The sequence below is a fragment of the Prionailurus bengalensis genome, chromosome A1 (genome assembly GCF_016509475.1).
Source record: "Prionailurus bengalensis isolate Pbe53 chromosome A1, Fcat_Pben_1.1_paternal_pri, whole genome shotgun sequence".
Taxonomy (NCBI): Eukaryota; Metazoa; Chordata; class Mammalia; order Carnivora; family Felidae; genus Prionailurus; species Prionailurus bengalensis.
Genome location: NC_057343.1, coordinates 232,943,840 through 233,015,928, shown reverse-complemented (window position 1 = coordinate 233,015,928; position 72,089 = coordinate 232,943,840). Strand labels below are relative to the sequence as shown.

Genomic DNA, 72,089 nt, shown 5'->3' with positions numbered 1-72,089 from the left:
GTTCTCTGTGGGATACTTTGGGTTTGCATCACCAATTAACACAAGTTCCCAGTGACGGGGTGTGTGTGCGTGTGTGTGTGTGTGTGTGTGTGTGTGTGTGTGTGTGTGTGAAGTGTCTACAATGGCAAAGGCCCACACCAAAATACACAACGTCCAGAAACTTCATTTCTCTGAAAACGAATCCCATTAAGTTTTTTCCTAAATTTTTTTATTACGTGTCTTTATTTTTGAGAGGCAGAGAGACAGAGAGAGAGAGAGAGAGAGAGAGTGGGGGGGGGGGGGGCACAGAGAGAGAGAGGGCAACACAGCAGCCAAAGCAGGCTCCAGGCTCTGAGCTGTCAGGACTGAGCCCGACGCGGCTCGAACTCACGAACTGTGAGATCGTGACCTGAGCCGAAGTCGGACGCTTAACTGACTGTGCCACCCAGGCGCCCCTCCATTAAGTTTTTTTAAATGTAATTTATTGTCAAATTGGCTAACATACAGTGCGTAAAGTGTGCTCTTGGCTTTTGGGGTAGATTCCCGCGGTTCATCACTTTCATACAATGCCCAGTGCTCATCCCAACGAGTGCCCCCCTCGATGCCCATCACCCACGTACCCCTCTCCCCCACCCCCACCATCCGCCCTCAGTTTGTTCTCTGTGTTTAAGAGTCTCTTATGATTTGCCTCCCTCCCTTTCTGTTTGTAACTATTTTTTCCCCTTCCCTTCCCCCATGATCTTCTGTTAAGTTTCTCAAGTTCCACACATGAGTGAAAACATATGGTATCTGCCTTTCTCTGACTAACTTATTTCACTTAGCACAATACCCTCCAGTTCCATCCACGTTGCTCCAAATGGCACGATTTCATTCTTTCTCATTGCCAAGTGGTATTCCATTGTATATATAAACCGCGTCTTCTTTATCCATTCCTCAGTTGACGGACACTTAGGCTTTCAACAACAGCCAGATTATGGAATCCCATTAAGTTTTAACCTCCAGCATGTAAGATTTGGAGGTGAGCACCAGAATTAAGAGGCTGCTTGAGGAACCAGGACGGCCATGATTCTAGTGATGTCTTTCTTTCAATCACTGCCAGCCTCGGCATGCAAAGTTATCTAATGGGGAGTCCACAGAGAATAATCCAGAAGCTAAAAGACTACAGGGACCCTCATCACACAAGCATGAAGACATAAAAACAAACTTGGCAAATGCAAAAAGAGAAATGAAATGACCTTTAAAAGGGTTATGGAGCCAGCTAGGAATACCAAAGGATATTCACACAAGCCTCTTGCTCACGGAATGTGAATTCCGAACTGCACTTTCTCCAGATCCTTTAAGACACACAGGTTCCTGACATGCAAGCATGAGGGTTGAATGAAAAATCACTATACGGTTCTCATGTGAGGTGGGAAAAAAACTTCAGGGCGTAAAACAGTTAACAAACAAAGAGAAATGACAGCTTAAATTTGAATTTGGAGAGCACCTTGCAAATTGTTTGCACAGACGTGACATTATTTACATGATAATTTCATGCTTCTCAGCACACAGAGGAAAATAAAACTTGTTAGATGACATAATGGGACCATTAATTCTATTAATGGATCAAGGGTTGTTTCTAGAACCTTCCCATTGCTTCATCATCTTGATATAATTGGCAATATTGTTACATCTGCATTTCAACACCTACTGCAAAAGGCAAGTCAGAAAGAAAATAAGTTTGCTACCTTGCCTAGAAAAATAATGTTTCCTAGTGTCAAAAATAGTCGAGGCACTACAGATGACTCTTAAACGATATGGGTTTGAACTGCCCAGATCCACTTGTAAGTGGATTTTTTCCAATAGCTACAGAACAGGACTCTAAATGTATTTTTTCTTCCTTCTGATTTGCTTCATAACATTTTCTTTTCTCCAGCTGACTCAGTCTATAATACAGAAAGCATACAAAACATGTGTTCATCGACTATTAATGTTATCGGTGAAGCTTCCGGTCAACAGTAGGCTATTAGCAGTTAAGTTTGGGGGCGGGGGGTCAAAAGTTACGTGGGGATTTTCAACTGCAGCGGGTGGGGGAGTGTTTTTGGCACTCCTGACCCCCACATCGTTCAAGGTCAGCTGTATCTGGAATGACCTCTCGCCAAAGCATTAAGAACCGTTTTAGGGCTGAATAGTTTTCCAGCCATTGAAAGAACAGAATAAAGAGCTTTGTCTACAATACTTATTTCAGAAAGCCTCAAAGAAATAAGCATAGATCAGCCACAAAACCACGAAGCTTCTTCAACGTGATGTTGCTACTGTTTCCTCCAACGGCGCTGAATCAGCTCCATTTCAGTGGCAACGCTCTGGAAGCAAGAAATGATAGATTACAGTTGCGGTGAGCTTCACTCTGAAAGCACAGGAGGAATTCTCTTCCGTCGGCACTCACATTTCATCACTTACTTGCAATTGCTGTAGAGTACTCTCCAAACTGGGAAAGATGAGGAGGCCACGGGATAGATTCAGATTCAAGAGATTCGAGACTCACCCTTCACCCTGAAAAACATTCCACGCTGTCCCTCTGTAAATGGAATTATGGCCCCGGCAACACACGCCGGGGCGCAAAGTGCCCGGGTGAACCGAAATTAAATGCTCATGAAAAAGGGCTCCCTGCACATCAGCGTCCGTCTGATCTGGCCCCTTTGCCTCCGCCATCTGTCTTGATTTTCATTTAGAGCCACGCCTTTCGCTCCGGGCACACTCCCTCACAGTCGCGGGTGGGTGTTATGTGTCCTTGCCACCCATGGAGCGACACGGGGGAAAGAAATTACTTACTGATTGTCCTTTCTGTGGAATGGTGTCTTTGGAATGGCTTCTTGAACCAGGCCAGCAACGCGTGCGGCTCCAGCGGTGGGACCTGAGACAGGATGCTGTGCTGGGACCGTCCTGCTCAGCCCTCAGCCCTTCTCCGCAACTGTTCCTCCTGAGACCGCCAGCTCCCAGCCTCGTTGAGAAGACAAAGTTTGCCCTTAGACGTCGTAAGGATGAACAAAAAAGGGCGTCTTCCCATCTGAGCAGCTGAAACAGCACGACGAGAGCTTTGTTCTACTTCTCTATTCTGATGGAGGTTTGGGATGACTCGTCCGGAAAGGGGGCTGCCGCTTGGACATGCAGGGAGGGCAGAGACGGACAAAGGGGTACGGAAGGATCTGGAGCAGGAGCACGGAGAGGGCGGGACCTGCGTGCCACAGCGGGATACAGAACCGGGTAGGCGGTGGAGCCAACAGACGAAGAGTCCTTCACAGCAGGGACCATGTGACCCAGGCAGGGGCCCAGGTAAACATGACCACCTGCTGTTGTAAACAAGCTCTTATCGGATTGCAGGATCTCACCTGAGACCAACGTGACCCAGGCAGGGGCCCAGGTAAACGTGTGTCTGTAGGGGAAACTGAGCCACACGGGAGCTCATACCCAACCGGCCCCACGGGCGCCCTCTGTCTTTGCTGCCCTCGGCCCAAGTGATCCCACTGGTGCTGGCAACCCAGCCTCAACCTTCTCATTGTTCTGACAAACCCTCTTCTCGCTGCCAAGACTCTCCTTGAACCCCAGCTTCCTGCCATCAGCTCAAAACACACTGGAGGTTCAGGAGAGTCAGTTGGTGATACTGACTCTTTGAAAGGACTGTAGTAAAATCCAGTTTTTTTTGTTTGTTTGTTTGTTTGTTTTTTTTAATTTTTTTTTTCAACGTTTTTTATTTTTTTATTTTTGGGACAGAGAGAGACAGAGCATGAACGGGGGAGGGCCAGAGAGAGAGGGAGACACAGAATCGGAAACAGGCTCCAGGCTCTGAGCCATCAGCCCAGAGCCTGACGCGGGACTCGAACTCACGGACCGCGAGATCGTGACCTGGCTGAAGTCGGACGCTTAACCGACTGCGCCACCCAGGCGCCCCTAAAATCCAGTTTTAACCTCTTTCTCAAGACTTTAATTTTGTTGAAATGGTCTGCTCTACATAAGAGATCTAGTAATCTCTGAACAAAATGGTTATTTTTTAAATTTATTTTTTAAAATATGAAATTTATTATCGAGTTGGTTTCCATACAACACCCAGCGCTCATCCCAACAGGTGCCCTCCTCAATGCCCATCGCCCACTTTCCCCTCCCTCCCACCCCCATCAACCCTCAGTTTGTTCTCAGTTTTTAAGAGTCTCTTATGGTTTGCCTCCCTCCCTAACTTTTTTTTCCCCTTCCCCTCCCCCATGGTCTTCTGTTAAGTTTCTCAGGTAGCACCACTAGGAATTTACCCAAGGAATAAAGGAGTGCTGAAGCATAGGAGCACTTGTATCCCAATGTTTATAGCAGCACTTTCAACAGTAGCCAAATTATGGAAAGAGCCGAAATGTCCATCAACTGATGAATGGTAAAGAAATTGTGGTTGATCTACACAACGGAATACTACTTGGCAATGAGAAAGAATGAAATCTGGCCTTTTGTAGCAACGTGGATGGAACTGGAGAGGGTTATGCTAAGTGAACTAAGTCATCCAGAGAAGGACAGATACCATATGTTTTCACTCTTACGTGGATCCTGAGAAACTTAACAAAACAGTTTTTAAAAGTAATCTGACTATCCTATGTTTCTATATTAAGCTCTTGTTGCAGCTTATTGGAAAAGTAAACGAGCATCAATGCAGATCAGGTTATGCTCGGGTGTAGTTAAAGAAGAGAAATAACCAAGGGGATACCAGAAGGTGACAATGAGCCATGAGCTGTTGTAAAAACATAACAAAATAAACAGGTAAATTCAGAAAACTTGTAATTGGGAAATTTCTAAGGACTTCACATTTGTCAGGAAAGGTGTACTACAGATTTATTTTTCCTTCTGGGTTTTGCTACTTGAAAAACCCAAACTTGATGCAGATAAGCAGATGTGTCCCAAGCATCCATGTCAACACCGGCCTTGGCCAGCCTGAGGCCACCGGCAATTTGAAATGCAGGTCTGCTATGAGCACTCGTTGGGCTTTCACTGTGCAATATTCATGGTGAATTACAAAAGGCATTTTAATCACAATCTCTATAAAGCACATGGATAATAAGAAAAATAGCCACCAAATTGCAGCTTAGACTTCTATTTATTTTACAAAGACACTCTAGAGTAATTACACATTTGGCAGGTTAATGCTAAATTCAAATTTAAAAAGTAAGATTAGCTTTTATAATACAATGAACGGCCAATTTCTTATATCCTGCCCTTGGGTGCATCCCAATACTGCCTCCTGGTGGTACTGCAGCTTAATTGCAGGAACGGGTTTTTGAAAAACAGTTGTTTGAAAGATGAAACCTCAGGTGATTACAAACACCATGACATTAAGCAATGTAGCCCTGAGGTCTGTGGTGGGAGAGCTGTGACCAAACATCCATCTGTATCCTTTGAGAGAGACTACTGTGACCTCTGTTGTTCTAAGAAATAAGCTAAGAAATGAACTAAGAAATAAAATCACCACCTAGAAAATTTGGCTTTATTTTTTTTAATGTTTATTTATTTTGAGAGACAGAGACAGTGTGAGAGGGCTAGGGACAGAGGGGGGAACAGAGGATCCGAGGAGGGCTCTGGGATGACAGCTGAGAACCCGATGCAGGGCTCGACCTCATAAACCATGATAGCATGACGTGAGCTGAAGTTGGACGCTTAACTGACTGAACCACTCAGGCGCCCTGAAAATTTGGCTTTATTAATATCCAAATTCAGAGCAGTCAAACCAAGTTATTAAGTGGCATTGGAAAAAGAAAGACGTGGTACACTCAGGTTCTGTTACTTCAACAGACGGCTTGGCATTCGGTGTGAACTGGAAAAAAACACCCACCTGAGTCCTCCAAACTTGGTTTAAGAAACTGATTGGCCAATTTCCCTCCAGTGGCTCCTGGGTTGTGACAATTTGGGTCATGCAAAACCTCCATAACGCTTCATACCAAACGTCCGACCCATTTCCATCTTGTGTACTTCAAGATCCGGTGCAAACCCCACCTTCATAGTATCCTCCTTTCTGCCTCAAGACTGAAGTGAATTCTCCTTCTATCTTTTAGATAGCCCTGTCTACAGCAGTCCCCTCTACCACTCTATGCTTATATAATGTTACACCATTTACTTCCTTCACTCGCCTATCACGTGCTGTGGTCACCTTACCAGGCTATGTTTTTGTTTGTTTCCTGTGGGTCTCTCCCCGTAGAATGGATGCCTCCTGAGGGCAGGGACCTAGCCTGTTCTGCTCACTACTGCATACCTCGCCCCTTGCACAGTGTTTAGCACGTGGTAGATGCTGAATATGTATTTGCCGAAAGAATACACATTTAGTGTTGCTGAAGGTGTTACAGTCAGTCCTATGCTTGCTGCCGAGAGTGTACAAATTATTTAGCAGACAATTTAGCGATACAAATCAAACCTCGTTACGTGAATATAGTAGTGAAGTGTAAAAAATAATCCAAGCGTTTGTCAAGAAAATGGAAATAAGTGATGTACATCAAATAGTAATATGCTATGCAGCCATCAGAGATGATCAGGGGCACTCGCACAAGGGCCATCCTTATGGGCACCTGGGTGGCTCGGTCAGTTAAGCATCCGATTTTGGCTCAGGTCATGATCTCACAGTTCATCGGTTCAGGCCCCATGTCAGGCTCTGCGCTGACAGTGAAGAGCCTGCTTGAGATTCTCTCTCTCTCTCTCTCTCTCTCTCTCTCTCTCTCTCTTTCTCTCTGCCCCTCCCCCACTTGTTCTCTCTCTCTCTCTCTCTCTCTCTCAAAAATAAGTAAACTTAAAAAAGAAGATGATCATTATCTCTATTTACTGACATGAAAAAATGTCCATGACATATATTTAAACTCAAACAGAGACAAAAACAAAAACATGTGTAATGGTTAATTTTACGTGTCAACTTAAGTGGGCCATGGAGTGCCCAAATATTTGGTCAAACCTTATTTTGCATGTTTCTGAGTCTGTGAAAGTGGGTTTTGTTTTGTGTTATTTCAGATGAGAAAAACATTTAAATCAAGAGATCCAGGAAAGCTGATTGCCATCCTTAATGTGGGTGGGCCCTATTTAATCAGTTGAAGACCTAAATAGCACAAAAAAGCTGAACGTCCTCTGGTAAGAGGAAATTCTTCCCACCCACCTGCCTTCAGACTGAGACGCTGATGTTTTTCTTGCCTTCAGACTCAAACTGAAACATGAGCTCTTCCTGCTTTTTAGCCTGCCAGCCTTCAGCCTAGAGCTATATCAGCGGCCGTGATGATTCTCAGGTCTTCAGACTCACTCCGGAACTAAACCGTCAGCTCTCCGGGGTCTCCAGCTTGTCGACTCATCCTGCAGGTCTCGAGACTTGCCAAACTCCATAGCTGCACGAGACAATCCCTTATAATAGATCTGTATCTGTGTATCTATCTATATTGATGTATCTGTAGCTATCTCTCCATACGTAGACAGAGATATAGACACAGCCTATTGGTTAGAGAACCCTGACCAACATAGCACGTATAACAGAATCTCATTTTGTTAAAATATCACAAGGTAGGTTTAGTTGTGGTGGCTTGATCGCAGTATGTCTGATCTGCTCAGGCCTCCCTGTATCCGTTGCTCTTCCACGGTCCCTTTCACAGTGACACTAGGTACCCATTTAACTTGGTTTTGACCAGTGCGACAGCAGTAAATGTGACGTAAGCAAGGACCTGGAAAGTGTTCGCATGCAGTCTGCCTTTCCGCAGCTCTTGAAACCTGAGGATGCCGTGTGAGCCAGCCCAGGCTAGGCTGCCGGAGTAAGAAGAAGTCACTGCAAAAAGGCCCCAGATGTCCTCCCTGTGCTGGTCAAGGCCAGTCCATCAGTTGACTGTGAGGTCACGTGAGACCTGACTGCCAGAACTGCCCGGCTGAACTCAGTACAAATTGCCGACCTGAAGAATCATGAGCTAAAGAAATGGTTGGTATTTCAAGCTACTAAGTTTGGGGATGGTTTCTTATAAAGCAAACAATAACTAATAAACTATAATAGAAGAAAAAACCCAGAGGTCTGTATTCTAAATTGTCAGTAGCTGTAATTTCTGTGTATATCTTTACATTCTGTTTATGAGAATATATTATGTCTGTGAGCATTAAAAAAAAACCCACATTTTCATTTTGAAAAATTAATTTTTAAAAAAATTGTTTTAATGATTTATTTTTATTTTTGAGAGACAGAAAGAGAGACAGAGTGTGAGTGGGGGAGGGAAAGAGAGCAGGGGAGACACAGAATCCGAAGCAGGCTCCAGGCTCTGAGCTGTCAGCACAGAGCCGGATGTGGGGCTTGAACTCATGAACCATGAGATCATGACCTGAGCTGAAGTCAGACTGACTGAGCCACCCAGGCTCCCCCCAAAATTAATTCTCTAAAAGTGACCTCGGGGCACCTGGGTGGCTCAGTCAGTTGAGCGTCCAACTTCGGCTCAGGTCATGATCTCCCAGTTCGTGGGTTCAAGTCCCACATCAGGCTCTGTGCTGACAGCTCGGAGCCTGGAGCTGCTTCGGATTCTGTGTCTCCCTCTCTCGCTGCTCCTCCCCTGCTCACACTCTCTCTCTCTCTCTCAAAAATAAATAAACATTAAAAAAAATATTTTTAAGTGACCTCTCTCTTCTCAGATTTCTTGTGGTACTTACTGTTTGCACAACCAATACTCCAATTAATAATAAAGCGTTTTGGGGTGCCTGGGTGGCACAGTCGGTTAAGCGTCCGACTTCAGCCAGGTCACGATCTCGCGGTCCGTGAGTTCGAACCCCGCGTCAGGCTCTGGGCTGAGGGCTCAGAGCCTGGAGCCTGTTTCCGATTCTGTGTCTCCCTCTCTCTCTGCCCCTCCCCCGTTCATGCTCTGTCTCTCTCTGTCCCAAAAATAAATAAACGTTGAAAAAAAAAAATAAAGTGTTTTGATACCTTTAACTGATCTTTAAGGTTTTCACTGTTATTTGACTATGGGACTAGAACATGCAGTCGTATGTATTTGTGTGTGTGTGTGTGTGTGTGCGTGTGTGTGTGTATGTATCTTCCACAGGTATTAAACCTCTAACTGCCATATAGCACGGGTCATAAACGATTGGCTTTACTTTGATTTCAAATCAAAATTTTATATTAAGAAGTAAAGCAGAGTGAGAAACGGAATAGCTGCAGGATAGAGAGAGTCCCTGGCAACATCAATGTGTGAAATTAGTGGCTGCCGGAAAAGCCAATACCAATGTACTTGGTGCCATTTGCACCTGCACATGCCCTGTGCTAAGAGCGGGGGGTTCCCTTGGTTACACCATGATTCCAGGCTTCAACTTCCAATGTCGAGATTAACTCAATTGATTTAAACCATATACATATATATATATATATGTATGTATATACATACAAACCAGTAAATTAAACAAATCATGGAAATTTAGAACACAAATTTCAAGTTCTGTTAGAGAGGTAATCTGCAAAGAGAGTCATTTTTAAAGACGGTACAATAAATAACATGGAAAAAAACTGGGCAAACCAAAAGAAAACCAAGAGTGTAAACGTAAAACAGATCATCCTCAACTAACTTTCTAGAATTTAGTTTTTAGACAGTATGGCCAAGAGGCCAAAAATTATCCACCTACAACCAAGTTAATAAAGAAAAATAGGGGCGCCTGGGTGGCTCAGTCGGTTAAGCGGCCGACTTCGGCTCGGGTCATGATCTCGCGGTCCGTGAGTTTGAGCCCCGCGTCGGGCTCTGTGCTGACAGCTCAGAGCCTGGAGCCTGTTTCGGATTCTGTGTCTCCCTCTCTCTCTGCCCCTCCCCTGTTCATGCTCTGTGTCTATCTCAAAAATAAATAAACGTTAAAAAAAATTAAAAAAGAAAGAAAGAAAGAAAGAAAGAAAGAAAGAAAGAAAGAAAGATAGAAGGCAGGCATCATTCCACTTTCTTTGATTTTCCAAAAAGACTCCATGCACGCTTTGAAGAAGAAGGGGATACAGAAAAAAAAAAAAAAAAAAAAACCCAGTACGTTAAAAACAAGGCAAGTGGTAGATTGGACGCTGAAGCAAGATGGCCACCGCCTTCAGCTGCCAGGGGGTCACCGGCCTACCTTGAGGACCGCCATTACTCACCGTAAAGCTAAGTGGCTCTGACGAGGACACCGGGGCTCTAAAATCTGCTGGCAGCACTCAAATGGGAGTTGGGAAGAACGAGGAGCTGTGTGACCAGGTTTCAAAGAATTTGAATCATTTAGGTAATTGGGCCAGCAGATGGCTAATGCGGTTCATTTTGCGAGACTGAAATGATTAGTCTGGGAGAGAGAAGCTAATCGAGTAATAATGATCTTCCATTTATGTGGTATTATTTGTTACAAAGCACCTTTCACCACGAGGTTCCCACAAGGCCTCTGTGAAGGCTGTGCGCGGTTGGCTAAGACGGTACAGGTGGAGGGAGAAGCATAGAAGGAGAAGTGTAATCCGCACAACGGGGGCCCAGACGGGCGGAGGGGGCCCTCACAAGAGAAGCAGGGGAGCCCCAAGGTGGTGCACCAAATAGAGATATCTTTTGGGCACTCAGCTGGGAGAACTCAACCGGCAGAATATTTGCACGATTCTGAATGGTGACCCATGAGAGATTAGGGCGTTATTTCCTGGGGGTAAGATCTCAATTCTGCATATACCCGATTTCAAGGCTTTTCTCTAAATAAGGGTTTAAAGAGATTAGCTTTATCTTGCTAAAATGATGAAAACATACACACACCAAAAAACCCTCAATTGGTCAAATGAAACTTTTCAGTTTTGCGAAAAATTCCCAAGACTGAACAGGTGATTTCGGCGAGAAGTCGTCCCAGGGGGAACAGAGAGAACGTTGTTCTATAAATCCCTCCTTCAGAAGAAAACTTCTCTCCTTTCTTTCCCACCCTCTCGCGCGCCAGCCCCCTCCCTTCCTGCTCCCATCCTCCTAGCTCTCAGTCAACAGAGGGCGTTGGATGCAACTGGGGGGCAGCGCGGCTGGACTTTCGTGCATTCAGAGCCAGTTCTCCAGTCCTGCTCACCGCCCCTTCACCAGCCACCTCGAATAAGCAAACAGGAGCCTCTGGGACATTTTGAGAGCCTGGATTTTCTATCCGCCTGAAACACATCGATATCACCTACTACAGATCAAGTATGGCTTAGGGTGAGTCGGGAGCAATCAGTCAGCTTACATGGGATGTCAAGCAATCAGAAGCCCAGAGAACAGGGACACTGGAACTTGCCTTGTGTGGCTTCAGAGGCACCTGAGTTCCAAATTCCAAAAGCTCAGCGGTTAAAAACGCAGCGTCTCTTGTTTACATAACCAGGGCAAGTATTTACACTAATCGTCTCTCCCGGGGGTAGATGGGAGAGCATCCAACGGCGTCTCCAAGTCAGACTGCTGTTAGAAGGCGGGATTCTGCGGATCTCCAGGAGCACGGGGCAGGGAGGGATGAGTACCTGGCCTGGAGGGCTGTGATTCTTGCTCCCATCCACCTGGGCGCCGTCCCATTGCTAGAGGGTCAGATCCGAGTCGGACCTCAGCCCACCTCACAGGGAAGTCACCCTGAAAAGACTGCGAACTGTTAGCATTAGGCTACGAGCAATCTTGGACCGTGTCACGCAGATTCCAGGCCCTCATACTCTACTTCTGCGCCCTTTCTAAACCATGGTCAGCCATTATTACATGCAATTGCAGACAGCGTTTTTTTTCTTTTTTAACATTTATTTATTTTTGAGAGACAGAGAGAGAGGCAGAGCGTGAGCAGGGGAGGGGCAGAGAGAGAGGGAGACACAGAATCCGAAGCAGGCTCCAGGCTCTGAGCGGTCGGCACAGAGCCCGAGGCGGGGCTCGAACCCACGGACCACAAGATCACGACCTGAGCCGAAGTCGGACGCTTAACCCCCTGAGCCACCCAGGCGCCCCATAGACAGCATATTTTTAAGGGGGACATTGACAAATGGGGGTTTGATCAATGGGGTGACATGCTTGGTGAGCCCTCTGGAACTAGGTTGCATAAAGAGGAAATTCACAAAATTAGGGATACTTGTTTTTTAAATTGGGGAACTTCAAATGTCTTAAAGAAAGCATAATCATGTATATGAGAGATTCAACCTAATCTGTTTCTATAACCCGGAGCAGTGCTGTCCAGCAAATTATAATGTAAACACAGGTAAAAATGTTAAGTTTTCTAGTACCCACACGTTTCAATTTTTATTAATGTTTTTATTTACTTTTGAGAGAGAGAGAGAGTGATAGAGAGTGAGCAGGAGAGAGACAGAGGGAGAGAGGGAGACACAGAATCCGAAGCAGGCTCTAGGCTCTGAGCTGTCGGCACAGAACCCAACAGGGGGCTCAGACTCATGAATCTCGAGATCATGACCTGAGCTGAAGTCAGACGCTCAACTGACTGAGCCACCCAGGCGCCCCAACCCCACACATTTTAAAGTGAAAAAAAAATGGTGAAATTAATTTTCTTACTGAGAATGTTATGTGAGTTTCAGGTCAACAATATAATGATTTGGTATTCGTATATACTGTGACAGTGATCACCAGTGTAAATGTAGTTAACATCACTCACCATGCAGGGTTACAGCTCTTTTCTTTATGATGAGGGCTCTTGAGATCTACTCTCTTTGCAACTTCCAAACATGCAACACGGTGTCATTAAGTAGTCACCATGCTGCACATTCCATTCCATGATTTACTTCATCTTATAACCAGAAGGTTGCTATTGAAATTAATTTTAATAATTGTATAAAAACTTTATTAACCCAATATATTCAAAATATCATTACAACATGTAATCAATATTTTTCTAAATGTTTATTTAGTTATTTCGAGAGACAGGAGAGAATGTGAGCAGGGGAGGGACAGAGAAAGAGGGAGAGAGAGAATCCCAAGCAGGCTCTGTGCTGTCAGTGCAGAGCCGGATGCGGGGCTCAGACTCATGACCGTGAATCATGACCTGAGCCAAAATCAAGAGTCGACGCATAACCGACGGAGCCCCCCGGGTGCCCCTATAGTCAATATTTTTAAGAATTGCTGAGAAGTGTAGTACTTTTTTCTGATTACATCTTTGAAATCCAACGTGTATTTGACACAATTTACACTAGCCACAAGCGGCCAGTGGCTGCCATATTGATCAGAGCAGCTCTAGAGCTTAAATTGGGCCATCGTGTGCTAGACAAAACATCAGAAGGTCTGTCTTCAAAGTCCCGTGTGACCTGAGGCTCTTCCCTTCTTAAATCATTACGAGTCATAAACGTTTGTGGCTGAGGGTGATTTCTCAACTGGAAAAACATTTCGTCACAGCTCTCGTCTCTTTTCAACTAATGCTAACAAAGAGCCACCTGCTCTCAGAGCCCTCTCTCCCTGCCATAAGCCACACTCTCTCTCCTCCTTGTGGCCAAAGGCCTACATCTCCTCCTCTGCTCCATCTTCCATGTCCCTCTCACATTCTGAATAGCCACACCACCTCCAGGCACATCTCACATCTAGTTCTCACCCCTGAACGCCTGTAAACTGAATTGTGATAGCACATTGCTGCAAACCTCCGGCAGCTTTATAACACCACTCAGTAGCTGCAAGCAAAGCAGTCCAGGCAGGGAAGTCCTCTTAGCCACAGTGCTTCAGTAACACATCCGTGCCCTTTGGCTTTCTCACCTGTCTTGCAGTTTTTGTTGTCGTTGTTGTTTTCACAAACACAGCTACAAAAACTATTGTGAAATGTATACCCTCCTATCCCGCCTATCCTTCTTTAATTACAGGGCCCTAAAAAGTTTCCTGGGCATAACTTTTATTCAAGAAAAACCTCAGAGGATGTTATCCAAGGGATACTCCACCAGAAGAAATCCAAATCTGGCATACATTAGCATCCATGCTGTTCCAGGTTATTTTGGAGTATCTTGGGAATTGCAGACATTTAGCCTAAAGGTCCTCCGTAGGTCCTTTTACAGATGGCAGTTTTATGATGCTTTATGCTATAACAAGAAGCTAATAAATGGGGGTACTTACCCCTTCCCCTCTCATGTGACACCAGAAGAAAGTAGCCACTGGGTCTCTCAGAGCATCCTCACTGTTCTTGGCACGAGATGATGCCAGCAAGTGAAAGTTGCTAAGTGCTGGCTTTTAGAAAGAAAATGAGACGCATGTGTTAGGTCTCAGCGTGACTTAAGGAAAGTGCCAAGTTCAGTATTTTTTAAATATTCTCACCATAGGGACAGGAGGGGTAAAAAAGGTGTCAGAATAATCTATATCCAAAGGCTTTTTAATTGTGACTTGACTGTAGTTTTCATCTGCCGGTTTTATTAAACTCCTGCACACTAGGAAAGAATACACACGTTAGCAGGTATGACCCCTACTGGCAGTCTCTACGGGCATTGGGATCGAGGACTGCAGAGTGCAGACCTTTTAAGGCATTATTTAAGGTTCTCCTCAACTGTCCACACCGCACATTGATTTTCTGTCACAGCTCTATGTCTGGAGGGCTGGTACTCGCCATTGATCCACAGAGAGCATTTTTAGTGCATCAAAGAGGTACGGAAGGTGAGACTCCAAGGGAAAGACAAGAACCATGCTTTTAGGGAGGGACACGGCTCAGCAGTGTAAAAGTCACATCAAATATTAAGCTGAACTTGAGATTTTTTTTTTAATGTTCTGAAATCTGTTGACATATGAGACTCAATGGGACACAGAAAAGGAAGGGATTATTAGCTCTTCTAATGGAAAAACTCCCCCTAACGGAATGGAGCAAGCTGCAGGAACTGATAAATTGAATTCTGCATTTATCTATTTGTGGAGGACTTGAGTGTTGTAAATCACAAGTGTCCAGGCTATGAAGTTCAATCAGTCAAGATGCTATGTTAAGAAGTCAAGGTCAATCCAAGGACAAGCTGGTCAGCTTTGCCCCACTGTCAAGGGTTGTCCCGTGAACTTTAAGATGGATCCGTGCTGTTCTCAGGAACAGGAAGTAGCTGACTTCATGGGATTTACTACAGTAAAGGGCAAAACTTCTCTGGAGAAAAGAGCTGCCCACCTCCCAGGCCAGAACACCAAAGCCCATGGAAATTCTATGCATCCAAAGGGTTAGATGCAGGCTCGCTATATTAGTCAGATCAGGCCACCATAACACAATGCCACAGACTGGGTGGCTGAACAGCAGAAATCTGTCACCATTTCAGAGGCCACAAGTCCAAGATCAGAGTGCCAGCATGGTAGGGTTTTGGTAAGATATCTATTCCTGGCAAAGAGGTATTTGTTTACCATATGTTCACCTGGCCTTTCCTTGGTGGGTGTGTTTGTGGGGAAAGAGAGATGGCTGATGGCTCTTCCACTTCTTATAACACCACCAATCCTCTCAGCATAAGACCCCACATTTCAGCTCATTTCATTTTAATTACCTCCTAACTGATGCGTGTGCTGTCTCCAAATGCAGTCACATTGGGGGTTGGGGCTTCAGGATATGAATTGGTGGGTGGGGGCAGGGAAACACAATTCCGTCCAGAGATCTTCCCTTCCTTATACAGCCTTCTCTCACCTCCCTAAACGGACCAGACTTCACTTAAAAAAAAAAAGAAAGAAAGAAAGAAAGAAAGAAAGAGAAAGGAAAGGAAAGGAAAGGAAAGGAAAGGAAAGGAAAGGAAAAAGGAAGAGGATATCTTTTCTTCTTTGAGTGAGATGTTTAGACACATTTTACCCAAACGTTTTTCTGGATACTAATAGAGTTACATGTGTACGTGAGCAATGAAAAGATAATCCACTTATACCTAAGCGGATAACTAACTCAACTCATGAAGGCTGTGAAGACGAAAAGCAAGGCCAAAGGAAGACCATTATGAATCTAAAACGTGAGTTTTTCCAATATCATGACTTACATAGTTCCTGGTACTAAACAGACCCTCACTGTTGAATGAATGAATGAGTATTTTCTAATAACGGAAGGAGACTAATATGAATTGAAATCAAAGCCAGAAATGGCCTCATTCATCAATGCTTATTCAAGACTAAAGTTGACCTAAAATGAGTTTTCTTTTAAAATCGGGATTTCAGAATATAAAACTGTAGCATTTCAAATACGGATAATTACATTTCTTATCAAATGCACTGGTTCTTGTAAAATAATTCAGTTTAATATATATCCAGCTTAATTAAAATTTATAAGTGGTTGTGGACCAAACCAAGTGTATCTTAATTAAATCTGAACATGGCTCACAGATGTTAAGGTTGACCCCAATTTTAATAGAGGAGAAGGAAATACAATCATTAGGGACTTGGCTGAGTAATTTTGGTCAGGTGGAAAGCAAGATGAATGGGAGGCCAAGACAGTCTCTTCTTTTTTTTTTTTAAGTATATTTATTTCTTTGAAAGAGAGAGCACATGAGCAAAAGCAGGGGAGGGGCAGAAAGAGACTGAGAGAGAGGGAGAATCCCAAGCAGGCTCTGCACTGTCAGTGTAGAGCCCAATGCAGGGCTCGAACTCTGAACCACGAGATCACGACCTGACCTGAAATGAAGAGTCGGACGCTTAACCAACTAAGCCACCCCGGTGCCTCGACAGTCCCTTCTACTTAAGGCTGGAAAGTAAATGACCCACTAGCTAGAACATACAGAAAGATGGCATGACCTGCCCAGCCAGCCACTGAAATGGAAGTAGGCAGCTATAGGGTGAACACTGAAGTCAATCATTAAGTAACCAACCCACATGTGATAAGGGAGGAGGGGGACTTGCTCTGGAAACTCACACATCCTAGAATTTTCCAGTCAGTTCTGCCACTGTTCAAATGAATCAGGAATGGAGACAGAGAAGGAGACAGAGCCAGGCCAACGTTGAAGACTGAGGGTCCACACCAATAAGATTACCAGATAAAATAGAGAGTGCCCAGTTTGCTTAGAATTTCAGATGAACAATGAATAATTCTTTGCATACTTATGGTACGTCCCATGCAATAGACAGCCTGTATTTTTTTTTTTCCGCTGAATTGGGCAACCCTGTCTGCACGAACCATCTCAGAGCTGTAACAAAAAGCTTGTCAAGGACTTTCCTGTAATTCCAATATAAACCACAATATTGGTTGACCAGCCATCTGAAATGGTAACCGCACACCTGAATCACGCTGTTGCCAGCCTTTGGAGGGGGTGGGGAGAGACAGCCTGCGTTTTAACATTCTTGTCTTTCCAATCTGCCTGGTCCTGGTCGGGAGTCCTTCTTTTTAATGTATCTCCCTGAGAGCAGACCGGACCCGGAGGAACATGACAGTCAGAGGGAACTACGCTGGTCAGAAAATCAATCTAGAAGCATTTATTTCAGGTCTCTTTTGTAAACAAGGCTATGCTGGTGATCACATCTGAAACAAAAAGAGACAGCACTTCACCGCTCCAGGAAAGACCCTGGGCAGGTAGAGAAACTAAGGCCCTACACGGAGAAGGAGGTGGTCTTCCCAAGGTTTAGGTGGCTCTTAACTGGCAAAGCTAAGAGTGTTAAACTACTCAATTATCCTTCCACAAGCTTTTCAGCACGTAATAAAGTTTATAAATGTTACAGCCCCTCTGAAAAAAAATTAATCCTTTCCAATGTGGATGCTCAGGAAAGATTGACATGGGTTAAAACATATTCACTTATTCACTGATTTCATTCACCAATATTTTTTGTTATGAGTTCTGTGCCCAGCACCGTTGTAGATGCGGAGCCCACGGATGCAATGCCTGCCTGTAAACAGACTGACCCGACGCTCCCCGCACTCTTTCCTGTCTCTGCTGGGCACAGCCAGACTACGTTTCCCAGCCTGCCTTGCAGCTCTGCGGCCATGTGACTTGAGCAGTAGCCAGTGGAATGGGGGCAGGAAGTGACGACGGGTGTTCCCAGCCCAGGTCCATTGAAAATCTTCCGCGTGAAATCCTCCATCTGTCTCCCTCCCCTGTCTGCCAGATGGAGGCAGAGGATCCCACAGCGAGCCCCAGCAAGGGAAGGAGGAGACCCCAAATGGGCACCTGGAAGGCTTGTACCCCAAAGAGTCACATGGAACAGACATTTGGAAAAAGTGAATAATCTTCCACTGTGCGAAATCACAGAGGTGTAGAAGTTACTTGTTACAACAGTGAACTACCCTGATGCACTGCCTTGGTAGGATTTACAAGGGAAGTCAGGTAATAGACCAATACACAAATGAAAACAGATATGATTACAAATTAATTACGACCTGTGAGTGTTCTTCAGGAACAACCAGAGTGCAGCAATGAAGCATAACAGATGAGCAAGGAGGCTGCTTTGGACACGGCTAGTAATGAGCCAATTATAATAAGGATGGCAAGAGGAACATTGGGTGCTTATGGAGCATTCCCTCCACGGCAGGCCTTGGGATAAGCACTTTATCCACTTAAACTCATCTGCTCTCATGACAAGCCTACAAGGTGGGGATTATCAGTATCTTCATTTTACAGACAAAAATAAGGATGCTTGGGGCCAGCATATATTCTGATTGGTTGAAGTCTATGCTATAGCAGTTATTAAGTCATTTTAATGCTGGCCCTAGGTTATGGGATGATGGGTGGGTGTAATTTTGGGTAGAGCAGGGGCTGATTTTGCCAACTAAGGGGAGATTTCGCCAACTAAGAGACCTTTGACAACGTCTGGAGCCATTTTTAGTTGTCAAACTTGGCATGGGGGGATGCTACTGACGTCTACTTGGAAGAAGCCAGGAACACTACTAAACACTCTATAATACATATGTCAGACCCCCACAACAAAGAATTATGCAGTCCCAAGTGTCAGCAGGGCCAAGGTTGAGAAGTCCTGAGAGACGGAGAAGAGTGTGTGCAATGCTCCTAGGGCAGGAGAGTCCCAGCACAGCCAGTGGTAAGTGTACATGAGACAGAGGAGAACAAGTTAGCAAGCTGGGCAGAGGGGAACAAGAGTACCCTGTAAGTGATGGCGGGAGCTGGGATTTTACCTTAGAGAAGATAGAACAGAAAAGGGGTCAGAGTCATAACGCTGCTATGGTGGCCCAGGTGAGATGTCAAGAAAGTTGGAATAGGGGTGCCTGGGTGGCTCAGTCGGTTGAGTGACCGACTTGGGCTCAGGTCATGATCTCACGGTTTGTGAGTTCGAGCCTGGCGTCGGGCTCTGTGCTGACAGCTCAGAGCCTGGAGCCTGCTTCGGATTCTGTGTCTCCCTCTCTCTCTGCCCCTCCCCAACTCATTCTCATTCTCATTCTCATTCTCATTCTCTCTCTCTCTCTCTCTCTCAAAAATAAATAAACATTAAAAAAAAAAAAAGAAGTTTGGAACAAAGAGAAGTGGAGAGGTGGAGAAGAGCAAATGCACCCTGGTGGGGGATATGGGATACGGCAAGATATGTGGATGGTTTGCACAGGGAGGGGGAGGGGGAAGCAGCCTCGGTGGGCAGCTGGCTGGTGGGGGTGTCATTTACTGATTATGGAACGGAAGGACGACACGACAACTCTGAGACCAGACTGTGAGCCAACACACCAGATGTATCAGATGCAGGGCTCTCAGGTTCACATCACACGTTTGGGCTAGAGATTGATGTGTGGAGGTCAGCAGAACAAATCTGACCTCTCAAGGGCAGAGAGAGTAGGGAGATGAAAAGTAAGCCGTAGGGCCCTCGAACGTTTGCAGTTGGGGAGAATCAGAGGAACAAGAGATGGGAAAAAGAAAGATGCCAGATCAGAAGAAATCCTGAAGTGTGAGAGGGGGTCTTCCAGAAAAAGAGTCCTCCTCTGTTCCAATTCGAGTGAGAAACAGAATGAAACGGAATGTGGAGACCACTGGTGAACTTGAAGAGAGCCAGTCAAAACAGAAGTGGGTGAAAAACCAGATGAGAAGGTTGTGTCATCATAAACAAACGGAGACAGCGTGCGTGTACAATTCTTACGAGATTGCGGACGTCTGCTGTGAACCGGGGCAGAATGATGGGGCGCTAACTGAAGCAGGAGAGGGTCAGAGAAGACTTAAGTGGATCCGAAAAAACCACAGCCTGTTTGTGTGCTGTGAAAAATATGCTGGCGGAGAGAAACTGAAGTCGCAGGAAGGAAGGAAGGAAAGGAACACGAAGTGGGTTAAATCCTTGAGAAAACAGCAGGAATGGTGGCCTCTGGACAACAGAGGCCTAGGGACGGAGAAAGGACAAGGACTCCCAGGGCTGGTAGGCCTCTAGATTCGATGGTGCTAAATTAAGATGCTTCCACCTAGGGGCGTCTGGGTGGCTCAGTCGGTTGAGCGTCCGACTTCAGCTCAGGTCATGATCTCGTGGTTTGTGAGTTCGAGCCCTGCGTCAGGCTCTGGGCTGACAGCTCAGAGCCTGGAGCTTGCTTCGGATTCTGTGTCTCCCTCTCTCTCTGCCCCTCCCCTGCTCATGCTCTGTCTCTCTCTGTCTCAAAAATAAATAGAAACATTACAAAACAAAATAAAATTAAATTAAAAAAAGATGCTTCCATCTAATTCCTTCTATTTCCATCTAGTTAGCTGATGACCTGGCCGTGGAAGGGATGGGAAGGAAGAGAGGCTTGGAGATTTAAGGAGAAAAATTGAGGCATGAAATAGTTATCCCAGAGAATGGAGAGCAGACATTCCATGGCGGGAAAAAAAAAGGGAAAGATTTGGTGGGCAGTCTTGGGAAGTCACTGGAAGTTTGAAACCATGATTGTGAAGTGAATTGCATCAGCTGAGTTGTCCGAAATTCTACAGCATCACCTGACAGGTCAGATGCAGACGTAGCCAGAGAAAACGCTGTGTGTTTCCGAGATTGGAGCGTGATCAATATGTGGACTCCCCAGTGCACCCCCAAGCCTTTGGACCCAGTCCCTTGCTATCTGGACCACAGACCTCGCTTTCTGCTCCCGTCCTCTCCAGTCCCCCCGGTTGCAACTGCACCAAGCACTGAATCTTTATCCAGCAGGGTGACAGCATAGTCTGGCTCTTTCTCCATTTCCCCCAGCTCCATTTTTTTTTTTTTTTTTTTTGGTATAAACTTTATAAATCTATACACGGGGACTCACTTAGCTTTTGATAGGCAAAGACAAGTCATTGACTTTCAAACACCTCTTTCTCTTTCAAAAGGCCCAATTCTTGCAAATCAATAGCCTTAAATCACAAGACTATTGTCTCTTCATAAATTCTAAAAGCCGTCTAAGACACTCAAGCAGTAAGACAGGCACAGTGTTCACTGCCCTTGGCTTTCATGACAAAAGAATGAGGAAGTCCCCACCCCGTGGAAACCTGAGAGCAAGCAGAAGTAGGTGTGAAAAGCACCAAAACGTGTGTGTCTGGAGGCATACTACACTGGTGAATAAATCAAAACTGCTATTTTCCCATAACAGTAGTTGAATAGTTTGTGCACAAATATGTTTATTATATGCTGGGGCGCCTGCAGGGCTCACCTGGTTAAGTGTCCGACTTCGGCTCAAGTCATGGTCTCACGGTTCATGGGTTTGAGCCCCACATTGGGCTCTGCGCTGAAGCCTGCTTCAGATTCTGTGTCTCCTTTCTCTCTCTCTGCCCCTCCCCTGCTCGCTGTTTCTGTCTCTGTCTCTCTCTCTCTCTCAAAAATAAACATTTATTTTTTTTCAACGTTTTATTTATTTTTTGGGGGACAGAGAGAGACAGAGCATGAGCGGGGGAGGGGCAGAGAGAGAGGGAGACACAGAACCGGAAACAGGCTCCAGGCTCTGAGCCATCAGCCCAGAGCCCGACGCGGGGCTCGAACTCACGGACCGCGAGATCGTGACCTGGCTGAAGTCGGACGCTTAACCGACTGCGCCACCCAGGTGCCCCAAAAATAAATAAACATTTAAAAAAACATACGTTATGTGCTTATACAATGGTTGGTCCCAGTTGTGAATGTGTGTGCTGTGTGTGTTTGCTTAGAAACGAAGGCAGGGCTGCCTCTGGAGTGCAGATGAGCGGGCGGTAGGATCCTGAGTAACACATGGATTTCTGAACTCTTCAAACATTCTGCCCTTGACATGTATTGTAGTTACCGTTAGAAAGAAATCGTAGATATACTTTTTGAAAAGAATGATCAAAGTAAAATAAAATTATTGACACGGGGCTTTTGCGTGTGTTGGCATTCTGAATCACACTTCTGTCACAGCGGAGAAAACCGACGCCAAGGGAGCTGCCAGCAAGTGTAGAGGGTCAGGGACAAACCCGGTCTGCACCCTCCTTCGTGTTGTCTCCAGGGCTCAGGGCACATGGCAGAAAGCACCTAGCGAATCTCTAGGTCGCTGTGACGCTTTCCAGTCCAAGCGTGGATTCCCGAGGATATCGCCAGCCCGGGGCTTCCACACCTTCTTCTCCAGGCTCCAGTTCCAGAGGAGGTGAGTTTCCAAAAGGAAGACACTTTGAAAATCCTATCGTGCCATCAGAGGCCCTGGTCAAGTCTCAGAGCTGGATTCATTCTGAACCACCCCCCAAGTCTGAGAACTGCCTGGTGTGGTAGCTGAATAATGACCCCCAAGATGTCCACGTACCAGTCCCCAGACCGTGTGAATACATTGCCTTCTATGTCAAAAGAACCCTGCAGACGTGTCTGCAGATCTTGAGACGGAGGGACGATCCTGGGTTACCCAGGTGGGCCCAGGCTTGTAAACAGATCGGATGTAGCCAAGGAACGAATGGCCTTAGAAGCTGGAAGCACCAAGGACAGGTTATCCCCTGGAGCCTCGAGCAGGAACCAGCCCTGTCGACATCTTGATTTTAGCCAGCTGAGACGCCTTTCAGATTTCTGTAATCCCTGGAACTGTAACAGGATAAATATGTGCTGTTTTGAACCACTAAGTTTGTGGCAATTTGCTATAGCAGCCAAAGGGGGGGAAAAGACACCTGACACAAAGCCAGAGAGAGGCCCCACCCCTCCATGCCCCCTGTCCCGATGGGATAATGGCTAGAGTCTTCAGCAAGCTCTTGCCTGTTACGGCGCTGCAGGGCTGCTCGGGGTTCATGGCCATTCACACACGTGCCCGCAGGGTCTGGATCAACAGAGGGCACTGAGCAAGGAGTACAGAACCTGTCTTCCTTTGGATTGTACTCACTTCTGGAGCAGGAAGTGCTGAAAGCCTATCCTCGTTATCAAGAGGTCAAGCCTAAGTTCTGTTGGTGACAAGAATTGGCAATTTGTGGCTCCTATCTTCTCAATCAGGGGCAGCCACTGAAATTCAAAAGGCAGTTGCACAAAAGGCATCACGGGAGCCCGGTCACTCCGGGCTTGGGTCTTACAGGCTGCCATCCCACCCTGGCCTCCTTCCTAATGACCCATCCTGGTGTCGTGTAGGGCGTCCTTTAAATAGCTTGCATTTCCAGCTTTTCATCTGTAAGATCGGGATTAATTGTGCCTTCTCTCCAGGGATGCTATAAAACCTTAAATAAAGTCTGTGCTAATTTTCACACCATGATCAGCCAATGATGTGAGCACAACCTGACCGACGAGGGCTCCCAACACCTCTGAATCAGGTGAGAGAGTGGTACGTTGTCACCTAATTCCTGACACCTCGCCAGGGGTGGAGCAGAGGATGGGAAAGCTGGACTGTTCTGGGCAAGAGAGAACCTACAGTCGCTGGCTGGCTGCCTCCCCTCCCCACCATACTCAGCTGCGATGTCTTCACGTTTAGCTAAAAGAATATTTCTTAAAGTGAAATGCAGGTAGCAGCCCAACACCCAACAAGTAAAAGCCATGAATGTGGGGTTATTTGGGTTGGCGTGAGACACAGATCTCAGCGCCTGGCTGGTCCCCTCTGGCTGCCCCAGACTCTCAGAAAAAACCTTCATAAGGCTCAGGGGAGCTGATCGACAAAAGCCCTGTCCCGGTCTGTTCACAGGGAGGTGAGAGCCAGGGGTCCCACCGGCTCCGGAATGTTTTTAATGACAACAGAGACCTTTCATGTGAAAAAACAGAGCCTTAGAATTATTGTCTCGTTGGGCAAATGTCAGACTAGTACCGGAGCGTGAATTATGGAGCAAAGGGAGCCACAAGCATCCGATAAATTGACGCCTTGTTTCACGTCACCCCCGTCACCTGACTTGCCAGCCCTGCGCTCTCTGCATTAAACCACGTGGCCCCTCACGCCTTCTCACACTACAGCATGTTTTCTCCTCTCTGCATCCCTGATTTGCCACTTCTAGAGCTTAACCCCTCTGGCTTTCCTTCCGCTCTTCTCACACCCAGCTTTCGTGCAGTCCTGTGCACCTTAGAGACCCGTCTTTCCCCTGTGTGCCTTCCAGTCGGCTTCCCCATAAATACAGGGTAGTAGGAAATAAATGATGGTATATCCCAAGCACAGCGCCATGTGTTAACTGAGGAAAGGTCAGAGGAAAAGACATCTGAAAACTAACACGACTTACAAAATGCATGGGTTGCATACACAAATAGTTTTAACAAGCGCAGATCTTGAGTGGGGTCCTGAATGGTTTCTGGGGGTGCGTCCTGGCACCTTGTCATAGCTCTTATTGTTCTCCGTCTGCTCCCGGGTGGTGCCGCTACCACTCGGCCCTTGGCTCACGACACCTCCCCCTTGGGTCCTCCACCGCCACCCTGTTTTACCAGCACGACATGGCTCTTTCCCAGCGGCAGGTAGACGTTAAGGTGCGGAAGGAGACGTGAAAGGCAGAACGACACCCAGCGGGGAATGTCTGCCTGGTACGGTCAGAAGAATAGCAAACGCATGTGGAAATAGATGAAAACCAGTCAAATGGGAAAAGCGAAGCCTGTTTATCCTGAACTTGCTAGAGCAAGGGAGGCGGCCGCCGTCACTCGAGCTTTGGCAGAGACACAAAAGTTAGGGAAGGTGCCAGTAATTAATCGAGTCCTGGCCATTTGGGGCAGACTATGATGGGATTATTGCTTGGCTTCCTGGATTACTACTAGAGATAGTGGTCTGACTTACAGCAGGCTGGCTTCCTGGGCTGGTATGGGGATACTGGGTTGGTTTCCTGGGCAGGTTGCTACAGGTTGTGGGTCAGAGTTCTATTTATACATATATACGGTCTGGCCAGCGTCCACGGTGTGTTCAGTCCCCCAGGCAAGCAAAACAAGCAGCCATATATACGCTATCCACATCCGCCTCCAGGGGACAGGAGAGTGCAACAGGCTGACTGATGGCCCCTCCAGAAGTATGTCCGTATTCTAATCCCCAGTATCCATTTGGAAAAGAAGATCTTTACAGGTGTGATTAAGTTAAGGGTCTGGAGAGGAGATCATCCTAGATTACCGAGGTGGGCTCTTCATTCAATGACAGTGTCCCTAAAGGAGACAGATGAGGAGAAGACCAAGAGACGAGGAACAGACCATGTGAAGACGGAGGCAGGGACTGGAGGGACACAGCCACAAGCCAAGGAACTTCTGGAGCCACCAAAACCTGAAAGAGGTGAGGAGAGATCCTTTCCTAAAGCGATCAGGGGGCGTGGCCCTACTGACACATTGATTTTGTACTTTTGGCCTCCAGCACTGGGAGAGAATAAATTTATGCTGTTTTCAGGGACAGAATTCATGGTGGGTTATTACAGCAGAGGGGTTCCAGGATGCACGGGCATCATAACCCCCTTCCTCCAGGTCTGCTTCGCCTAAGGAGGAGACACAAGAAAAACAGATGTTCCCCATATCAAATACCCAAAATATGCAAAAGAAAACTGAAACATTCAAAATTTGGGTATTCCAAAATAACTTTACATTTCACACAAAGATAAATATCCAGATTTTTATTTCTTTGGCTTTTTATAAATATAGGCTCTCTTTGCTATATGGTCAACAGTCCCTCGAGGGTGTATCTGTGGCTATTTACTTAAAAATGCACAGCAGCTAATACCGTTTATACGTAGGTGATTAATAATAAACTTCCTGAAAGAGCTTATTCACAACACCAGGGTAATATGCATGACAGGGACATTCATAACAGGGCATAACGGGCCAGAACATGTTACCTGAGAAACTAACTCATATTAGCATATTTAAGACTGGGCAAATTACCATCTTTGTATGTTCTCCCACCCCCTGGAGTTTCTCTCTCCCCTCTTCCTCGTCTTGCATCCTGGTCACTTCTGAGTTAGCCTTGGTATTTTAGAAGCAAAAAAAAAACGTGTCTATGTTGCATTTATTTCCAAGTTAAAACCCCCAACTCTTCAAATTCTGGATTGATCGCCACTTTTCCCAATGCAACACCCTTGTCATATTAATCCTTTGTCCCTGATTAACTCTAGTAGCGTCTTTATTTTCAAGCAATAGTGTCTAGAGATGTGATTAGCATGTGTAACAAATGCTCTTGGGAATTCACAGCAAGCCCCTCTCCACTCAGCATTCAGTTGCCATCACCTTGTGCCCACGGAGGATTGTACACTGTCCCTGAACATAGCCCCAGGAGCCGGTGGGCAAATTCATATCCACACAGAGGCAAACATTTTAGAGAATCCATTGGTATATTCAAGTGTGGGTGACTCATGGATTCAACTCTTGCAAGATGTTGGCCTCTGCTGCCTACACGGTATTCCTGCATAGGACCCTGCGCACTGGCTGTCGGGAAATCAGGCCCCTTCTGGCACTATTTTAGCATCTTCCTTTTCTCCTCTTTGCAGATGGAAGAAGAAAGGATTGGTTCAAACATAAAGGGACACTCCATTTCAGCAGACCTACTTTCATAAATGAAAGCGAAGGACCCAGTCATCAACAAACGGACTTGGAAAGTCTCCAGCCCCCCAAATCAAATGTCAGATGTGTGTCACAAACCTTTAAAATGTGCATTTCCTAGAACTGCACTTCTAGAGATCGATCCTAAGGAAATACCAGAGAAGAGCAGAAGGACATATGTCAAGGATATTAATTGCATTGGTGTTTAGCAAAAAGAAAAAAGAAATCTGAAAGCAACCTAAATGTCCAGCCATAGATGATCAGTAAATACATTATGATACGGCTTTTTAATGGAAAACCATGGGAGTCATTAAAATGAGGCTAAAGGAATACATCCACGGACATGGAAAATGTTTATCGCATATTTTAAGTGAAAGATTGCTTTAATGTCCTCTTCCTGCTGTAACAAATGACTGCAACCTTCATGATTTAAAACAACAAGGACAAATGTATTATCTTGCGGTTCTGGAGGTTGGACACCACCTGTATTCCTTGGCTCGTGGTCCCTCCCTCCAGCTTCGAAACCAGGCATGTAGCATCTTCAAATCTCTCTCTTTGACCTCTGCTTCTGTCATCACACATCTTCTGACTCTGACCTTCCTGCCTCCCTCTTATAAGGACCCCTGTGATTACACTGGACCCACCCGGATAATCTAGGATAACCTTCCATCACAAAATCCTTAACTAAATCACATCTAGAAAGTTCCTTTTGTCGGATAGGATAACATTCACAAATTCCTGGGATTAGACATGGACCTCTTTGGGGGACCGATATTCTTCCTGCCCCAAAAGATCAAACTGCAAAATAATAATATACGTAGGTAAATGTGATTCCAGTTCTGCTTTTGACATAAATTATATAAGCATTAGGCACTGAGAGATTTTAACAAGAGAATGAGAGGGGACGTAGGGTTTACATGTGCACGCACAAACTCATGCACACACATGGTTAAAATGTGCATTCCCTAGAGCCCGCCCACACCCTCAATTCCCCAAAGCCCCTTGTGATCTGACTTTCCACCTCGTGAGCACACTGGCTCTTTCCTGCTCCTTCCATGTCCTTCCAGCAGCCCCAGGTTCAGGCGGCTCCCACCGCCTAGAGTAAAACCTGAGAAATTTCCTCAGGTCTTCATGGGACAGGTAGCCCCTTCCTGGGACCTTCTACCTGGAGACACAGGCTGCTCTGCTCTCGTGTCCTACAAAACCACCTGAGGGGTCTGACTCTGATGGCACTTACCTTAGGAAGGCAGGGCACCGGGGCTCCCTTTTCAGGGGTCCGCCAACATCTGTGCCCCACTGCTTCCCCACAACAGTGGTCCTGGCCCTAAAGGAAGGGAAATCTTCTGGGATCGCTGCCCTAAATCTTCTCTCTTACTGTCCGACACCAATTCTCCGACACCAGCCAGATCTCTTGCCATTCAGCTCAACTCCCAGAGCCGGGGCAGACTCCGTGGGTTAAGGGCAAAGATTTGCATAAGACCACCTCCACTTCAGATGGCAAGTGTATGTTTCAGGGCTGCCCACGCTGACTGGCTACAAATTCGGAGGACCCCGTGACCCCCTCAGGTTCAAGAACTTGCAAAAACAAGTCAAGGAGCTCATGGAGAGCACTGCACTTACTATGAAGGTTCTACTAAAGGACATAACTCAGAAACACCCAGATGTCAGGGATGCAGGGGACAATAACTGGCCGGGGGCGGGTCACAGATGTAAAGTTCCCATGACCTCTCCCCAGGGAGTCAGGACACGCCATCACCACAGGTGGGGTGTCCAGAGTCTTCCTGGGATCTTATTACAACTCTGGCCATGTGCAGAGCTATGTCTAGCCCCTCTCCTCTCCCAGACCCCAGGTCTTTCGGGCGTGGGCCAGCCTAATCTTATATCAAGGGCCCACCCACCTTGAGTCACCTCATTAGCATAAACTCAAGTGTGGTTGGAAAGGGCTCGTGGCCAATAACAAAAGCCACTCTCATCATGCAGGAAATTCCAAAGGTTTTGAACTCTTATACTAAGAACTGGCCATAAAGACCAGATATATTCTTTACTGTGCCAAACTCAGTTTTCACAACTCACAAGCCAGAAAGGGACCCTGCCTGCTTTTCTCTACTCTCTGCTCGTTAACACCCATTTCCTCAGGGAGCGATTGCAGCGTGGCAGAGATGTACCAAAAAGACCATGGATAACTGAAGAGTAGAAATGCACTGGGCTAACATTCACTCACATGGCACTGCCACGCAAGCTGTATGTATATATTCCTCGTTCCTGAGCTTTCTAGCTCGTAGGACAGCTCCCCCTGCCACAGTAACCACACATCTCAAATGTTCATTTATTTCTCTATTCAAAGGGAATCAAGGTAGTGAGTCCAAGCAGAGCTCTGGTGTAGAGGAAACATAGCAGCAGACACAGTACCTGCCCCCGGGGAGCTTACAGTTTAGCGGGTGAGAGAGACACCAAACAACTAGTTAAACAATGATTTGATCGCAATGATGCACAAAGGAAAAGTACTGGGTGCTATGTGGGCAGACGGCCAGGAGATGCAGCTCAGACTGCTGCACCGGGAAAGGCTAGTTTGGGCAGGTGCCGTCACCTTGGGAGCTGACACATGAGTAGATGTCAGCATGGAAAAAGTCTGGAAGGTAGAAACAGGAGGAGCACGATCCACGCAGAGGAAATGTGCATGCAAGCTCTGAGTTGGAAGGCCTCAGTTCAAGAAACTGAAGCAAGGGTAGCATGGAGCGCAGAGAATGAGAAGCATGGAGCACAGAGAGAGAAGAAGCCACAGGAGCAAACGGGCAAGTAATGGAGGCCCCATGGGTCATAGTGAGGATGGGGTTAGATCTTCACAGCAATGGGGAGCCATTGAGTGGTTTACACAGGGGGTCAACATGGTCAAATGTGGTTTTATTTATTTATTTATTTTTAATTTTTTTTTTCAACGTTTATTTATTTTTGGGACAGAGAGAGACAGAGCATGAACGGGGGAGGGGCAGAGAGAGAGGGAGACACAGAATCGGAAACAGGCTCCAGGCTCTGAGCCATCAGCCCAGAGCCCGACGCGGGGCTCGAACTCACGGACCGCGAAATCGTGACCTGGCTGAAGTCGGACGCTTAACCGACTGCGCCACCCAGGCGCCCCTCAAATGTGGTTTTAAAAACCCATCTCTGCTGCAGGGTCAAGAAGAAGTTGAAGGGAGAGAAAGGGAGCTTGTGGAGGCAAAGAGGCAAATTTGACTGCTGCTTCTAAAACCCACAGAAGATATGATTGTGGCTTCACCCAAAATGGTGGCGAGAGTAGAGACAAGTGGATGGTTCTGGGAGGAAACACTTTTCTTCTGGCTGGTCTATGAATTACGTCGACATGAGACAGATCAACGGGGGAAAAAAATCAACTTTAATTATGCACTCCACATAAAGATGAGAGAGTCCGAAGACAGGCAAAATGAGGTATATGTGTCATCCTGAACTAAGGAGAAGGGGGCGGGGGGGCAGGGGTCCGGAACTTCAAAGGGAAGGAAGACAATTCACAGGAAAATGAAAAAGCGTGAATGTTTGGTAAGCAAACATTTGCTAGGCCATACAGAGCAATGGGACATAGACTTTGATCAAACAGGCCTCTGCTAAATTCCTCCTTGTCTACCGCCCCGGTTCACATTATAATGTAATTATCTATGTGGTAGCTCTCTTCCTGGAGCAGGTCCACTATTTAAATTCTTTTAGGCAGTCAGGGGGAAGGTCAAAGCTTCTTTGGGCCTTGATTGTTTCAGATCAAAATAATCTGCGTGCCAACATGGCACATATTGGGGCAGTTCTCATTCTGAACCCCTAGGATGGTTATTAGGAAATATAATCAATAGGACTTTGCAACTGATTGGATACAAAAATTCTGCAAGAAGAAGGTATAAAGGATGATGCCTGATGTTCTGGCTTGAGCTACCTGGTGGTGTTCTCACTTAGTAAACAATGGTGAAGGATCCAATTAGGGAACGAGTAGGGAGAATGGAGGATCAGGACAGAGCAAGAGTTTATCTTCACCAACACAGTCCTGATTTCAAATATTCGGTTCTCTTGTCTTCATAAACTCTCAACATCTCTCAGGAAAATCTGCTATTTTGCTAATGAAGCCACATTTCCAGATTTCCTTTGGTACAAAAGTATCCTCAAATTTTCTTTTATCAGACTAAAAAGCCTTTGGGACCACCAATTTGGTTACCAAATCCGTGAGATATCCCTTTTGTTTGAGAAGTCATGTTCATTAACCACTCTCCTAAAACTTGTAACCATTGTGAATTTTAGCACACTGATGATAAGAAACTCAAGTAAGCTGCTTTCTTTTAGGCAAAAAACAAAAACCATTTGGAAACCTCAACCTGGACACTTAATTCTATCCTGGCAAAGACCAGATCCCTCTGAGATGATTATTATCACCACAACCCTACTCCATTTTCTGTATTCGACCTTGATTAAATAATGGGAAACATTTGGCTATAATGAGTCACCCGCCATTGTCAACAGCCAAAGAACTTTACCCCTAGGTCCCTTCAGCAACATGGCAACTTGCCCCACTAAACAGTGATTAATTCAGGAATATAGAGCTGATCTATAACCAGGTTCCAAGAGAAACATTTTAGTACTGTTTGTCATAAGCAGGAAAGGGTGAGCATACTGAGATGGTTACTAACCAATTTTCATAATCAAAAAGCATTGTACTCTATTGGCCAAAACATTAGTCATGGGATTAGAATCCATCTGCCCTTGAATAGTCTAATCCTCTTAAAAATAGCCCAGAGTAATCAGGTTAGCTTCACTGTAAATTTTAGTAAACCCATCACTCTTGTAAGAGTTTCAGAAAAAGAAAGATCAAACACTTTCTAAAATCCTTGATGCTGGTGAAACACTGGGCAAAATAAATGTTCTTACGAAGCACTTATATAATTGATTTAAGCTAAAATCTACTAATAGAGATACATTTGCCATAACAAATGGGTTTATACTATAAAGACTTCCACTGTGGAAGCAAATTCTGAGTGCTGGTTTTCTAAATAACATGACAGTAACAAGAAAGGTCATGGGGAAATATCTCACCAAGCACTCTACTTTCTAGCAATTTTTAAATGGAAGCCCCTTTTAGCAATGACAGTTAAGGATGTTATGAGTAAATGAAGTAGCCAATTGTTCTGTGACTTTCTGGTGAGCGCAGTGCCCTCTCCCCAGCAGGCAATGCAGACTTGACGAGCAAACTCAGCTCAGGTCTTCAATGCATCCACTTTGCTCTGGCCAATTCACCAAATCCACTGTCACCTCAAGTCTCCTAAGTCTTTTCTACACGTCCCACATTACCAAGCCACAACCCCACCTTCCTACAGTTTGCAGAAGTGCTTCTGAAGCCAAGAATAGGATCACTAATGTGCTCTTGTAAGTTTCCACTTAGATTCAGTTCTACATTTGAACCTCTCCACATTATCCTGGATGCTCACTTATGGTCTTATTTACCCACTGTCCAGTCCAGATTCAGCATATCAAAAAAATTATAAGGCACACCTGCCTATCTTCATTCAAATTACTGATACAAATGTTGAAGCTTACAGATTCTAGAACAATGTCATTTTTTTCAAGTTCAAATTGACATAAGATGGCATCATCACCCAAATGGTTATTCTTCCCAATAAGTGCCCTTGAATCCAAACCAAAGTTTTCTAAAGGCTTAGGTGAAGCTGAGCACACACACAGACACAGCCATGCATGCTTTGTGGACGTACACTGAATGCATGCATTCAGAAGAGCTCTAAATGTTTATTTATCTTTGAGAGAGAGAGTGAGCAGGTAGGGGCAGAGGGAGAGAGGGAGACAGAGGATCTGAAACAGGCTTTGCATTGACAGAACTGACAGCACAGAGCCCGACGCGGGGCTCGAACTCATGAACCGTGAGATAGTGACCTGAGCTGAAGTTGGACTCTTAACTGACTGAGCCAAGCAGGTGCCCCAAAAGGGTTCTAAAATTCAAACTTCACTGAAAAACTAGAAAGGAGTCATTCTGCCTGATTCTACTCCACCTGACCATGGACTGTCCCTTCTTTGCTATTTATATAGAAGTCAACCAGCCTGTCAAAAATAAAAAAGGCTACTATCTATATAATTGCAATAAAAATGCTTTAATACTTTCAGAGAATATTCCTGTGATGGTTAATTTTAGGTGTCAACTTGGCTGGAACATGGTGCCCAGATATGTGATCAAATATTATTCTAGATGTTTCTGTAGGGTTTTTTGGGGTTTTTTTGATGACATTTACGTTTAAATTGATGGACTTTAACTAAAGCAGGTTTCTCTCCATAATGTAGGTGGGCCTTATCCAACCAAATGAAGTCCTTACCAGAGCAAAAGACTGACCCCCTTGGAATAAGAAAGGATTCTTCCAGCAGACAACCTTCAGACTTGAGTTATGACATCATCCGCTCTTCCCCTAATAGCATGACAGTCTTCAGGTTCATGACCTAACTCAGTCTTTCCTGGGTTTCCAGCCTGATGGCCTTCAGACTTGAATTACAAATTTTGAACTTGGCAGTATACACACACTCACACAAACACACACACACACACACACACACACACACACACGCACACATACTGGAGAACCCTGACTGATAGAATCAAAAGGTATTTTAATATTGAAAGTACAAAAATTTACTAATACAATACACAGAAACAATCTTATACCTTTAGTTCTTCAAAGGAATCATTAATGACATCCTATTAGCTTCTTTATTCTCTTTAAGTAGCTCATATCCATTGCCCTTTAGACTTTTTTTCAGGATGTATCCACCTTCTTATTCGTCCTTGAAATCTTGGGTAAAGGAAAGTATATAAATATTTCACCTCTGCAATTCCAGTTTTCTACTATTCAGAAGATATCTACTGAATCATAGGTCAAAGATACAGCCACTGTCTGTGCAGAAGTCATAAGAACATTAATAACTCCTGGTAGATTTATGGGTCAGGCTTATTGAACAAAAAAATTACTTTCAGGGCACAAGACCCCCTTAAGGTAAATGAGAAAGGGAAGCATGAGAGAGAGAGAGAGAGAGAGACTGCACTCACTCAGGGCAAGAGAATCCTACGCTCAACACCTGTGGGGGAGGGGAAGAAAGGCCATCTTGAATGTAGGCATTTCCAACAACAGCCACTCTACACACACACACACACAGTAGCTATAACAATGATTTTTTTTTTTTAACAAGCGATTTCTTGGGAGAGGTCTTGGTCTGATGAGATGCCACCATAAAGTAACAAAACCACAAAAGACCATGGAAATACACAATGATGGATAACACTGTGTAACACTGCCAAGTTACCTTCGCATTTCCATTACTTGTGGCAACAGGAGACAGACAGCATATGGGTAATAAAAAGCCATCAGTAATCCAAAAATCTAATTTTAGCAAATGGTTCAAAGTCCTCCCACAAGATCCTTTATGAAAAGGATTCATAAGTGTTGCGTCTGCAGTGAAGAGAGCCACAGAAGCTGTCTGAGAAGACCAGGCAGAGCCCAGATTTCTGGGAGAAGAGCACTGGGGAAGGTGACTTGGTCCCCAGCTCTGCCAGGCACCAGACGTCTCCCAGGGACTGGCTCCAGCTGTCCTCAAGAGGCTGATCCATACATGAGAACAATGGTTTCTTAATTCACCTCAAAAAAACTATACTGAGGCACCTGGCTGGCTCAGTCGGTAGGGTGATCTCGGGGTTGTGGGTTTGAGCCCCACGTTGGATGTAGAGACTGCTTAAAAATAAAATCTTGAAAAAAAATTTAAAAAGAACTCTTCACTCACCATGAGACTCACTTCTTGTGGTCAGCACATTCTCACCTCCTTGAAGATTCCAACACAGTCAGTCAAATTATAAAGAAAAAACTGTTTGATGAGCACGCAGTGAGGACAAGAGGAGATTGTGGAATGATTTTATGGATAGTGACATCAAGTCGTCAGGATACAGACAAACCTTTCAAAGAGATGAAACCATGTCTGCTGCTCCAGGCATCCTGTCCTGCAGACAGTGAAGTTCCCACACAGGAAAGGCCCTGCTTCCCACTCTCGTTCCCTGGGCCCATGTTGATAATCTGCCTCTGGTTCTAAGTGTGTCTAAAACTCCCCAAATACTCACCTACAGATTATTGCATAAGATGGATGCCCTGAGCTGAATTATGTCACCAAAATTCATATGATAAAGTCCTGACCCTAGCACCTCAGAATATGATTATATTTGGAGATACTGTCTTTAAAGAGTAACTAAGTTAAAATGAGATTATTTCAAATGAGGTTCTAATTCCATATGACTGGTGTCCTTATATAAAAACAGAATTTGGGGGCACGTGGGTGGCTTAGTCAGTTAAGCATCTGACTCTTGAATTCAGCTCAGGTCATGATCTCACAGTATCATGGGTTTGAGCCCCACATCGGGCTGTGTGTGCTGACCATGCGGAGCCTGCTTGGGATTCTCTCACTCTCCTCTCTCTGCCCCTCACCCACTCACACTCTCTCTGTCTCTCTCAAAATAAATAAACTTTAAAAAAAAACAGAATTTGGACACAGATACACAAATGAACATTGGGAAACCATGCAAAGACACAGGAGAAGACGGCCATCTACAAGCCAGGGAGAAAGCCCTACCACAGTCTCCCACATTCCTCAGAAGGAACCAGCCCCGAGGACATCTTGATTTCAGAATTCCGGCCTCCAGAGAAGTCTGTGAGAAATTAAATCTTTGTTGTTTAAACCACCCCCTCTGGGTGGTTTGTTACGGCAGCCCCAGCAAACGAATATGCAGGTTATGTCAGAGTTACGTGTGGATTTTTCACTCTCTGAGAATAGGGTCTTTCACAATTTTAAGAGAGGTGTTTCTTACCCTATACACCAGTACCATTTCAAACACTGGCCCCAGCTAATGAGCAGAGATATGCCTACTGCCAGAGTCTAGAGGAGGGAAGCTATTTTAAGAGGGGGAGGAGGGATTTTTATGTTGCTCAGATCACATAATTAGCTCAGAGTAATTGATGAGTATAGACATAAGTCCTTAGTACATATGCATTCGTACCATTAAATATTCATGAAACGATTGTCTCCAACTGGAAGCTCAACAGTCCTCTGCCCTTTTGTTCTCGACCCCTGCCATTCTCCCTCCCCCAAAATCATTCCACCTCGGAAGAAACGTCTCGTTTTTTAATTGCCAAATCCAGTGGTGGTTTTCTACCACTGCTTTCCCGGACCTCTCCTACGGTTGATTGTTTCCTCTTTGTTGAAACCCTCCCTCCACCATCTCCCACCTTATCACCTCACAGGAAGCTGGCCTTTCCATCTCTCCCTACCCCCTTTTGGTCTCTGCCATGATAGTTTTCCTCTTGACACCTCATAAATATTATTATTCCTTGAATTTATGTCAACACGCTTCTCGTAGCACATAAATTTCCCTATCACTTCTATGCTGATGATCCAGATCCACACAAGAACTAGCTTCTCCCCATTGCCTTCAGCCTAGAATCACACTTTCTGATGAGGAAGCCCAATTTTACTTCCGCTCCTACTGCATTAGAGAACCATTTGCGTGGCCCTTCCTGCAGCCCCTTGTCAGTGACACCTCCACATCCTGAGAGACGAAGCACATATTTTCTTGGTCCTCTCTGCCGCACAGACTCCTAAGTACCTGAGAATTTGCATCACCTATCGAATAAGGCAAGCCCTCCTTAACGTGGCATTCGAGACCCTCGGAAAATGGCCCTGGTTTACCTTTCCAGCCTCTCCACCTTCCAATCTAGACAGAGGAGTCTGTTCCTTCTCGGATATTTCCAGGCCTTCGCTCATATTCTCCATGTTTAGAAACGCTTCCCCTACTAATTTAGGAAGATCTTCTCATCTTCCTAATTTAAAAAAGAAAAAGGAAAAACTTCCTCCTTTTAGCTTTCACTGAAACTTAGCCAGGCAGAATGCCACCATATGCTTTGCTGCATAACGGATACATCCCACTATTACAGTGTTTATTCTGTGTCATGCTCATTTGTTTGTAAATCTGCCTTTGCTATCATTCCATGAGTCATTGCAGGGACCATGGCTCTCATCTCTGAAGCCTCTTGAGCCTGCTACCATCATTAACACGGTGACTCATGAGTATTCCTGAAGGGAACTAAACTCTTCCGGGGAGGAACCGTGGACAGGCCACATAAAACTGGGAGGACGACACGGCTCTACAACGAAATGCAAAGCACTATCTACACATAGAATTAGTATATCACTCATCCTCTTCAGGATTTAGGACTTTTGAACATTAAAATGCCCAGGAGGTATCACGGAGAACAGCACCAACCAAGGCTGGAGCACACACCCTGAAATTCCGGACACAAAGCCTGGCCGACTACAATTTTAAATGCTCTCGTCTTCAGTTTAGCTTCAGGGAATTAAAAATTGACCCTTCACCTATCTGAAAAGATTTTTGTTAAGATCACACAGTCTGTGAAATACAGCCCTTGATATCTGTGTAAGAAGGTGGCCTATGCAAAACTCAACTCTGAGGTTTCTAGAACTGTAGAACGTTCTCAAAAGGAACAAGCTAGGGCGTGGCTCATTTGTTTGAACACATCCTTCTGACTCCTCAGATATAGAGTGAGTGCCTACCTATGGTTCCAAGGGAAAACTGTGAGGTGACCTGGTGCAAAACCAGATTCTAAAGGACTGAGTTTGAATCGTACCTCTCACTGTTGACTTCTCACTGGAAGAAGAAAGGAAAGAAATTAGTCGTGAGTTGGTTTAAGAATTTTAGAAAGAACTATAGCTTATCAAGAATTTATGTCAATCTTTCCCAATAAAACCCTGGATCTTCTAACTTGAGACCTGGAACTTCAAGAAAATTGTGAAGACATGGGTCTTTCCCTAATGCTGGACTCCAGACTATAAAAGGAAGTAAATTTGGCTTGGCAAGACGAAAGCTGCATAGGACTGTTAACACGTGTGCTGGTATTATTTGCATGAACCACCCTCAGCATTGGTGAATATCCTGGTGTTGAACTGTCCTCTTCCGAAATGATTATCTTTGGGGCCCCCTGGAATGAGACATGAGCAGTTTCTGTTAGGATGAGTGTACCTTCCCAGCATCCCTTCCCCTGGGAAGAGGGAGATATGGGACCACAGAATGCAGACTTCAGAGATGAAGCTTACAATGAGGTGAAGGGGAACACCATCTTCTCTTCGACCTTGTAGCGGATGGACTTTGAATGTGTGCATATAATGCATGCGGGGGTGGGGAGGTGACTTCCCTCTGAAAACCACATCTCATAACCATTGTTAACTATTCTTGGTATTGTACTTTCCATCATTTACCCATAGACATTCAGTAGAACCTTACCAACACAGCCCGATTTCAACTGTGGCCTCTAAATGGAAGGGCTTGATTTATGTTGGAGACAGAGAGGCAAAGGTGGTCAGTAATACCCTTTTCTCAGGGTGGAGTACAGGCCCTTTAGCCTTCACCAAAAGACGGAGGTCCGTGTCCACCAGAGGGGACTCTCCACGTGGGCCACTGGTGGCAAGGACCGTAGGCTAGTCCGAGAAGTTGAGGCTGGGGATAAAGGTCATGAGAGAGCCCATCCCAAATCCAGAGAAGCCTCCCAAATACCCAGGAGATTGCTTCAGAGGGGCAGGCACCTGCAGGGGGAAGTTTGAGGTAGTGTCACTCTGAGAGTTAAAGAAAATGTGACTTCAATTTGAACCTGGGGGCTGCTAAGGGCTAGACACCCGGGCACCGCTTCAAAGTAGTTCTCTTTTACGAAGATGCTTCCTTGTACTTTTCTTCTCATTAAGGAGAGCTCCAAATACCAGGTTGTTGAAGAGCATTATCATCATTTTTAGTTCCAGGTTCTCCTGGTCATGAAATAGATACACACTTATTCTCAGGAGGAGAATCTAGGCGGTGTGGTATCTACTGAATGAGTACTGACTGCAGAGACTTTGACTCTTCCATTGGCTTCCCCTAACATTGCCCACTTAGGAATCAGAGTAAGAAATGTGTGCATTGTGTGTGTGTGTGTGTGTGTGTGTGTGTGTGTGTATGCTCGCGTGCCATACGGCCTACATTGTGAGGTACAGGAGGAAAAAAAATGTACGATGTTAGAGAACTGTAACCTTTGTTGGCAGTTTCACATAACCAATGAATTGTTACCTCTTTCACATTTTTAAAGCCTTAAGTTTACTTGACAAAAATTAATGAACAATGGAAGAGCAGCATAAACACTTGGAATTATTATCCAGGACATCTCGTACTTATCAATTTATGCAGAATGACCGGCTCTCTTGGAACAACTCATTAAAGTGGAGAACGGGACTTCTGGCCCGTAATTCTTTCTGGAAGACCAGTCCTAGATGTCACTGACTAATTGGGCTAATTGGAGGAGAAAAATGGCACAAAATGTTCCTCCAACATATACATTAATTTGCTTTTATTTTCAGCTGAGTCCTTCATATCTAATTGTATTGATTTGTAGTTCTGAACAAATGAGAGATTCTACGGGGAAAAAAACATTTATAAAGGAAAATTCCAAAAGAAAATAAAGATAAAGAAGAAGAAGAAGGTCAAAAGTGCTGTAAAATCTAAAACATTATTCTTTTGACAACCGTTTTAAGATACCACAATCACTTAAAACTCACTAAAAATATCGTCTTGAACACTCTCAGGAACTGAGAACTGCGTGTCCCAAATAATTGTCAACATGACATAGAGCTTTTGCTTTGCTGTGAGGCAGTTCCCAACTGACAAATGAGTTGTGCTCAAAAAGTTCTTTTGAAGTTAATTGTTCAGAACTCAGGCCGGCTCACAAAAGAAAATTAACCCTACACGCTTCTTGTTTTAGTTTCCTCGGCCGACTGTGCAGAGTACCGAAGACCATGGGGGGTTCAACACCGAAATGTATTGTCTCACAGTTCGGGACGTTACGGGTCCAAGATCAAGGTGAGGGCGAGTTGGTTCCCATTGAGGCCTGTGAGGAAGAGTCTGCTGTGTGCCCCTCTCCTCGCATCTGGGGATTTGCTGGCAATCTTTTGCATCCCCTCCCCTCCGGGTGTATATCTGTCTATGGGTCCAAGTTCCCCTTTTTTATAGGACAACAGTTATACGAGATGAGGGGCCCACCCTGCTCCAGCAAGGCCTCACCTTAGCTAATTACATCTGCAATGACCTTATCTCCAAATGAGGTCACAATCTGAGGTCAAGGTTCAACAAATGAATCTGAGGGGGACACAGTTCAACCTGTAACACTCCCAAAGGGCCCTTCGAGCACAGGGTCACTGAGAACCTGCTTCTGCCAGGGGGGCCAAGGCGGGTAGTAATGCCTCTTCCTCAGGCCAGGCAAGTGGCCCTTTAGCCTTCACCAGAAGATGGGGGTGGGGAGCGGTGTCAGGAGCTTCTCGGGGCTCACAGCTCCACCTGAGGTGGGGGAAGCGGGAGAACAGGGCTGAGCCCTCCGGCCCCAGGGAGCTACAGTCCAGCCCAGCAAGTCAGGGTACTGGAACACAGTACTGGAGAAGGTGTGGGTCCCCTCTGAAGGCACCTGGCAGAGATTCTCCAACTTCAAACACAGCAGGATCCCCTGGCTGGCCTGTTGAAACAGACTCCTGGGCCACAGAGCCGGTTTCTGGTAGGTTTGGCATCGGGCCTGGGATATTGCATTTCTAACAAGTTCCCGGGTGAGGCCGACGCTGCTGGTCATGGTTTACCATCTGCAAATCGTTGTCCCAAGAGACACATTATTGAAAAGATCTGCTTTCTGATTTAAAAAAAAAAATGTGCACCCCCTGAGGAGAAACCTCCATAGGAAGAGGGGCTCCAGGGGGTTGAACGGTGGTCTCCCCAAAGACAAGTCTGCCAGGAACCTCGGGATGTGACCTGACTTGGAAAAAGGGCTTTTGCAAATGTGTTCTTTTAAGTTTATTTTGAGAGACAGAAGGAGAGAGACAGGGAGGGAGAGAACCAGTAGGGGAGGGACAGAGAGAGGGGGACAGAAGATCGGAAGCAAACTCTGCGTTGACAGCAGAGAGCCGCGGGGCTGGAGCTCACGAACTGTGAGATCATGACCTGAGCCGAAGTTGGACGCTTAACCGACTGAGCCACCCAGGCGCCCCTGCAAATGTTATTAAGGACCTGAGATTAGATCATCCTGGATTAACCAGGTGGTTCTAAGTCCAATGGTGCACGTCCTTGTAAGAGACAGAAGAGAAGACACAGAGGGCACGAGATGACGGAGGCAGAGATGGGGGTGATACCACCACAGACCTTGGAAGGGCAGGAACCCCCAGAAGCTGCAGGAGGAAAGGAAGGGCCCCCCGCAACCAGGGACTTCAAAGGGAGCGTGGCCTTGCCGACACTTGATTTCTGAGAAAGGAAAAAACTTCTATCATTTTGAGCTACTGAGTTTGTGGTAATCTGTCACGGCAGCCCTGGGAAACTAATACAGGGAGATTCTTTGACTAAAGATTAAATAAGCCTCAACCGATCCAAAGACAAGGCCATTTTCCTAATTTTTCCCAGAGACAGATAAATCACAAATTAATACCAGCCACCCTTCTGCAGTCTCTCGCCCTAAAATTAACATGCTTCCAAGGAAATAATATTGCATTACATAGAGAATCTGTGGGGCATTTTCTTCAGCAGCTAATAAAAATGTGCTCCGTAGAGGGGTTTTATATACAGTCAAAACACTGTGAAACCATACAAGGTCGTAAATAGGAGGAGCTATGGCCGGCGGACCCACAGCTGGGGCCCCAGGATTCCCCCAACACAAAGAAGATTCTGGCACATGACCCACCTCTCTCAGAGTGAAATGGGGCCCCATGAAGCCGAGAAGCCAGAGAAACGCCAGCCACCGACAGAACTGAGCAGAGAGAGAGAGAACTGAACACATAGACAGAGAACTGGACCCAGCCACGGTGAAGAGGAAGGGGTGCCCAGGGATCCTTCAGAGCACTCAGAGGTGGCCGCACTGGGGAGGACCACAGGAGCCAACAGGCCAGAGGGCAGAAGCGGAGGACACTGAACCTTCCGCCTGCACCAAAGCCACACCGCCACTGTGGAGTGGAGGCAGTCTGGAGACGGTCCTGGCCCAAACCCTTCAGCCCTTCCCGGGCTCACAAGTCAGGGATTCGTGGATCTCAAGGCCCATCAGAGAACGGGACATACAGGACCAGGCAGGTTCTGTGTTAATCACGGGATTCATTCTGGAAAAAATGAACTTGCCTCCAGAGGACGTTCAGGAGTCGCCCCAAGTCAACACAATAAGATGACGCAGACCGGAGTTTAAACGACCATACCAAGGGGAAGAACCAGGCCCTCCCAGCATAGGTCCTTGTATTCTGTGGGCTGGTATCATCCCTTCCTGGCACTTTGGAGACACAGGGAGGGAAAGGAGAGTCTCCGGGAAAATCTACTCCCGAGCACATGTCACCTAAGCAGAGACTGCTAATATTGTGCAGGAAGTCATCAGGGCCTTACAAACGGAGGGAGCAAACTGCAGCCCAGGTTGGGGCCCAGAGGAGGGCTGCAGCCCAGCCATGGGGCCCAGAGGAGGGTCAGCGGAACCTGAGAGGAGCCCCCCAACCCAGACAGAGCCAGAAGAAGAGCTCCTCCCAAAACACAGGCCATGAACTCACTGCCCGAGGAGGCACAAAGCTGGACGGCACATCCCACTGCACTGCTTGTGTGTCTCAGTAAATAAACACGTTGAGCAACACACACATCACACATAATCTAGCATCGATGATAGAGATGTATTAGTAAAATCGTATTGTGTATTAATGTCACACGTAACGTGTTAATAGTCACATACGTTATACGTGTAAGAGGACAATACATATTACATGTATTGCATATATTAATAAATTACACATGTGTCTATTACGCCATCTCATAAATTATTTATGTGTATAGCTATGTCTACCCATCTCTATCCATCTGTCTCACTCCAGAGTGTAGCGGCCCTCAACACATCCCTTCGTCCGCCTTCGTAAAATTTGATACGAGAAGCTCTATTCGACTGTCATAGAGAGAGGTCCTGAGTGTGCCTGGCAGACAGCGTGTCACGAGACTTACTTCAGCCTGGATGTGTGATGTGACTCACTGCTCTGTACCCAAAAGTGGGAAAGAACCTCCTGGTTTCGGTGCCATTTCTGAGTCGGAAGCGCTAATGTCCCCTTCAGCAGGTGTCCAGAGAAGTCAAGTAGTGGTCAGGAGGGTCCCGTTCCCTTCACTCTGCCTGCTTTCCAGATGGGTTTCTCCAACCCTCATCACACTTGACTTTCCTTTCTTGCTCCAGTTCAGACAAGCCCTGGGGCATAAGATGAGACAGTGATGCCTCCTTGCTGCCCCGCCCCCCAGGACTTCGTCTTCTCGATCCATTTCCTCCGGACAGCGTGGCACACAGGATAACGGACGCTATAGACTGCTGCCTGCCTTCACCCCAGGAACATCAGACTGACTCCCGCTTCTTCTGCCGGCCCCTCCCGCCTGTGTAAACAGACTGGTTCACCCCACGGCAGCCACAGGGTCTAAACCGATCTCCAGTGAAAGGGAGAACAAGATCAGAGACCGCTGTGCCCGCACAAACCACTTCATGGCTAGGCCAACACTCTAAGGGAAGCATTAAAAATACACACATTTCGAGAGGATGATTTCTTCCTCTCCATCTCTACAACAGAGCTCTAATAGTTGGTTTTCTTGCACATAATTTTTCCTAGTAATTAAAAATGATGGCACAGTATGTAAATGGCCTAAAATCTCAGTGACAGAGAGGGTGTTTGAGGCTCTTGTTTATAAATACTATCAGTTTCCTGGCAGTGAAGGAACTCAATTTACTAAGACCAGCAGAAAGCACTTATATGATAAACCTACTGTTCCGGTTTTCCTTAGAAACATTTGTAATCTACTCTATCAGGGATGGAGATTTTCTATTAAAAATATATCAACACCCTCATAAAGGCCATTTTCCCCTTGCAATTTATTCTGAGTAATAACAACCAAGCCATGAATTTGTTGACAATCAATTTTTTTGCTTCTCTATGCAATTCGGCTCAAGAGTATCTTCGGCTCAAACCCAAAATAACATTCAATTACCAGGTGTGGTGACTACACCCCCTAAGATGCTCCCTGTTTTGTGCTGACATATCTACATATCACCACTGGCCCTACAGCCTGAGCCTCGCGAGGGCTTGCTGTTCGACTTTAAATGGGTTTAATTGACTCCAAACATGAGAAATGTGAGTATTGGACCTCAACTACATCATGAAGAATGTCTCCGGGGTACAGACGTGTGAAAGAGTCACTTAGATGTTGATGAGGGGCACCCTCTTGATCACGTTTTTCATCACAGAAAATACTGAAAGGCATGAAACCGGTGAGTCTAGCGGCTTGAGTAAAGAAACTCAAAGATGGGGATGCTCGAGGCTGCCTCCCGCTTCATTCTAGAAGGCTGCTGGGATGGACTGTGGTAATTATAGCTTTTATCCCCCCTGCCCTTTCCCTCTCCCCCCCCATTTCTTCCAGTAACGAAACCCCCTTGTGAGAAACTCTTTCCAACCAACGTATTTAAGACTTATGATTCAGGCTTGGTCCCTCCAGGAAACACAAGCCCCTGACCACAGTGATTAGTTCAGGGACAGACACAGCCACCTGGGCCAGAGAAAGTGGTCCCCCTCTCCCAACAGGGACATGGCTGGCATCATCAGAAAGAAGACACCCTCCGTGGATTGCTAGCATCACCACCGGGAAGACATGAGCCCAGGTGTGCCGGCAGCAACCTCTGACAACACATGGACAACCTACCTGAGAAGGAGAGAATTCGAAGAAGCAGATTCAGAAGGTGGAGAGGCAGAATCCTGGCGTCACTGCACGTGCTCCTTGGACCTAGGCACTCCTGGATGCAAGAAACAAACGCTAAGTTCATTTGAGCTGTGTTTCTGTCGCTGGTAGCTAAAAATATCCTCACACAGACCCTGAGGACAAAATCACAACCTGTTTCTAGGCTAAACCAAAACTCTCATTTCTGCTACCCGCAACACTTCTGACACCAAATGTGTAGGCTCTACAGACCGAAAAAGGCTGATTCTAACTACCTGGCATCAGCCCAGACCCCACAGATTAAGGGCTGAATCCCATAGGAATGCCCTCACTTCAGACACCAACCGAAAGTCTTGGCCTCTGGCATTTTTGACCAACAGACTGGCTATAAATGAAGGGTTCCCATGACCCCCTTCTTGGGTCCAATAATTTGCTAGGAACAGCTCACAGAACTCAGGAGTGTTTGACTTACTATTTGGAGGTTTACTATAAAGGATACAACTCGGTAACAGCCAAATGGATGCACAGGGCGATGTGTAAGGGGGAGGGAGGGAGAGAGGCTTCCAACCCCTCTCTGGGCACAACTTGATGTACTCAACAACACAGAAGCTTTCTGAGCCCTGTTGTTTCAGGTTCTTGTGGGGGTTCCGTTATGTAGGTATGATCGATTAAATTATTAATCACTGGTGATTAGCTTAATCTCCAGCCCCTCTCCATTCCCTGCAGATCAGGGGTATGGCTCAAAGTCCTGCCCCTCTAATCCCAGGCTTGGCTTCTCTGGCAACCAGCCCCATCCTCCACAGTCACCTTAATAGTATAAACTCAGGTCTGGTTGAAAGGGCTTTATGATAAATCACGGAAGATGTTCCTCTCACTCTTAAATTCTAGGGATCCTACGAGGTCTGTGCCAAGAATTGAAGATAAAGACCAAGGATGGGGCGCCTGGGTGGCGCAGTCGGTTAAGCGTCCGACTTCAGCCAGGTCACGATCTCGCGGTCTGTGAGTTCGAGCCCCGCGTCAGGCTCTGGGCTGATGGCTCAGAGCCTGGAGCCTGTTTCCGATTCTGTGTCTCCCTCTCTCTCTGCCCCTCCCCCGTTCATGCTCTGTCTCTCTCTGTCCCAAAAATAAATAAACGTTGAAAAAAAAAATTTTTTTAAAAAGACCAAGGATATAACACTTATTATGTCACAATATTGTACAGGCAAATCTTGTCTGAGTTTTAAGGGTGACAACTTTCAGACCTTGGGTCATCGGCTAATTTCAATGCAAGAAGTAAGTAAAAACAAAGATTTTATTTTTCATTTTTTGCTTTTATTTTTGTTTTTATCTTGCCTTATTGGTGTTCTAAGAATGTTAAGATATACTAGGACGAGCAACAATCGGACATAAATTGTCTCAAAAGGCATTTCTTGAGCCGAGTTCTAAGGCGGCAAGGGTTCCCAGTGACGGCGTTGGTGAACAGGACTTTGTGCTCTGTGTTTGGACATTGTGCTTTTCTGCTGTTGTTGTCCAGGGCCTGAAATCTGTGCAGAATCAAGAAAGTGTTGGCTCATCGTCAGAATCTGACCTGCTCGGATAAGGAAAGATGGTGGCCGTGGCAAGATCGTGGTTCCTGGCACGTGAACCATGGCTCATGGGCTATCTGGAGGCTGGTTTCTCCCAGCGCCGCTATTAATAAGATCATTGCTACATTTCCCTTTCTGACATGAATAATTTATTTGTGGCCACTCTCCCTGAAATCTCACAAGAGGTACAACTCCTTCCTTTTTGTTTTAAGAAAGTTGCTGTGGGGGCTCTTGAGGGACAGGGGTTTAAGCAAAAAATAAACTAACAGAAATCAAATGTAGTGGCATATGTCAACTCAGCAAATGTGAATTCAGTGTTTGTTTCAAGAACGACATTATGCTGGGGGAGGGTGCAAGGGAGGAAGAGAGGGGCTATAAACAGCAAAGAATGGATATCTTCAAATTTTTGTTTAAACAGAGGATTATACACACATATGTCTGTATACATATATATTCCACATGTATACATTTGTGTATAAATATCCATGTGTATTTCATCTGCCACGTGTACATATATGTACATGCATTTGTGTACATATCCCCTTCATGTGCTCACTGTGATCATTACGAAGCACTTGCAAATTCATGCGGTTTTAAAAAAATTATCATCAAGATATGCTTTAACCCACTCTTCGTATTGTGAATGGCCAAGCTCTCATTTCAAAGAGGAGAAAGTAGATGGAAAGGAAGGGTGAGAGGGAAGCATCAAACAAAAGACTGGGGGTCACTAAGAACGTGGCCTAAGTCGCTTTTGAGAACCAGAAGAAGGCCAAACACTGACAAGGTTCAAGAGCCCTTAAACCTTGCCCTTCCCTCCTCAAATGGCACAGGCATGGACAGTGGCCATCCAGCTCCCATCCTAGGCGATGCCCCCTCCCTGGAGCCCATCAGCAGGGAGAGAGGATCCAGCCTACTCCCTCCAATACCCACCTTTTGTGGGGATCTCTCTGGAGACCCAAACAAGGGGAAAAGGTTCTCATCAGCAGCATACATGCATATATATATGCATCCATCACAAGTGCAGTAAACCTGTCCCCTGTAGAATTTTATATTTAAAAGGACATAGCCCTACCTGATTGGCAAGAAAAGGATTATCTTTCATCTAGAGATGGTCATCTCCAGATAGATGGACTGAGTTACTTGTCAAGACTTATGTTTCCCCGAGCCTTGCACTGAATGTCAACAACAGTATTAGGAACTGAGCGCCCACAGAGCAGGGTCTCTGCTTTGTAGAACGCACAATAGTATTTGCATACTACATTTAGCAAAGTGGCTTAGATGGGCCAAGACATTTTGTAGAGTATAATTATGTGATCTGATGTTTGACTTATCTGCGAGCCCTCACCACATTTTGTCCCTTTTCAAGTCAGCAAGAGCTCTTCTTCTGGGTGGCTTCAGGTCACATGTTTGAGATGCATTCTTCTCCCTTGAAGTAATTAAGCTTCATTTGCCGGTTTCATGGAATTCAAGCAGAGGATCTGAAATACAAGACAGACAGGAGTTAACTTTCTCTGAACAATTTCAAAGAAGACTTAATGAATAACAATCAACTGGAACGAATACTTGATCGATCGACTGAGGTGATAAGCAGGAATAAAGCAAGAGCACAGCCCAGAAGCCCGCGCCAGGAAGAACCCTAAAGCTATCGACAAAACAGATAGGAAATGTAAAACATTTCAATCAGTACCAACTTTGGCAGATGAGTAAACGTTTGACTAATGCATCTTATCAGTTGTAAATCAGCTTTGAACGGCCATAAGATGTCATAAGACCATCTGAAAGGAAATTGAGGGGGGGGAGCCTAAGTCCAAAAAAAAAATCATCATATTTTATGGCATTTGTACTGGAATTATTTCTAGAATAATGCAATTTCATAGCTATAATTCAAACTAGGTTTTAGTCTATTGGTTTAACTGCAGCACAGCTAAAATTTAGAAGTTTTTATAGTGCTCAATCCTACATAATGGTGGATAGAAAACTTAGAATTCAATTACAGTACAGGAGACTGTGCTCCTTTCTTCCCTTCACAATGGACTTCATTTGGAGACCTACTAAATAAATAGCAGCTTCCAAATTTCTAACCCAATGAATATACAAATGGGGTGGCTTACTAATCCAAAAGCACTATCAAGAGATGCAGAGATTATTAAATGCAGCATAGGAACATTACAAAAAAAAGTAATTCTCTAAAAGAGTAAGTCTTGTTCAGGTAAAATATATCCTGATCCTGACATAGTTTTAAATATATTACACGATAAGGGGCATCAGGGTGGCTCAGTGAGTTTAGCATCCAACTCTTGATTTCGGCTCAGGTCATGATCCCAGGGTTGTGGTGCTGGGCTCTGTGCTGAGTGTGGAGCCTGCTTGAGATTCTCTCTCTCTCCCTCTCCCTCTCCCCTTCTCCCCACTTGCTTGCTCTCTCTCTCTCTCTCTCTCTCTCTCTCTCTCTAATAAAAATAAATATAAAAAATCTTAGGGTGCCTGGGTGGCTCATTCGGTTGAGCATCCAACTTCAACTCAGGTCACGATCTCACGGTTCTGAGTTCGAGCCCCCCATCAGGCTCTGCGCTGCCAGCTCAGAGCCTGGAACCTGCTTCAGATTCTGTGTCTCCCTCGCTCTCTGCCCCTCCCCCACTCATGCTGTCTCTCTCTTTCAAAAATAAGTAAATAGTAACAGAAAAGAATTGTTTTAAACCTTAAATATATCACATGACTAAATAATTATACAAATTCCTATAAATTAACAGGTGGCATCAGAATGAATCTAGAATGGATCCAGCTGAGAGCTAGAGGTCTCACTTTTTATCTTGAAGAAACTGGAAGGGAGAAGAAACACTAGGCCCCCAGGATCCCGGCACATCTGGACACCAAGGACAGCTATGCACTTGCAGCTACTTCCAGGGGCATCTGCTGCCCTATAGATGGGCAACTAGCGGCTCAGTGTTTTGCTTTCTCAGAAAAAGAGAAAGGGACTACAGGATTATTTAGAGTTCAGTTTGAGAGATTATCTAATTCAAATGTCTCAGTTTGGTCCAAGAAAATGAGATCCAAAGAAACTACCTGGCTTGCCCAAGATCGGAGAGCGAATTCTTGGCGACCTGACCTACCTAGAGCCCAGCCTCCTGATTTCCAGGCTCTGATGGCTTCTCCTACACTAGAGCCAACCATGGCCTTCTCTCCTGGGATGGGCATCCTCTTACGACAACCTTCTCTCCTCCGGGCTCTGGATGTCTTTGGCTGGCTGAGCTGGCAGGAACCACAAGAGCACCTCGCCATCATATCTGAATCTCAGAATGGGTCAGCAATCGGTTGTGGAACAGGTCTTGACTCAGAGGATTCCACTGAGCGGTAAGTTCCAGCATGTCACGTATATTAATGTCGGTCTGGGAGTTTCTGCATGCAGTGCTTTGTCCATATACGTGCATTATGCATCACGCCTGCTCAGTGAGCTAGCTGGTGTGCGAAGAACCAAGGGCTGTAGCGGCACAGCTGATAACTTCAGTCACTGTGAGCCCCCCAGGCAATGACCTGTAGCCTTCAGCTATGGTCTTGTCATTCCTACCCTGGGCAGTATAAAACGGATTATTTTGAAACCAAATATTTAATATTTAAGAAAGGACATACATAGTAAATATGAAATATACAACAGATTTGTTTAGCCCATTAACAAAAGCACATTTCCTTCTTGGAGTTAGCCACACGGAGTGGGGGTTGGGGGTGGGGGTGGGATGCAGATTTATGCAAATTAGCATTGTGCCAAGAGCCTTGATTTATTTCAAAACCATGAAGATTCCATTGCTCTTAGTAAACCTTAGAGATTTTCTTTAAAGGAATCATTTGTTTGCTATTGTACTGGACGATGCTTTATCGTGTGTGTGTGTGTGTGTGTGTGTGTGTGTGTGTGTGTGTGTTACGCACACTTTAATTTAGTCTTATAGCCTCTCGTCCTCGCTATCGATTTTTATTAGTTTGGTTTCATATGTATTCAAAGAGATTTGTAAGTCAAATCCACTTTCTGTTTTTAAGGATGCTTTATGTTTTAGGAATTAAATAATGCATTTTTATTTTTTAAATGTTATGTCACGCTGTGCTCACCGCAAGTGTATCTGCCACCTGCCTCCATACGACACTATTCCAACACCATTGACTTTCTTCCTTCTGTTGTACCTTTCACCCCCGTGACTTATTCATCCCATAACTGGAAGCCTGTATCTCCCTCTCCCCTTCACCCATGCCCCCATTATTAAAATACTGTACCGTTAAATGAGTCTTTAAAACGTAAACTAGATACCATACCAACCGTTTAAAAGGGAAAAGGGATTATCACAAGTGTGTTTGCATCCCACTCAAATCAAGTATGTGCAATGAACTCCGTGGCAGAGTGTTCCGGGACGGAGCAGTAGAGAAAAGCTACCTGTGGTACCGAGAGATGGCCACTGGCTTTCTCACGATCCCCAAGTAGGGTCACGTTCCTTGCAAATTCTGAGGGCTGACTGACGCAGCAGGCATGAGGACAGCTGCCACCAGCAGGGAATCCAGCTGACATGCCCCTGCGCTCACCCCTGCCAGAGCCTGTGCGAGGCTTCCTCTCACTGCAGACGGCATTCCTTCTCCTTGGCCAGGAAGTTTTGTCCGTGGTGGGTCATTTTCTCAGATACATGGATCCGATAAGGGTAAAGAGGCTGTGAGTTCTTTGGTTCTGTGTAGTAGACCCTTTTTTTAAATCCGTGGTTAGCACCGAATCCTAGTACCTGGGGTCAGATTCCTAGTTCCGGGGGTCAGAGAAGTGAGTGACTAACTTTACCAAATTGCTGGTGCTCTGGAAATCAGGCAATGGTAGAAACCTAACCACCAGCCCCTTAGGCAAGATACCCGGGGAGAATATGTTTTCATAAGGAGATTAGGCATCAGACTTTGTTTTTTCTTCCTAATCAAATGAATGAATGTCCCAGGGCTCTACGTTGAAGTCGACCAACACACCAACATAAAAGAAATGAAAACACCCGAAGGTGTTTCACATCCTGCCAGCTGGGTTGATATTGTCTCGAGGCCCCAGTAACTCCTGTCTCTGCACTTGTCCTACGGCACCTGGGGAACGCACCTAGGGAGCACCCATGGGTGTCCTACGGCAGCTGAGCCACTCTGGAACCCACAGCCCGCCCCACCGGCCCTCACTTGAATGGACGCCTCTCATCTCCTTCAGGGGGCTTCAGAGAAATTCAGAAGGTGTCACTGAACACTACGGAGGAAAGCAACGCTTCCTAGAAAAGTATGGATGTGAGCTGGACCTCAAAACACGGTGCATAAAATGACCTCACTTACTGTAGATCAGTGTTCCTCAACCTGCTTTTCATCATCACCTCTCCCCCCACAAGGAGCCTTTTTAGCTTTTTCCTAATCGCCCTTCCCCAAGACATTTTAGTGCCTGTATCTCTGGTTATGCACCTTGACCCTGCAAAAGGTCCACAAACCATTGTAATATCTACGATTTTTTTCACTCCCCACCTTAAGAATCAATTTTTGCCTCCTGGGGGGTAAGTATCACTGTAGAGAATGCGCATCACATGTGTTTCCCTTGTATAAATGATGATATTCTTCTGATACCCTACCGTGGGTAGTCAAATTCCCCTTTAAGAGAGATCTTTTTCAGTGTGGGTTACTTAAGAGAATGTGTGAATCCTCTAGGGGGAAAAACGGGAGTCCCCCAACAAATGAGCCTTGAGTTGGCAAAAGAGGAGATCGTTCATCTCCGCCATGCTTTGCTTTTTAGATCTAGACGCCAAGGAGTCCAGATGTCTTAGAAGGCTGGGAGGCGGCCCCTAACTCATGGAGAGAAGCTGAGCAGCAGAAAGAACAACCTTCTTGGAGCAGGCATTCCCCAGAGATGGGAAACACCGTTTGGTGAGCTGGATCATTATTTTACATCACTCTGTACCTACCCACATTCACTGTCTCTGAATTTGTGAGTCAGCAAGAGTAGGAAAGTGAGCCGAGGGGGTAAGTCAGGAGAGCGGGCCCGTCAGGACACGTTCAATGGAATCAGTGAGGGCCACTCACTCCTTTTCCTGGAGTAGTATCGACAGCTTCATAAAGGAGACGGAAACCAAACACTGCCTATGTCTCAATGTTGCATACAACGGTAGCAAGTGCTTACATCCTTGAGCTTAACTAAACCAAACTAGCCTCCTCCTCCCTTTACTTATTCCGTCAACAAATATTTTGAGTGCCAAGTATCTGTGAATACTGTAAAAATGCAAAAGTCAAGAGGGATCCACGTCCCCCCCCACCCCAAGAAGAGCCTACAGCCCACAGCGAACGTTCAGATGATCGGATTAGTAGAATTGGTGGGTAGTGCAAGGTTCCCTGGAGTATTTGCTCCAGCTCCCCATAGTGCAACACCCCCCCGCCCCGAGACACTCACTGTTTGTTGTCCTTCAAGGATGAACTCACTCTTCGGGGGACTTCATTTCGTTTGTACTTCCAAATCCATTGTTTCTCAGGAGCATAACCAGGTGTCTTAAAGTCAAGCTGCTACCTAAATTAAGGCCTCTTCCCTCATTGCACCCTCCCCACACAATCAGTGATTACAATCAAAGAAACAATTACCTTTCACAAGATTTGCTTTTAATGAACCTGGCTGTACCTCCTTGAAAATGCCACTACTAAGAGCACATCTAATGAGTCCTCCTGCCGTGGTAGTTGCAAGAACAGACAGACAATAAGCAAATGGCCTGATGGTGGTTCCTTCATCCTCCACACCTTAAATCACAAGAGACCCAAGTCTGCACACAGGATCCCGGGAACTGGGCCTTGCTCCAGACAGCTTTTGAGGACACGGGGTTGTTCGGATAACAGGAGAGAGGGGGCTAGTCCTGTGAGATGGAAATGCTCCTTGGGAAGAGCTGAGACTTTTTTCCTGGCTTGTTCTTAAAAGTATTATGTCAGCTTCATAAGGTGTTGTCATGACATTCTCCCAATCTGTTGACCTTTTCACATGATTAGAACAAACCTGAGTCAATAGATCCCCTAGAGCCGGCCTCCACAGCCAACCTTAGCCACGCGGCCGCCGAGCACAAGCCTGCTAAATCTGCTTGTTCTGTTTAGAAGCTACGGAGGTGGGCACGGTGGCTAGCCTCCTGAATGATTCTTCGAGAAACCCAATTCTGAGAGTCCTTTTTTTTTTTCCTACAGAAGCTTACCTACTGAGCACTCCTACATTGTCAACACATTTCTCCAGCAGGAGACCTGCGCTTTAACAGGTTGTCCTAAACATCAGACACCATAGCCTCCTCCAATGACCATCACTGAGTTGCAATCCTCTCTTGTAGTAGAATTGTTAGACATCCCTACCTTATCAGTAGAATGGCAGAAGTGTGTACAGCAGGAAGAATTTGGGCTGCAAGTGTGTTTCACTAGTATGGTTCTCAGCTTCCATAATTCTAGGCAACTATGCTGGGAAATTTTCCTGGAAGATTAACCATTGACTTTATCCTTTATCCTTGGCAGATCCAACACTGTGTATCAGCCCGGCCTCTAACACTGGAGACTGAATTCCTTTTGAACACTCTGAATTCTTGAGCCCTCCCAGGGCAGTTGCTGGGTTTCAGAACTTGACTTGGGGTGGCTGGGTGGTTCAGTTGGTCCAGCTCTTGATTTCAGCTCAGGTCATGATCTCCCCTCCCTCCCCTCCCCTGCTTGTTCTCTCTCTCTCTCTCTCTCTCTCTCTCTCTCTCTCTCTCAAAATAAATACATAAACACTAAAAAAAAAAAAAAACTTGGAGACTCTCCATGTCTGTAAAGCAATCAGTGTGGCAACTGGCTCTCCACCTTCTGGACACCTACTGCTTTTCTCCACTTCTCCACTACAGTTACAAGTAAGTTACTCCCATGGTAGAAAAAAAAATCATCTAGTTAAAAGTATATCTCTCATTTGTCCTTTAGAAAAGCTCCAGAATTCCATCCGACCCCCAAATTCCATCAGTTCAAACAAGAAAAAAAATGTATTGCCATGTAAATGAATCACCTCACAAAAACATGATATAGACTACTTTTCTTTGATAAATTTACCCATCGTCTCATATTTTCCAAAGATGAGCAAAGAGCCTCCGTTAACTCTCTTCCCTTGTTTCATTTAATTTGAGCTCAAATTTAAATGCAGTGGTTCCCTTAGAAACTACTGCAACCTGCAACTTTTACGACCAGTCTCTAGCTACAAACTCAAGCTTATTCACGAACATAAGTTTTAACATAATGTTGAAATAGAACTTAAAAACTGAGATTCTAGTGTTTTTATAATAAGGACTTATTAGTAAAGAAATGAAAAAGATAAGGAAATAAAGTTTTGTATATGAAACGAAGTATGCTGTTTCATAAAAGCCGTACCTCTGAAATGTATTATGTAAGTAGCTGAACATGACGATGTCTCTTGAAATTTGCTGAGAATAAATTTGAAATTGCATTTCCATGGAAGTAATTGCCTATCCTCTAGAGCAACGGTTTCTAACTTCTTCAAAGATCCTTTTTGAATACCAAGAAATTTTAGCAAGAACTCCCACATGATCAGAAAAAGGCAGAACGCGTGTGGAGAGAGACTCACAGGTCTCTGCCTTAACTTCACAGTCCGCCAGTCTGGTCTCACCAGCTGGCTTTCACAGATCCTGTGCGCTGATAGCCATAAAATTATCCAGAAATGACGGTCCCTGTGCAAACATTCTAGAACGAGTTCGTGGCTTACGTGAAAGCTTCAGAGATCACTGTGTCTACACCAGATTTGCCTGCGCCAGGAAACAAATGTCCTCCTTTCTTTCTTTTAGTGTCAATGCATAGTCTACTATTGATGTGTTACACCCCCGAAATTTACCTTTCTAGTACTGTCTAATTAAATCTAAAACCTGTTCACCTTCTTCTCAAGCGTAGGGTTGAGCTGTAAGAACGCAGAGAATTCAAGAAGGACCTTTCTATATGCAAATAATAAGTGTGATAACTTATCATCCCCTCCATGGGGATGATTATCCACATAAATCTTAACAGTGCCATTGAGAGCTGCATTAAATCATCCCACTGGTCCGTCGCACTGTGGGTGAGAAACTGGCATTTTTATGTATTTAACCCTATTGCACTTTGACAGGAAATCACACCCTGTCCGTATGCACGATCTCTGCAAGAAACCCAGGTCAGAAATGAGCGAGGCCCAGCCCCACCTGGCTTGTGGGCACAGGCATGCAAAGTCGTGCTGCTTCCCAACCCCTTGTGCCACCGAAGTTGCCTCTACAATGAACGTGTTGCCCTTTGGAGAGGGGATTTTCTCATTTCCACACTCTCTGGGAGATCGTCCCCCTGACAAACAGGAATTCTGCAGGCTCTTGTTTAGAAATTGTTCTTCCCTGGCCTCCGGCATGCCTCACGGCTTATGTATCATTCCGCGTCTGCCTGTGGGTCACAGAATCATAGACCTTATCTGGATGGCATGAACTCAGAGGATCCACAAACTTGAATGGGGGGAAATGTTACGGCTTTATTTTCACTAATCTCTAACTGGAATTTAGCATTTCCTTCAAATGTGAATGCAGGCAACAAACCACAGTTGTCTTGGAGACATTATCACCAAGAGAAATCACAGGTGTTTTCACATCACATTAATGCTGCACGGATATTTCAAAATATTTACTGTTGTCACTATTTCAAAATGCAGGTAGCTGTTAGACCTGCCATGAGAGCTTGAGCTTGCTTTTAGTATAGTTACAAAGAAGCCTACATATCACTAAATCACCAATTTGATACATATATTTGCTAATTATATTTTAACAAAATTGGTTGCCGTTGTGATCCTTTGTATTTTATTTTGTGCACTTAAACACATAATTTCCTTTGCCTTCTGAGACGTGTTGAGTAAGAAGTTGCTGTGGCTGAAGTAAAAGAGGCTGTTGCCTGTTTTCTCCTCTACGGTTTTGATGGTTTCCTGTCTCACATTTAGGTCTTTCACTGGGACCCCATCGAGATAAAAAGCTTCTGTACAGCAAAGGAAACAATCAACAAAACCAAAAAACAACCGATGAAATGGCAGAAGATATTTGCAAATGACATATCAGATAAGGGGTTAGTATCCAAAATCTATAAAGAACTTACCAAACTCAACACCCAAAAAACAAATAATCCAGTGAAGAAATGGGCAGAAGACATGAATTGACACTTTTCCAAAGAAGACATCCAGATGGTCAACAGACACGTGGAAAGATGCTCAACGTCACTCCTCGTCAGGGAAACACAAATCAAAACCACGCTGAGATACCACCTCACGCCGGTCAGAATGGCTAAAATGAACAACTCAGGAAACAACAGATGCTGGAGAGGATGCGGTGAAACGGGAACCCTCTTGCACTGTTGGTGGGAATGCAAACTGGTGCAGCCGCTCTGGAAAACAGTGTGGAGGTCCCTCAAACAATTAAAAATAGAACTACTCTACAACCCAGCAATAGCACTACTAGGAGTCTATCCAAAGGATACAGGAGTGCTGATGCATAGGGGCACATGTACCCCAATGTTTATAACAGTGCTTTCAACAATAGCCAAATCATGTCAAGAGCCCAAATGCCCATCAATTGATTAATGGATAAAGAAGATGTGGTTTATATATACAACGGAATAATATTTGGTAATAAGAAAGAATGAAATCTTGCCATTTGCAACAACTGGAGGATACTGGAACTGGAGGGTATTATGCTAAGTGAAATAAAACGTCAGAGAAAGGCAGACATCATATGTTTTCACTCACATGTGGAATTTGAGAAACATAACAGAAGACCATGGGGGAAGGGAAGGGGGGAAAATAGTTTCAAACGGAGAGGGAGGCAAACCGTAAGAGACTCTTATACAGAGAACAAAACTGAGGGTTGATGGAAGGGGTGGGGAAGAGGGGGAAGTGGGCGATGGGCATTGAGGAGGGCACTTGCTGGCTGGCATGAGCACTGGGTGTTGTATGTAAATGGTGAATCGTGGGACTCTACTGCTAAAACCCTGGGCACACCGTATATCCTATATGTTAGCTAACTTGACAATAAATTATATGTAGGGGAGAAATATTCAAAATACATACATACATGCATACATAAAAACATTATTAGGAGGGGCATCTGGGTGGCTCAGTTGGTTAGGCATCTGACTCTTGACTTCAGCTCAAGTCATGATTCCAGGTCCTGTGATGAGCCCTGAATCAGGCTCCACGCTGAGTGTGGAGCCTGCACAGGATTCTCTCTCTCTCTTTCTCGCCCTCTGCCCCTCTCACCCACTTGTGCACGCACACGCGCGCTCTCTCCCCGTCTCTCTATAATTAATTAATTAATTAATTGACTAACCAATTAAAACACACTTTGGAGAAAGGGTCCCTGGGACTCATCAGAGGCTCTAGGTCATAAAGAAAAGTAAGAATTCTTGCCTTGAAGGTGTGAGTCCTTGAATTTTCACTGCTGCTGCCACATCCTCGATCACCCCGTGCGTGGCTCCGTTGCTCCCAAAGCCCCACTGCTCTGCCCTACGGCCTCTCATGCTTGTGTATATAAGGCTGGTCCTGTTTGACCTCCACAAGCAAGAGACATTGTGGGCAGAAGCTCTCTCCAGGAGGACCCATCCTGACAGTCACCCTTTATCGATTCTTTCCTGGCATCTTACTCTTGGGGGAGTGGCACGAACTTCAGAGAGCACACAAAAACATTCCTTGTCCCCTCATGCATGTCGACCAAGTGTTAAGAGGCCCTTACAGAACATTTGATCTGCCTCCTAATTCCACAGTCAAGTCAATGGAATCCCCGACGGCAAAATGAACCCGCCTCAAAATCCCCCAGCAAATTAACTGTCCCGACGCCCAGGAAGGTTCTCTTCTGTATACTACACACACACACAGCGATAACAACAATGACGAGCATTTACATCGTGCTCACGCCGTGCCAGGCACTGTTTTAAGTGCTTGATGTATATTAATTCCCTTAGTTATCATTATGAATTAATTAGGTATGCGCTGTGATTACCCTCACTTTACAGATGGGGAAACTGAGGCCCAGAGTGGTGAAGAGACTAACTAGGTTACACAACCAGTGAATGATATAGCCAACATTCAGATCAGGCGGTGAGCCTGCTCTCAGCCCTGAACCATCCTGCCTCTCCAGCTAACCTCCACCAGTCCCACCATGGCTGATGACAAAACCATGCAGAAACGGGGCAGAGGTGACCTCATTAGGCTTCAGTTCCCTTATCTTATAAAACAAGGACAGAAAAGACCTATCTTGCAAGACTGGTCTGAAATGGAAGTAAAACATATATATCAATGCTCAATGTGTTCAACGCATAAGTTCCTAAAATAGTAGTTGTTTTCATTTGTGGCAAGGTGGACACAAAATACCGTGGACAAAGACGAAGCAGGTGGTGACGGCCAGACCTTCAGGGGAATGAGCAGAAAACTGTGGCCCAAGTGGAAGAGAAGTTGAGTAATCCAGCCCACATTTGCAAAGACCTACTAGACATCTCCAAACTCCTAAGGGTTAAGACTCGAGGGGCACCCGGGTGGCTCAGTCAGGTAAGCGTCTGACTTTGGCTCAAGTCATGATCCCACAGTTTGTGGGTTTGACCCTTGTGTCAGGCTCTATGCTGACAACTCAGAGCCTGGAGCCTGCTTCGGATTCTGTGTCTCCCTCTCTCTCTGCCCCTCCCCCACTCGCGCTCGCTCTCTCTCCCTCTCTCAAAAATAAATAAACATTAAAAAAATTAAAAATCTATATATTGCCTCTTTCCCCCCAAATTCATCCCTGCTCCTGTATTCCTTTACTCAGTGAAAGTTGCTACATTCAACTTCTTTCTTGCCCTCCTCCTCCCAACCCACCCACAAACCCTGCCAACCTGCTCCAGAAATAGCTCCTACAACTCAAAATATGACTCAAACACTGAATTTAATTCCTTCTCAAAATTAGCACCAGCTGACCAAAGAAAATCTGTATCAATGCTGGAAAATTGGAAAGGTTGAAAATGACATTCAAATGATATTCAAGGATTTTCCAAGCAATATAGTAACGTGAGACCAGCCACAGACTAGAATACTCTGGGCCCACCACTGCCAAATGCAGAGAAAACCCACTTGGGAACAAGTGGGAACACAGGCAGGGAGCCCCGGCTAAGTCCCACCAGCAACTCCTAGCTTGGAGAGCATGAGGGATGAGGGGTTTTTGTTTTGCCTACTTCCCTTCCTTCTTTGGGGAAACTGCACATCTCCCTCTGGGCCCCCAAACATAGGACCTGCCACATCCTGACCACAGAGCTGAGTGCGTGAGCGAGCTAGGTCACACAGACTCCCTCTTGGGAGCTCAACTTTGAGGGATACGTGACGGACAGGAGGCATCTGGCGTTGAATCATCAGGTTGACAGCCACACCCTGGAGAGGTGGTCCAGAAGCTCTTGCTTCTAAGATCCCTAGAACTGCACGATGTCCTTTCCTCCTGAGGCCTAGTGGCCCCGTCTTCCCTGGACTCCATGAGATGTTCAGTATCCCGGGTGTTTACTGCGTTATTACACTTCATAACATACACGTACACTACATACATCCTTCCACATGGATCAATGTTTCTTAATCAATGTTAAAGAAGAAAACAGCAATTCCTAAAAGAGGTTTGCTTCCCGGCAGTGGGATGGAACTCACTGCAGACTCAAATGAGAGGAAAAACTCATGCACTCGTCCTTCTAAAGACAATGGAAACCATGAAGATGACTTAGGCTAAGGAAACATAAAGTTTAGCCAAGGAGGGAGGGAAGTTAGTGCCATCCCAGTGAGGTTGAGGGCTTTGCTCAACTCAGTTAACTCAATAACTGGTGAGAGTTCATTTGAACCCTTAGGACATGGGCTGCAAGACCATTCCATTTGATGGGTGTGAACTAGGAGTCCCCACAGTCCCCCTACGAATGACCATAAAAAGGCTTCGCGTGTCCATCTGAAGCACAAAGGGCCCGGGCATCCCGAGCATGAGTCCCAGAGGAAATTCGCCTAAAGAGAACCAACATCTTTCTGCTTAGGACGAGAATCCAAATATACCCGGAAACAGTGAGTTACTGAGCTCAGGCTGCCATAACAAAATACCATAGACTGGGGGGCTTAAACAACAGACATTTATTTCTCACAGTTCTGGAGGGTGGAAGTCCAAGATCTAAGTTGCCAACATGCTCAGGTTCTGGTGAAAGCCCTCCTTCCTGCTTGCAGAACACCCTGCCTTCTCACTGTGTCAGCATGATGGGAAGGGAGACAGAAAGACGTTGGGAGGGAAAGAAAGAGGAAACTCCGTCGTGTCTTCTTACATGGTCACGAATCCCATTATGAGGGATCTATCTTCATGACCTCGTCTAAACCTAATTACCTCCCAAGGGCCCCACGTCCTAATGTGATTTCATTGGGGTCGGGCTTCAACATATGAATTTGGGTAGGGGCTTGGGACACAATTCAGTCCAGAGCAAATGATAAAACTACTTTTCCACTGAGTATCATTAAACCCTTGGAAGAACTTAAAATATGTATAGCCCATCTTAAAATACTCCCACATAGACAAGTTACACCGTGGGCATGCTCAGTGGCCTTCTGGAGAACCCCAACCCTTGGCTGGTGTTCTCACTGGCAAAGCCACACACACCAAGATGGCTGCAGCAAGAGTGTCAGCCTCGCAATTCTCCATCCACATGCAAGGATGCTCTAATTAATATAGAGAGGGTCAGAAAGGGATTTTTTGTTGGGAAAATGAGTGGTTCTCAAGCTACGTGATTGAAGAAAATATGTCAGTAATAACCTCCATGCTTCGTGAACAGCATAGACCAGGAACTCAGTAAATGGTACCACTGCCATTGGATACCATAAGACTCCCATGTCCTGCCCCTGTATTGGGAAGACTCTGGCCTGCAGGTAATGTCATATCGTCCTCCATGAACCTTCTGTGCAGTGTGATCAGACCACCCACGAGACAGAGAACTTGGGTTTCACCAAGCTCACAGCCTTGGTAATAGGAGTTTGTTTTTATAAATACCAGTAAGGAAGGTTCGGCTTAAGACCTCCCTTCCTGTAACGCGGCCGAACCATGATTACCCCACCTGCAAGAACCAGTTCTCCGTAGGCTAGAATATCAACGCTCATATGTTACAACGGGGAACAACCTACGTATATCTCGTATGTGAAGTGTTTTTGGATAATTTGGTCTATCGGAACGAGCAAATTCTCTTTGTGGTTCCATTAAAATGTGCAATTTACTTCAGATGTGAGATTTTAGGCTGAAAGAATTTGGCTAGGTTTGTAAATAGCACTGGGATGCTTAAGAGAACTTGAGATTTACTATATCCATAAGTTTAATTTATCACATCAACTACATAGGAGAAATCAAATGTATTATATTTATAAATGCAGTAAAAATGTTTAAAGGAATTTAATTAACCAAGTTGTAAAGGGGGCTGATTATTTAAGGCAGTTTTGTCTGTTCAACTGGAACACTAATAAAAGCACCCTTGAATAGGATTGTTAAAATTCAATGGATTTATAAAAAGAACAATCAGATTTACAAGCAGGACTTAGAAGCTTAAAGAAAACAAGAATTTTCCATTTTTTTATTTGAATAAATTGAAAATTAATCTGAAAGTCTAAATAGATGTAAGTCAACCCTTTCAGGGAGGGGGAAAAAAAGTCATGTTAAAGACCCAAACACTCATACCAAGAAATCAGAACTTTTAGGGGCACCTGGGTGGCTCAGTGGCTTGAGTGCCTGACTTCGGCTCAGGTCATGATCTCACAGTTTGTGGGTTCAAGCCCCACCTCGGGCTCTGTGCTGACAGCTTGGAGCCTGGAGCCTGCTTCGGGTTCTGTGGCTCCCTCTCTCTCCACCCTACCCCACCTGTGTACTCGCTCTCGCTCTCTCTCTCTCTCTCTCTCAAAAATAAAGAAATAAACATTTAAAAAAAACAAATCAGAACTTATAAATCACTATCCATTTTGATGCTGGCATTATTTTCCCACAGAATGAACCAGTTCTAGGATAGTTGTGACTCTGCACCCTTAATAGTAAAACAATCTTGAGGATGTATCTTCGATATACATACATTTATTGACACCCTGCAGTGCACACTGTGAGGCCCCGCCCAGAGCCCCCTTTGATGAAGGACATGTTGCCCAGCTGCTCAGAGTGCTGCGGGCAGGCGGCCTCAGTGGTCAGACCCTTGAGGGATGCCCGAGCTACACAGGACCTGGCTGACTGCACAGGTCCTACCCGGAGACTCTGCCATGAAGGGCTGGCCGGCCGGGACCGGCTCCGGACGACTCTGAAGGTCATCCTAGCCACCTGAGCTCTGCCCAGGGGTGGCCAGAGCTGCTACGGGGTCTGCATCAGAGCTGACCCAGGCCCCTGCCCCATCCCTCTTCCTACAGCTCCCTCCCACAGAGGTCAGGGCCCAGGATGCCCCCAAATAAACGCCCTGAATGACCAACCCCTTCCCAGGGGCTGCTCCCGGGAAGCCCAACCTGTAACACAAACTGTGCCCAAGCCTCTCAATCGCTTTGTTAACCAGGAGACAAGTTTAATATCCTTACGGTTTTCATATCTTCAGAGTGGGAAAGAGAAGTGAGGAGACCAGAATTCTGGTGAGCCATAAAGTATGGCTAATGGAGAGATTACCTGCTAGATGGTCTATACTTACAGGGGAAGACTCCATCACGGCCTACATAACATACTGCGCTTCATCTTAAGACACATCTCTTCACATATTACTGTCTCTGGCTTTGCTCCCGGCGAGGCGACTGGTCTTAGGTCACTGCCATCACCCACACAAAAACAGGCATCAAAATTATCAGCATCAAACCCTGCAGGGTGGACATCTGCTTCCGAGAAGGGAGTAGATGTACTTTTCCTGACTTCGTCCACTAAGTACAATGAGAAACCCTGAACATTACACAGAAAACAAATATAAAGAGGCTCTGAACGATGGAGAAAAGGCATACACACTGGATGAATCTCTAGTTATGCTAAGTGGGGGAAAACCCATTTCAAAATGTTACATACGGGGGAAACCTAGGTGGCCCCATCAGTTAAGCGTGTGACTGGATTTTGGCTTAGGTCATGATCTCATGGCTCATGAGATCAAGTCCCATATCAGGCTCTGTGCTGACAGCGTGGAGCCCGCTTGGGATTCTCTCTCTCCCTCTCTCTCTCTCTCTGCCGCTCCCCTGCTTGCACTCTCTGTCTCTCTCAAAATAAATAAATAAACATTTTTTTAAAAAATGTTACATACTGAGTGACCCATTTATATAATAGTCTCAAAATAACCAAACTTTAGAAATGGAGACGAGACTAGTTACAGGGATGAAGGAATAATGGTGTGAGAAGGAGGCATGTGTGGCTATAAAGGGCAACATGAGGAATCCTGCTAGTAACGGAAATTTTCTGTCTTGACTGTATCCGTGTCTGTATCCTGGTTGTGATATCGCACCGCAGTTTTGCAAGATGTGACCACTGGGGGAAAGTGAGTAAACGGTGCACAGGGTCTTTCAATACTATCCCCTGTAACTGCATGTGAACCTACAGTTATCTCAAAATACAAAGTTCAGTTTGACAAAAAAAAAAAAAAAAAAAGCATGCAGGTTGAATGTTAACCATTGAGAAGAAAATCCCGTGGATGAAGCAGACGACTTTTTAACCCCTTGGAGCCAAACACTTGTAGGGAAGGGCTGGAGAACAGCGAGTCACATGCCTTTTGCAATTTTCCATAGTTGACATCAAAGTTTGTTCTCCGAGATGGATTTACCATGAAAAAAACCAAAATTTAAGCTGCAGGACCCCTCACTTGCACAGACCCTACCGAGGCCCTGGCATGCACCTTAGCAATGTATTCGCTTGAGTACAATTTGCAAAGGTAAAATACTCGACCAGCGTTGGTGAGGATTGCGAACACCTTCTACTCTGATTTGTCCTCCTATAGCTTCTCCTTGTGTTGGGCAGGGGCGAAGTGGCCACAGGCATCTTGGGGACCTTGTTAAGGGGAAGCCGAACAGGAGAAACAGCTTGTTTGGTAGCTGAGGTTACCACATGAGGTTATCACATGGCTCATAATCACGTCCAAGCATAACCACGCTATCACCAGTTATCTCAGTAGAGGAATGCTTCCAGGATTTCCCTACCACGCACTGTGTCGTCTCACCCAGCATGACACAGAAGTGTAGGTCCAGAGGTCATACTCCAACCTAAACATTATCTGTGGCCCCTGTAGGGACTGAATCATTTACCCCCCAAATTCCTATGTTGAAACCCCAAGCCCAAGGTGACTGTATTTGAAGAAAGGGCTTTTAAGGAGGTAGTGAAGGTTAAATGAGGTTGTAAGAGTGGGACCCTAATCCAAGAAGACCAGCGTATTTATAAGAAGAGAAAGAGAAACCAAGGATGCCCGTACACAGCAAAAAGCCCACACGAGGTCACAGCAAGAAAGTGGCCATCTAGACGCGGAGGAGAGAGGCCACAGGAGAAACCAAACCTGCTGACACCTTGATCTTGGACTTCCAGCCCCCAGAACTGTGAGAACATAAATTTCTGTTGTCTCAGCTGCCCTGTTCTATGGTTTTTTGCTATGTCCGCTGGAACAGACTAATACAGCAGAGGACAGTGGTGGAAATGCACCTGGAGCCTGGAGCCAGTCAGTGCGAACTTGTCCCAGTCCTCAAAGGTGTAAAACTGTAAGCAGAGAGCTCAGTTAGCGTAAGTTCAAACCCGAATGGAGGTGCTCTTCCGTAGAGAAACTCAAGAATGAACTGTGGGACACCTGGCTGTCTCAGGTAGTAGAGCATGCAACTCTTGATCTCGGGTTTATAAGTTCCAGCCCCACACTGGGTGTAGAGATTACTGAAAAATAAAAATCTTTACGGGCGCCTGGGTGGCTCAGTCGGTTGAGCGTCCAACTTCAGCTCAGGTCGTGATCTCGCGGTTCGTGAGTTCAAGTCCTGGAGCCTGGAGCCTGCTTCAGATTCTGTGTCTGTCTGTCTGTCTCTCTCTCTGCCCCTCCTCCCTTGTGTTGTCTCTCTCAAAAATAAATATTACATTTTTTTTAACCTTAAAAACAAATGAAATGTTCACAGCTAGAAACAAACCACGCCCTTTTATAAAAATCACACAATTAGAATCCCTCTGTCTTAAGAGGACAAACATGTAACAACACCTCAAACTGTTGGTGGGTGAAGTCTTACATATTCTGTGGGTGACGTCTTACGCATTCTGGTACATGAGATGGCTTTTGAGCAACACCGTGGCGTCCCGTCCTGACGCAATCCGGCCAGTGCAAATGAAATAGCATGTAAAATCAAAGCAAAGCAATGAAATGCTCCAGAAAATCAAGGTTGTGATGACCAAACTGCTCCTTATATGGAAGAATCAGTCGCTTTGATGGCTGTTGCCATGTGGCAATCAGAGTATGCGGCCAGAAAAGGCAGGGAAAAGGGCGTCATAGATTGATGCAGTCGTGCAATTAATGGAAGTATCTACCTTCTTTTTTTGTATTTGATATTTGTGGTATTTGACAGCTTTTGAGAGCAAAATTTGACTTCACAAATCTGTAATGTTTCAAAATTTTTTGCTTTTCCCATTTTAAATAAACAACCATGATTGCAACCTGATTTTGTCTGTAATTTGCAATTTTGTGGCCTCCCTCCCCAAATTTTATAACCTTCCGACTCCACATCACCTAGATGACCCCCGCGGTAGCCGCATGATGACAGAGCTAGGTAGGAGCCAGTGCCGTGGCTTTTTGTTATTTTTAAGAAAAGACACAGCATCAGTGTCCTTGATGACACAAAGAGTAGTATTGGGTTAACCAGAAACAAACAAACGAACAAAAATAAACCAAAAAATCAAATAAAACCGAAAACACCTGTTCAGGCAAAAAAGTGAGAAAACTCAAATTTGTGATGTGAAGGTTTTTTTAGGAAAACTGTAACCCATTCTTCATCCATATTTTTCCCTCTTAATGTATAAACATGCTGGACATATGGTAAAAATCTAAGTCTAATCCAAAAAGCCTCTTTCGATAAGTATAATATAAAATTTTCAAGTGAGAAGAAGCATTGTTATCAATTTTACTGGCAGCATTTTTTCTTTTTTTAGCAATACATAAAATGCTGGCGTTTGACATTAGTGATGGCATCCGAGATTTGGTAAAATAGCCAAGCGTGTGAAAAGCGGTTTTAATCTACAACGTGGGAGTGGCTCACCAACATTTTAAAGACCCCAATCAGAAATCTACCCTCCAGGGGCAGCCTCTTAATATCTGAAAGACCTTTTTCAAAAGCCCACATTGCACAGCCTTCAACTACCGCACTCAGATTCTATCAGGGGGTGTGGTTAGAAATGACTATTTTTTGTTGGTGAAATGAATGGTTCGAATCGGTGAATTGGCTGGAAATATTTTCCAGCACCACTGCTCAGGCGTGAGCAGGGTATGAGAGTCTGATCGGCTATCTAGCACACGCCCACAAGCCCAGGAAGCATTGCACAACTTGCGATTGCTAAGGATTCTATTGTGTGGTCTGACCTTCAGAGAGCCTCAGGACAGACGGCTGAGCCTTCTCTGAGCTTCCGAGGACAGGTTTTGTGCCCCTTGCTAAGCAAAACTTATTTGGTGGCTGACTTCATTGTAAGACTCGATTTCACCGTGGACACTTGGGGATGAGGTTACGGAGGGCAGAAGCTACAGCCTTCACCCACCTATGCTCTCGAAAGGGAACGTATATCCACAAAAAACACCAGACAACTGTGAAGATGCAACTGACCACCTGCAGCTGGGACCCCACCCCGTCCTGACGTCCAGTCACCATCATGACCCTCCCAAACCAAAGCCCCTTCTCCTAGACACCCAGAGTATAACTGATTCAAGAGCCACAACTGATTCAAGCCACAATCGTGAACCTTCATAATTATTATCATGAGAATCTCTCTCCTCGGCACAAACATATGAATAAAATGATACTGGCAGGGGTTCACCTTTGGGACATTCTTTTAATTATGCCCCAGATAATTAGTTTATTTGTTTCTGAAAGTGGCCCCAAACTTACCCATTTGGATTCCCTGTTACTAACAGACATATAGTGGTTGCTAGGCAACACCATGCATTGTTATTTCTTCATCTAATTTAAAATTCTCAGTTCGCAGTAAAGGTCTTCAGAGGGAAGTTATTGTGTGGGGTGGGCCAGATACTATTTTTCACTGTAGCCCATTCAATTTAGAAAAGAAATTACAGCGTACTGTTTAATCAACATAAAATGATTTGTACAGAACATTTAACATCTTCTTGAAATGTAGCTGTCTTCTTTCACTAATCAGATCTACTTAATTCATTTTACACTTTTCCAAGGATAATTCCTTTCTCCTTCTATCCTTGCTTCTTCTTCTATTCCCCCAACTTGCAAGCTAAATTTTTAGCATAAGAAACGGGAGACCTGGGAGGAAAGTCTGGAGATATAAGAGACACCCTGTCATTTGTCCTGGAAAAGGAACCTCAAGTAATCCAGTCACCACTCTAATGAGTCACTCACCCAGCACTCCAACTTCATTAGAAAGAAGACATTTAACATACCAGTTTTCTGTCACGAATGCTGCAAAATTAATCAATTGTTTGTTCTAATAACAATCTGGCTTGGCTTCAAGTATTGGGGAAGAGTGTTGCTGAAGTGCTCTCCCAGAGGACAGACCGTCACATTTTTTTTCATTCACCCAACAGCATTTCTTGACATGAAGATTAACTTCTTGGCAAAACTTGTTGGAAAGGAAGTACATTTTCACGAAACAAGCAAAAGGCATTCCTGCACAGTGACCCTCTCATTGTATGTTCGCTGTATTGAAACATCAACTGAACCCGAGTAGATTAAAATAGACTTTTCCTTATCTCGACTGCTTGGAATCTGGAACAATCTAGAATAAAAACTCACAGATTTCGTGGAAGAAAATGAACTAAGGGAAGAAAAGAACTATAAAGCGAATAAATGGGCAAAACTAAGCGGAGTGTTTTAAAGGAAATGTAATTTTGTTACTATAACAATAGGGAGAAAATCTGATTTTCATAGCAGTAAAATCTCTCCCAGGACAGACAAGATTGATTTTTGTTGGCTTAAAACCTTGTTAAGCTTCTTGGTGTGTGTGTGCGTATGTGGTGGGAGGAGACTCCCCAGAGACTGTGTTTAAATTACAACAGAGTAGATGGCCAATAAGTTACTGGGGCGGTGGTCAGTTTAGTCATGGTTGTTGGGATTTGTTTTCTTTTAAAATTTTTTTTTCAACGTTTATTTATTTTTTGGGGGGGACAGAGAGAGACAGAGCATGAACAGGGGAGGGGCAGAGAGAGAGGGAGACACAGAATCGGAAACAGGCTCCAGACTCTGAGCCATCAGCCCAGAGCCCGACGCGGGGCTCGAACTCACAGAGTGCGAGATCGTGACCTGGCTGAAGTCGGACGCTTAACCGACTGCGCCACCCAGGCGCCCCATGGGATTTGTTTTCTTAATGAAGGTATGATTTTTAGGGGCTACGGGTAAGGGTGGTTGGCAACACGGAAAGAGAACATTCGGAGGGAGGCCTCTTCCCTAGAGAGGCCGTGAGGGCGCACATTGGAACCAAGTACCCCTGTGTTCCAATCTCCTCGGTGCTGTTTTCATCCTGTGAACTTATTAGACTGATCAGACTTACCCCTATGTACCTCAGCATACCCATCGGCAAAATGGGAACATGAGCATTTAAGAGTTAATACGCAGCCTGTGTGATCACACCATGTCCCTCCACCTCCTCCATGCTTGAAAGCACCCCCCACCACCTGATCTGGTTTAGTGTTTCGTTGTCATTGTCTTGAAATTCCTAATCATTCTTGCACGCACGGGGCGCAGTATTTTCATTTGATCTGGAACTCACAGATTCTGTAGCACGTCCCTAACTACATTAGGTATTTGGAACAAGTCCTGGCCCATTGCCAGGGCCAGCTGTTATATTTATCTCCCTTCTCCTACCGCGGAATTTTAGGAAAATTCCCAGGAAGCAGACATGGTAGGGCAGCTGGAATTTCGGGGGGAAAAGGGGGCAGGGAGTTGACAGAGGAGCCAGCCTCCTGCATCCAGTGCGAATTTCTGCAACATACTGCCAATGGGGCAGGATGAGACAGAGGCTGCCCGGGGGGGGGTCCAGGCACATCTGGGCTGTCTGGCTTTGAAGTCTGGACAGAAACAATATACGCTGACAAAACACGCATTGACAGGGAGGTCTTTAAGAATCAGTTAGGGACTAGCTGATAACACACGTGATGAACACATCGACTATTTACACACAAACAGGCATTTAAAAAGTGCAAGAGACCATCTGAAGATCCTTTATCCCTTTAAATAGTTTGAGTCTCAGTCCTCCCTGCCCCACGAGCCCTGCATCATTCGCAGGGAGCAAGACAAGAGTGGAGTGGGGCCCCAGGAGCTTTACACCTAAACATGTACACATTATTCATCGAGACAACAAACTCTCAAGTTATTCTCCATTCTATGGCCTGGAAGGCCAAGTTCAAGTTTAAAATGTCTTTAATTTCTCAAAGTTGCTCATGCGTATGCGTATGAGTATGGACATTCGTCTCCTCCCATGCAAGATCCAACTACCTCTTCGTGCTATAACCAGTCAACCCTCGGCCACCCTCGGGGCCTGAAGTCATGTGTACAGTGCAATGGGCCATTATTCATTGGGACAAACCTGAGGAAGACACCAGCCTAGACCTGGAAAACAGGACCCGGGCTTTTGGACTGGGAAACCCAAGGCCTCAGATATCCAGTATGAGGTCAGAAAGTAGGGTAGGGGTTAATGAGGGCCGCTGCCTTTTTGTCCACAGACTTCACCTGGTGAGAGGGGCATGGCTAGAAGCGGGTCTGAACAAGGGTCCCTAAGCCCAGGTCGAACACCAACCCCGAAATATTGGTTACGCTTTGAGTCTGTGCTCTGAGTATCCCCTTAAATAAAACTGAAATCCGTGCTCCTCCCATACACATTCACACATTCCAAATTATTATAGCTTTCTCTATAGAGAATTCCAACTTTTCTGGACCCGAACTCATATCCTCAATTATGCTCCCAGTTACCTCCCCCCCCAACACATAGCTCCTGCTCAGCCGGCAATCCCCAATCTCCTCCCACCCCCGTCCACCAGCTTATTTCCCTCAGGTGCCCCCCAAACACTTTGGGTGAGCTTTCTCCCCAGTGATGAAATCTCAGCACCTTGTTCAGGAACAGATGGGTTAATTTATATTGTTGTACTGCTAACTAAAATTAAAATATTGAAAACACATCTATTATAAATATGAAGGTCACCATAAAAAGAGAGAAAGATGTCATCATGGCAAATGGAGCCCAGGCATATTCTAAATATAGCCTTTGTCCAGGGACCTTTTAGAAAATCATTTTTCTCATGTTGCCCTTTGTATCTGACAAATATTGATTTGAGTTGTGTTTTGAATAACAATGAAAATAACGCCTTAGATAGGAGTTTACTCTTATGCTTAAACTAGTTAACACTCTAGAAAGTTGAAAGAGCACTGCACTTCTAATTCTGAGCTCGGGGTCCTGCGTTTCAGCAGCTGTGTGAGTCTGAGGCAAGTGCCCCAGCCTCTCTCTCTCCCACATTGTAAGGAATCATAAAAGACTGTGACCCAAAGACAACAAAAACACTAATTCAAAAAGCTTTACGCACCCCTGGAAGGAGCTCAAGTGTCCATCAATAGATGAATGGAGAGAGAAGATGTGGTAAATATAGACAATGGAATATTACTCAGCCATAAAAAAGGACAGGGTCTTGCCATTTGCAATGACGTGGATGGAGCTAGGGTGTATTATGCTGAGTGAAATTAAGTCAGAGAAAAACAAACACCATATGATTTCACTCATACGTGGAATCTAAGAAACAACACAAATGAATAAATAAACAAACAAAAAGCATAATTGGACCTGTAAGTACAGAGAATAAACTGGTGGTTGCCAAAGGGGAGGGGAGTTGAAGGATGGGCAAAATGGGTAACAGGGACTGGGAGATACAGGCTTCTAGGAACTGAACGAAAAAGTCATGGGAATAAAAGGTACAGCACAGCGAATATTGTTAATGGTATTGCATAGTGTTGCATAGTGACAGATGGTGGCTATACTCAGGGCGAGCACAGAACAACATAGAGAGACGCTGAATCATTACGTTGTACCCTTGAAACTAACGCAATATTGTGTGTCAACTATATTCAAATTAAAAAAATTTTTTTAGTGTTTGTTTATTTTTGAGAGAAAGAGCAACAGAGTATGATTAGGGGAGGGGTAGAGAGACACAGGGAGACACAGAATCTGAAGCAGGCTCCAGGCTCTGAGCTGTCAGCACAGAGCCCGACATGGAGCTCAAACCCACGAACCATGAGATCGTGACCTGAGCCCAAGTTGGATGCTTAACCGACCGAGCCACCCAGGTGCTCCAACGATATTCAAATTTTTAAAAAAAGAAGAAAAATAGAAGTTTGGAAACAAAAGATTTAGAAATCTCTTATGTAATCAAGTCTAATCCCCAAATTTTACACTTGAAAAAACTGAAAACTTGGACCTGTTAACAGATGTGCTCATATCACACAGGTCCCCACAGAAGAAAGGTTCGGCATGAGTCACTGTCAGTGGCGTGAGAGTGGTCACCTTGAGGGGCCCTTCTAGTTCTAAAAGTCAATGCTTTTTAAGAAAAGCAAAACACTTCAGTCAATCATCATCTCAATCAGCACATCCTACTTCTCATAATAGATTCTGGTTTTTTTTAAAAAAAATGGTTTTGTGAAAAAAAAATCAGGTCTTTTCTGTTAATTAGGAAATCAACAAGATAATAAGAAAAAACTGAGCGATGACCAAGGAGAGAGCACGGAGAATTGGATTCTGGGCCCTGTTCCAGAGCATTCCATAGTGGGCCTTGGCCAGGGACTAGCCTCAGCAATTCTGTGGTTCATAATTGTCACCGCATCTGAATGGGACCAGTGACAAAAGTCCTTGACTGGCTGAGACT

The 72,089-nt window shown here is 45.3% G+C and overlaps 1 long non-coding RNA gene across 1 annotated transcript; it reads right to left on the bottom strand.

Annotated features, from left to right (window-relative positions):
* Positions 1-12,952: 12,952 nt before the first annotated feature.
* On the bottom strand, positions 12,953-47,491 carry LOC122495455. Its single transcript, XR_006300465.1, has 3 exons — positions 47,362-47,491; positions 44,437-44,527; positions 12,953-14,096 (listed from the first exon to the last, which is right to left on the bottom strand). It is a non-coding gene; the product is annotated as an uncharacterized LOC122495455 (long non-coding RNA).
* Positions 47,492-72,089: the final 24,598 nt, after the last annotated feature.